At 37.8% G+C, this 60,948-nt stretch overlaps 3 protein-coding genes across 4 annotated transcripts; 2 read left to right on the plus strand and 1 right to left on the minus strand.

The window, feature by feature from the left end:
- Positions 1-12,985: 12,985 nt before the first annotated feature.
- On the minus strand, positions 12,986-21,961 carry LOC125241698. The gene is made up of 7 exons (XM_048150295.1): positions 21,752-21,961; positions 19,552-19,767; positions 18,838-18,963; positions 18,318-18,455; positions 15,373-15,493; positions 14,813-14,925; positions 12,986-14,519 (listed from the first exon to the last, which is right to left on the minus strand). The coding sequence occupies exons 1-7, from the start codon at positions 21,773-21,775 to the stop codon at positions 13,536-13,538; spliced, it is 1,722 nt and encodes a 573-aa protein (XP_048006252.1). The 5' UTR covers positions 21,776-21,961; the 3' UTR covers positions 12,986-13,535.
- A 3,315-nt stretch (positions 21,962-25,276) lies between these two features.
- On the plus strand, positions 25,277-41,607 carry LOC125241558 (nicastrin). 2 transcript variants are annotated; one of them, XM_048150096.1, is made up of 15 exons: positions 25,278-25,493; positions 25,592-25,693; positions 25,778-25,973; positions 26,070-26,267; positions 26,902-27,003; positions 28,013-28,103; positions 28,221-28,284; positions 35,534-35,638; positions 36,250-36,485; positions 36,727-36,988; positions 37,076-37,230; positions 38,130-38,369; positions 38,752-38,854; positions 40,367-40,598; positions 40,903-41,607. In XM_048150096.1, the coding sequence occupies exons 1-15, from the start codon at positions 25,445-25,447 to the stop codon at positions 40,925-40,927; spliced, it is 2,160 nt and encodes a 719-aa protein (XP_048006053.1). In that variant the 5' UTR covers positions 25,278-25,444; the 3' UTR covers positions 40,928-41,607. The 2 variants fall into 2 exon arrangements, with proteins under 2 accessions (XP_048006054.1, XP_048006053.1); XM_048150097.1 differs by lacking the exon at positions 26,070-26,267 and having other exon boundaries at positions 25,277-25,493.
- Positions 41,608-43,971: 2,364 nt separating this feature from the next.
- LOC125241021 (cytosolic non-specific dipeptidase) lies at positions 43,972-55,144 on the plus strand. Its single transcript, XM_048149289.1, has 9 exons — positions 43,972-44,370; positions 44,732-44,929; positions 45,584-45,845; positions 47,715-47,862; positions 48,893-48,993; positions 49,797-49,927; positions 50,539-50,661; positions 52,834-52,992; positions 54,849-55,144. The coding sequence occupies exons 1-9, from the start codon at positions 44,104-44,106 to the stop codon at positions 54,897-54,899; spliced, it is 1,440 nt and encodes a 479-aa protein (XP_048005246.1). The 5' UTR covers positions 43,972-44,103; the 3' UTR covers positions 54,900-55,144.
- The last annotated feature ends 5,804 nt before the right edge of the window (positions 55,145-60,948 follow it).

The following is a 60,948-nucleotide window of genomic DNA, read 5'->3' on the forward strand; positions in this document are numbered from 1 at the left end:
TAAAGCAGTTAATTTGACTTTATTCAAGGTCAAATTACTTTACCCACTAGTGGATAAAATGCGTTTTTACCCGCTGGTATTAAAGGACAAAACACGTGTTTCCGAGCTAGTGAGGGGAAAATTAAAACAAACAGTAAGTTAGGTGTTATTGTTTTCAAAAAGCAAAACTTAATTAAATTCTTGAACTCTAAAAAATCATTCTTATCGGTCTATTGGAAATCAAATTAGACAGCTTTGAAAATACAAATTTCGATTATAGGCTGACTACTGGTGCCTTAATGCCATTTTTTATATTTCAAATAGAGAATCGGGTGCATGCAGTGTGTAATTTTATGTTAGCTGCGCTACTGTTCCTACAAGATCAACAAATGTCAGATCTATGCCTTGCTTATATGCTCTCAGGCTTTGCTATTCTGTTAGTAGGTTTAAAGTATGACTGACATGAAGAAGGACTCGAATGGAAACCATCTTGGTCTGGTAGCCACGGTGTTTTCAGTCAAAAGAAATAGTAAATCCGATGTACTTAACATAAGTTTGCGGAAATGAACGATAGAGGGCGTGAAAAATACAAAATCATTTATTCAGCAAATAGACCACGGGGGCACTTTTACATGTCAACATTAAAAAGTATTCATTAAAATTAAACAAATTAAATTAATAGAAAAACAATTTAACGCAAACTGACGCGTATAAATACTTATACCGTAGTGCAAGTTGTCACTTGGCGTCCAAAAATGTATAAGTATTTTTTGATGTCCAAATTTTTTAATTACATGTAATTAAAATTGTAAATTGTATTATTGTTTTTGTAAATAGGCAAATACGTTCGTTATTTTTGCTCCGATTCAGAATGAAAACATCGAGATACCGCCATAAATATGTGGCGTTCCATGTCTAAAGGGTCCAAATATTTGATGTGCCATAAGGAACCTTTAGGCATGGAAAGTCACACGAAGAGTTGTCGTAACTTAATAACAGATGGCGCTGCATTCGAAAATCTTGACAACTATACCATACTATTCAATATAATCTATGTAAATGTGTAAGATGACTAACATGACGCGTAACAGTGATAGAGAATAAAATGTTATAGCGCCATCTAGAGTGGATACTAACGAATAGGGCATTTGTTAGTATACACTCAAAATTTAGCAGTCGAGCTTTAGGTCTTATCTGTGTCTGAAATAAAACAAATAAACTGATGCTGGGTTTTCGCGTCATCTAGTGGGAAATAGTTATTCAGTTACAAACATGTAGTTGTCTGCATAGGTAAAACGAAAGAACGGATAGTGGGTACAATAAAAGGTATTTAAAGTAATAAAAAATCTTTAATTCACTGCTATTAATTAAGCTATTTCATGAAAAAGATTATTCGCTAGGTTTTGAACAGAACATTCTAGAAGCTTGAGAGCCATCTAGCGGGGGATAGCACGGATTTTTTTAAGCTCTCATATCATCATATTTGAGGTGCCATCTAGTACATTTACACAAAACTACTTGATTCGACGAGCCTACTGGAAGCTATAGTATGATATGACCACTGTCAAGAGGGCGCTGTTATTCTGACGTATGCGGTGACAGTTCAGTATAGTAGTTCTAACAAGGACGTATGATACTATAGACTAGACAGCCAAATAATAATACCACTACCGAACGAGATGGTCACATACATATTATAATAAGAGTGACAAAGAGCAAAATGTTATTTTTTGTCTTTGTCATAGTTTCACTTTTCCGCCGTTGCCACAAACGAGTTTGTGGCAAACAATAAGGACGTGACTTGTCAAGCTTATTATCCGCCCAAATTACGTAGGTTGTGTATGGTAAACTGTCAGCCATTTTTAAAGTGATTCTTAAATTCGCTCCATTATTCTATATCTGTCCCTTACGGGTGTACCCTTGTGTTGTGTCAAGTCTATAGTATCCTTCGTCTGAGTATGATACAGACAGAGAGGGACAAAACCCATACAAAAAAGCGTACCCTTTTAGGCTTAAAACTAGATGGCGCTGTTTCGCAGCGTGGAAGAGGCCAAAATCATATTCTCCCCAAATATTTTTATGTGTTTTTATTTTTCATAAGAATAAATGACACGCTTCTTTATTTTAATATCATGATATCACGTCAATACATTTAAGAAATAATTGTAGGCATCATCAGTGTAGTTATGGTAGTATTAAATAGGTGGCGCTAAAAAATTGCGGTACGATTAAGTATTAGTAAGATTGTAAATCCTATAATTAATTAATTATGTTCTACTGATTTTCCGCAACATGGCGCGTACTTAGTCATATAAATATTTCTGGTAAGGCTTACCGGTGATCTCGGAAACAGGTCTATAACGATTTCGTTGAAACTTAGTCTTAGGTCCCGGAGAAAGCGAATTTTCAAGTTTTCATGCGTTTTTCGCGTTATTAGTAGGGTTTCTGATTTCTCGACCTATTTGAAGTCTCGAGTTTCGAGAAATCTCGAGCCCAAAATGTCGAGTCTTTTTTTATAAATGGTAAAATTTTGATAAAATAATAAACAACAATATGATTAGTAGTTTTTATTGCACCACACTATGATAAAAAATGCGTAACAGCAATAAAAATCTTCTTTGAAATAAACATAAATCAAATTTTAACAAGAAAACTACAATTATAGTCTTGAAAATAATACCTAAGTAATCCTTTAACTTCCCCGCCTGTGCACGGGTTAAGTAATTAAAATGTCATGTATTAAATCATAATGTCATTGAAATTAAACGTTTAAAATAACTTCTTCTTCTTCCTCGTTTCCTCATTGCTGAGGATCGCGACCACAAGTAGCGTGTCTCCATTGAACGCGGTCATAAGCCATGTGGACTGCACAGTATATGCTGCCACCACACGATTGCTTCACACAGTCAGTCAGTCAGGTGCTCTCATAACGTGTCCGAAAAATCTGAGGGTCGCTCTTGGCATATTTTGGAGAGCCATGTTGTGATATTCAGTTCTTGCAAAATAGAGATGTTAGTTCTTCTAATAGCTTTTCAAGTTATACTCGTAGCAGTCTTCGCCAGCAGGCCAGCACCACATCTCAAAAGCGTCAATCTTAGCCACGTCAAAGGTTTTCAGGGTCCAAGTTTCGGCACCATACATAATATCGAGATTATCGAGAAGACAAGAGATCGAACTAATCGCACTTTATTTTGACGTCGGATTCCTCTGTTCTTCCAAATCTTGTCGAAGTTAGCCATAGCACTCTTCGCAGGTTATCAATGACCCAAGATACATGAACGCGCTGACTTTTTCGTAATGACGAAGTGCTTTTAAATAACATGAGGCTGTCAAAACTGACCAAAGTCGCTGCCAGCTTACGTTGGAACGAGAGGTTAGATAGCTTTATCTCCTTATAATTTATGGCCGCCGTTCGACACCGTCCACAACGCCTCGCGATGAGACCGGTAAGAAGGTAAAAAGTTGCATTTCTCTTCAGTTCGTACTTTATATTCGGAACTCGATAGTCTCGAGTACCTGTCATTTTTGTCTCGTTTCGAATGAAGCCGAAATTCTCGAGTTGTCTCGAGTATCGAGACTATCAAGCAGAAACCCTAGTTATTAGACACAAAAAAATACGGGATATCATCTAAAAACACGATGTAATAAATAAAATGAACTTCAAGCGAAGCAAACATTAGTTCGTTCGTGCGCAGATGAAAACACTTCCATACATTACACCGCCTTTTTAACCCCCGACGCATAAAGCTAGGAACACACTACGCGGACGTCCGTCGTGAATCGACCGCGGACGAAATCTGGACAATGGAAATACATATAACCGTGCAAACTATCGGTCGACGGACGCGGACGTGGCCTTGAGCGCACGGACGTCCGATCGAAATCTGGCTCTCTGGATGTTTTGTTCCGTGCACACTGATAGGTCGCGGTCGCGGTCGTTTTACGACGGACGTCCGCGTAGTATGTTCCTATACTAGCTTAAACGACGGGGTGTTATAAAGCCCCCCATTCACGGTACGATATATCTGTACGATCCGTCGCAACAGATCAATCGAAACGACCGATCGACAGTGTATGCCAAAATAGTAAACGATTTACTTGATCGCATACGATATCGCACATCGCAACAAAATCCCGTTCGATCGTGAGTGTGTGGCCCCTTGCGACAACCGATTCTATTTTTTCAGTACCGATGGTGTTTTTTTTACGCACTAGTGCGAGAAGTGGTTCATTATATGTCAGGTCGAAACTTCGGAGGGCCATCTGTACTGAAAAACGTCGTATGATACCACAGACCAACCCCTATAGACATCCATTACAAGACGACTCGCGGTCGCCAGCCTTCCTAGTATTTGCACTGATATAAGCGCGGGCGCTTGCCGTGCCCGATCAGTATCGACCAAGTAACAGACCCGAAAGCAGCGCGTGTTTTTCGCACTAAAAAATTGGAAAAGGGTATTTTGATGCCTTAAAGATGTCCACCTGTAGTGTGAAATGGTGTAGAAAGGTAACAAGAAGCTCAAATTTTAAAAACAGACGGCATTACATTCCACAAATAAGTCATATTTATAATTTATTCAGAGCCGGCATAGGTCAACTTACATTGGCCACTTACGCGTCAGTAGAGGGACAGTCATACTTCTGTCCCTTTTCATCTGGCGCGACTGCCCGCCGTCCTTGAAACGGCCAAACACAGCGCGCTTAACACATTCCCCGCCCGCTCCTCGCACCCCAAACACTGGTGACTCGTATCGCGAACAAAATATACAAGATTGCCACTCTATAGGAGGTTCTCTGTAACTCGTGTCGATTTAAAACACTCCCTTCGGTCGTGTTTTAATTTATCGCCACTCGTTTCGAACTTCCTTTTTTACGCACTTGTATCGTAATGTACTATTTTCTACTCGTCGGCTTTAATCTGTCAATTAGGACACCACAGACTAAACTATAAGTGCTGTCTTTTCAGTGTTAGATAGTCTTTGACACTTAGTCAATTATAATATTTCATTACAGTTCACTTTTAGTTAACTGTAATAATTTTAAAAATAGAACTTCATACAAGTTCTTTACTAATTTGCGTCGCACCTGGCAAATTGTTCTGCATCTATATTATTATTTATATATTATTCCTCTTTATTCATTTTAATTCTTAGGCTAGGTTTTATAATATGATTATAAAAGTAAAATACAAAACCACATACAAAACAATACAAAATATATAAACACATTATAAAAAACCTAACCTAGGGTGCCGCCAGCAGCGGGGCAGGGCCCAAGCTGCCGGTGGTTAGGGCTGCAGAGAGAGGAACCGTCGGACTATCCGCGCTGTGTCCAAGATCACCGCCTTCTGCATCTGGCCCTTGATCCAGCCACCTAGCGAGAGTCTCTTAAGACGTTGGTCGAGACACTTCGCTATGAGACCGTTCGCTGAAACGACTATCGGAACAATGATCGTTGATTCAACATCCCACATGGCGGTTATCTCGTGAGCCAAGTCTAGGTACTTACTGGACTTGTCCTTCTCGGCTTTCACGAGATTCTCATCATGGGGGATGGTGATGTCAACGAGCACTGCCCGGCGTTGCAGTCGATCTATTATCACAATGTCAGGCTTATTGGCTACAATAGTCCTGTCAGTGATAATAGATCGATCCCAATATTCCCAATAGAGCGTGGCACGACCATTTTCGAGAACCGGCGCAGGTAAGTACTGTCAAAGTCGATTAGGCTAAGTTTGAACTGCGACCTCAACAAAAGTTGTCCAATGTTAATGTAGAAATTTGACTAAATTGTCATGTTTATAAGATAAATGAATACTAAATTGCTTGCTGCCTTCATATTCAGAAACACTATAACTGTCGTAAAACATATTTTATATTATGCTTTTCATCACACTCTCTCGAAAACGGTGTTATTACATACTGATACTTAATGAACTATTTTACCGCCCTTGGGGCGGTAAAGTGAATACCAGGGTGGGACCTTCCACGACCTGTCAAAAATTACAAGATAGCGGACGAATGTTCAAAATGTCAGCGTAGATATTTCAATACAATAGTTTAAAATTTGATTATTACTTCGCGATTGTGATGAAAAACGTTGTGTATATCACGGGCACATCCTGCGTATCTTTTAGCCTAACTGGATCACAAACGCCCACTTATGGAGAATAACTGGACAAGCACCCGTACAAGAAGAAATACAGACGCGGCATTGGATTGGACACATCCTCAGAAAACCTGATACCCACCTATCGAAAATGGCCCTCACCTGGAATGTACCCGGAAAGCGCAAACTATGCCGCCCTAAATCGACCTGGCGTCGTTCGGTTCAGCAGGAGCTCAGGGTGCTAGGCATGGGGTGGGAGGAGGTCACCCAAACTGCCCAAGACCGGAGTAAATGGAGAAATATGATTCGAGCCCTACACCCCAGCAGAGGGTAACAGGATGTGAAGAAGAGTGAAGAGATATCACGGGCGGCTGAAGGCTTCACTTTCCGCCTTCAATCTTAATACACAATGTACGATTATTCAATGCGTATTGTTAATTACGGCAATATAGATAGATTGTGCAAAAATGACGTCTCAATAGTAAAATAACGGCAAAATACGAGAAATTGTCACGTTGGAAACGACGGGCTAAATATACACGCCGTGTTAGTGTTACTCGATTAAGTCCTGATTTAGTTTAAAACTGAGTGAAAGTCGTAATTAAATTCCGGGCTCTAACCACTTAAATCAATATTTTCCTGGTTCTGTTGGAATGCTGTGTCTAAGAACGTAAAATTGACTCTACACTTGACGCGCTAATATTTTTATGATTTCGTTGTTTACTGGATGTATATAATCCTGAATGTAAAAAAACTTTACCTCGTTAAAATAATGATTAACTGCCCACGTGCGTAGCTTATAATCAGTAAAAAACCGGCCAAGAGCGTGTCGGGCCACGCTCAGTGTAGGGTTCCGTAGTTTTCCGTATTTTTCTCAAAAACTACTTAACCTATCAAGTTCAAAACAATTTTCCTAGAAAGTCTTTATAAAGTTCTACTTTTGTGATTTTTTTCATATTTTTTAAATATATGGTTCAAAAGTTAGAGGGGGGGGACGCACTTTTTTTCCTTTAGGAGCGATTATTTCCGAAAATATTAATATTATCAAAAAACGATCTTAGTAAACCCTTATTCATTTTTAAATACCTATCCAACAATATATCACACGTTGGGGTTGGAATGAAAAAAAAAATATCAGCCCCCACTTTACATGTAGGGGGGTACCCTAATAAAACATTTTTTTCCATTTTTTATTTTTGCACTTTGTTGGCATGATTGATATACATATTGGTACCAAATTTCAGCTTTCTAGTGCTAACGGTTACTGAGATTATCTGCGGACGGACGGACGGACGGACAGAGAGACATGGCGAAACTGTAAGGGTTCCTAGTTGACTACGGAACCCTAAAAAGAGGAACATGTTTTGTTTGATTGAAAATAATGAGAGTTTAATTCACGCTTAGTTTCATTAGACTTAAGTATTATACAAGGTGCTCGCGAGGAACCCGCATAACTTGAACCACGCGTTTCTGAGGCCAAAAGAAAGAAAAATTGTTATATGAATTTTAAAAAATTTCGCAAAAAAAAAAAAAATTTTTTTTTTTCAACTTTTTTGGACGTATTTTCACATAAAAAGCAATTTTTATGCATAAAGTTGGCAATTAAAATGAGTTCCTTAATAAATTTTTCTAAAAACCAAATTTTTTGGAAGTTTTTCTTGTCACATTTTGACATCTATCAATGACTACTGTGAGACTATGCTTCACAATTGCGCATCAGCGCCGTTAAGAAGACCTTTTCTACTGAGTAACAATACCGAAATGTTTTTTTTTAATTGGCAATAACTCTGAAACTAGACGAAATCTAGAAAAGTTTATATGACATTTTAGTCTTAAAATGTGACCAAGAATATGCCGTTAAAGTTATATGGGTTCCTCGCGAGCACCTTGTATATGGACCGAGGAACTGTTCAGAAGCTTCACAAAAAAATAGAAAGGTAACCACCTAACCACGTCACGGTTTATCTATACCCCAGTCAATATAAGTTTAATGAAATAATTCATTTTTTGTTTGAAATTAGCGTAGCAAAACACGCATATACGTACTGTTGTGTGTTTACTAACGTTTAAAAATACTGTTTACTTCTTAAACTCTTGAATTTTGCTGTATTTTTGGTGGTAACTAAAAAACCTTAAAAATCCGGATTTAATCCGAAAATCCGGATTTCCTAACATATAAGCGGATTTGCAATCCCTAAATTCGCACCCCACACCCAGTCTTGTATCGGCAAAATATAGTTTTGAGAATGGAGTCAGGTGCCACTGGGTCGTTGGTTGTCAGTGGCTTTAATATGCCATCGTCTCTTCTAGTTCATCCCCATTCAGTAGGTGGTAAATAAATTGTACGTTAAATACAAAATATTTGTACGCCTGCTTGAATATTGAATTATGCGTGCACGTGCTAAACTTATTTTAGGAAAATTTTACTTATTTAATCCTAAAAAAAAAGGCGTACAAATATTTTGTATTTAACGTACAATTTATTTACCACCTACTGAATGGGGATGAAGTCCCATCGAAGTAGAGACGGAAGATAGTTAGGAATTTTATTTATCCCATCAAAGCAATACCGGGCGGTCGCGATGTTTTGCTCGTCAAGTCAGCTACCTACAATAATGTGATCGGATCGCTGCGCAAGACAAACAAACTGAGCGAGCGCTGCTGTGATGTCGTTCAACACCCCTGCTGGGGTGTGAGAAGCCTCTTCCGCACTGGGCGCTGTGAGGACTGTGTCTGGTCGCGCCCCATCCTTGTGGGGCGGTCTTACGTCCACGTTTTGAGGGCGACTGGGATTAACGAGCGCCGGTCGCGCGGTGGCTTATAAAGGGCTGCGAACGCGCGGGGTAAGTGCGTTTTCATATTATCCGATCCGATATCGGAAGTAGGACCGATATCCCGTACATTTAAGGCGCCGTCTTGGATTTTTAACCGACTTCAAAAAAGGAGGAGGTTCTCAATTCGACTGAATGTTTTTTTTTTATTTTTTTTTTGTATGTATGTTACTCGATATCTCCGAGAATCGTAGACCGATTTTCAAAATTTTTTTTTTGATCGAACGGGTATAACCCCGAGATGGTCCCATTGGCACCAAGTCGTGGTCTGATGATGGGATCTTGGAGAAATCGAGGGAACTCTTCAAATGTTATAGGCACATGTAATGTTTTTTGTGTATTTTTCAAAGGTGCACCAGTATTTGCGCCTGATGGTAATAATTTTATGTGGCTGAGCTGATGATGGAAGGTCAACTCCTCAATGGTTAGGAGTTAAAGGACAATTCTTTCACTACTATACATATATTCGGACTGATACATATAATATCACTAGGAACCACTAAAAATCAACAAATAAATTAACTTTTTAACAAAAAATAAAACCGCCTTCAGTAAGCAAATAAACTCAAAAAAAGCGTGTTACAAAACACGGAGAAACTAAAAAGCCAAAAATTCAGATTTCTTATCGGATTGCAATAATCTAAACATCCAAATTATAAACAAATCAAATATTTTTGGAGTCGGGACCAGCCTGCGTATGGTTGGGTAGGGCAAACAGGAAATAGCAAGACGACGAACAGGTCTGGTACCGACTACAAAAATAATTGATTTGTTTATAATTTGGATGTTTAGATTATTGCAATCCGATAAGAAATCCGAATTCGAAGGTTTATTATTTTTGGCTTTTTAGTTTCTCCGTGTTTTGTAACACGCTTTTTTTTTGAAGGCGGTTTTATTTTTTGTTAAAAAGTTAATTTATTTCCTTTGAGATCCTTCCGACATCCGATATCGGATCGGATAGTGTGAAAACGCACTAAGGCGCCTGCTAGTACCGGGCTCATTGAGGAGCGCTTATAGCTCATATGTTTACTACGCGCGTTGGTTTCTTTTTACGTTGCATTATAGCACGTTTATGTGAAATAATTTTTGAGTTAGAAGGGGGTCAAATGTGGCTCCAAACGGTTCGTGTAATATTACACACAAACGTAGAGACGGCCAGGCTGGTATACTTTAGCTACTTCCACAGTGTTATGTCATATGGGATCCTGTTATGGGGAAAAGCTGCAGACATTCAGGCTATTTTTGTGCTGCAAAAACGAGCAGTCCGTTCAATCTACGGATTGGGCGGTCGAGCATCTTTAAGAGAAAAATTCAAAGAGGTGAACATTCTTACCGTTGCCTCTCAATACATATACGAAAATATTATGTATGTTCGGAAAAATATCCACGAATTCAAGCTTAACAGTGACATCCATAACTATAACACAAGGAACAAACATAAACTTGCTGTGACCGCCCACCGTCTCCGTAAGGTTGGTACGTCTTTCGTCGGGAACTGTACACGTTTTTATAACAAAGTACCAACCGATATAGTGGATTTGCCATTTGACAAATTTAAGGCACGCATTAAGCGTTTGTTGTTAGATATGTAAGGCGTACTACACTGTGAAGGATTTTATAGATGATAGGGATGCCTTTAAGGTGGTTGCTTGTCAATAGATGAATGAAGTCGTATATATTTTTTCATTTTCTCTGCATTGTGTAATTAAGCATACTAGTGTTCAATTGACGTATGAGAATATATTCTCGTCTGATTATATTGTTTTTATTTAAGTTTAGTTGTGGACACTTGGAGACCTTATACATCTCCAAGATTATGTGTTTAATGTTTATCTTACTTTAATTTTATTGTATAAATCTATATTTCCTTCCTTTGTAACATACGAGCACAGAATATAGTGTCTTACAGCTATGTTTTATTATTTGAATATTTAATTTAGCCTGGCAGCTTGAACATGTCATGCACACTTAAAAGTCTTTGCTGCGGTGGCGTCGTTGATCGGGTCGCCACCTTCCCGAATAAAGGTTGAGGGAGGCGATGGCTGAGATACGCGTCATACTCGTGAACGGGTGCCGTCTGTGAAGACCGGTCTGTTTAAGCTTACTGGGGCTGTTATAACTTAGTAACTTTAATTCTAATTTTTATTAAATTAGGACACTTTGTTCGGTTGTCGTTTGTTTCCTTTCTTTTAGTGAATATTTTAAATATATGATTTTGACTCATGGAGACCATATACATCTCTAAGGAGAATTAGATTAAGTAGATATACATTTTATTTTTAGTTGTGACATTTAGAGTCATTTGCACCTCTAAAGTAATTTTAGACTTTTTTTTTTTGTATTTGTACTTTTTATATTAAAATTTAGTGTAGTTCTTGGTTGTAATTCGACATTTAGAGACCTTCTACATCTCTAATTAATTGTATAGAGTTAACTTTAGTTAGAACTTAGAATTAGTATATAATAGTATCAATTGTAATTTCAACTCAATTTTAAATATTTTTTTAAATACCTATGTACATGTGACGTGTAAAAGTGCCCCTGTGGCCTATTTGCTGAATAAATTATTTTGATTTTGATTTTTGATTTTGATTTGATTTTGATGCAATATCAAAATGTCGGTTTTTTAACCTGTTTATGGTTAAGTGATAATCACTATTTTTATTGCAGAGATACGCGTCATACTCGTGAACGGATGCCGTCTGTGAAGACCGGTCTGTTTAAGCTTACTGGGGCTGTTATAACTTAGTAACTTTAATTCTAATTTTTATTAAATTAGGACACTTTGTTCGGTTGTCGTTTGTTTCCTTTCTTTTAGTGAATATTTTAAATGTATGATTTTGACTCATGGAGACCATATACATCTCTAAGGAGAATTAGATTAAGTAGATATACATTTTATCTTTAGTTGTGACATTTAGAGTCATTTGCACCTCCAAAGTAATTTTAGACTTTTTTTTGTATTTATACTTTTTATATTTAGTGTAGTTCTTGGTTGTAATTCGACATTTAGAGACCTTCTACATCTCTAATTAATTGTATAGAGTTAACTTTAGTTAGAACTTAGAATTAGTATATAATAGTATCAATTGTAAATATGTACATGTGACGTGTAAAAGTGCCCCTGTGGCCTATTTGCTGAATAAATTATTTTGATTTTTTTTTTTTTTTTTGGTGCTGCTTGCGACTTTTGTTACTTGAACCTGGCTTGACACGCTACCGCGTCTCTATAAGAATAAACGTATTGTTCATAAATGAGTTTATTCCTTTATTGTCCATCTTTTCCCTTCCATATCTCATGAACGACTGGTCCCAGATAAAAAGTGTATAAGACTTTTTTGTAGAGAATTTTATGAAGATTACTTGTGTTTCAGAACATTTTTTGCTATGTGCCACAATTTAAGAGTTATTCGCGAAAAACTAAAAAAAGGGACCTTTACACCCCCCTCCACCCGTTAGCTCCTCCCCTACCCATCAGTACTTTGAGTATGTGGATTAGAACACCATTCCCTACAACTGTGCAAAAATTCGCCTATACACGAATTCCGCCGACGGACAGTTAAAAGTCTTCGTTGAGCGTGCTACTATAGACATCCATTACAAGACTCGCGGTCACCAGCCTTTACTAGTATTTGCCATGATATAAGCGCGGGCGCTCGCCGTGCCCGATCAGTAACGACCAAGTAACCGACCCGAAAGCAGCTCGTGTTTTTCGCAATAAAAAAATTGAAAAAGGGTATTTTGATGCCTTAAAGATGTCCACCTGTAGTGTGAAATGGTGTGGAAAGGTAACAAGAAGATCAAATTTAAAAACAGACGGTATTACATTCCACAAATAAGTCATATTTATAATTTATTCAGAGCCGGCATAGCTCAACTTACACTGGCTATTTACGCGACTCCCTTTTCATCTGGCGCGACTGCCTGCCGTCTTTGAAACGACCAATCGAAGCGCGCTAAACACATTCCCCTCCCGCTCCTCGCGCCCCAAGCACTGGTGATTTGTAACGCGCACAAAATTTACAATATTGGCACTCTATAGGAGGTTCTCTGTGATAAAACACCAATACGATTTAATAATACATTATTATTACATCTCTATGTCGTGACAAGTATAATAGTTAAACATAGCAATAAATTGTCAATTTAATTCACATTAATAATTACAATTCTACAACAGATTATATTATTAATAAAAAACAAACATCATAATTGTATAACTAGTCAAATTCAATTACAGTTCAATGCACATTGTAACATAATTAAAAATGTACTGAAACAGTCGTTATCAATTATTATCACTCTGGGAGATGGCTCAAGTAACCTGAGGTTCTTCACAATACCTTGAGGGACCATCATTGTCAATTTACTAAAACCTATATTGATAATATTCATATTCATGGCAATAATCTGCCATTCGTATTTATCACAGCACTTGTAAAGTAGTGGTGTCAGTATATTTGAATATATTCGATATTACTTAAGTATTTCTTCCGCAATGGGTAATCCCAGAGATTAAACAGAGGTTCAATTAGCAGTCACCTTATTAATTAGTCAATCTTATCCTTTGAAATACTTAACACTAAATAAATGTAACATTCAACGGTAAATCAATATTTATCTACGATGACGGCGCTTCTTCTTGTTGCGGTTAGTATTTTGAGATTGTTGACCGTTGGACGGGCCGCTCGCGGGCGCGGCGGGTCCGGGCGCGGGCGCGGCGGGTCCGGGCGCGGGCGCGGCGGCCGGCGCGGGTGCCGGGTTAGCACGCGGCACGGAGTCGCCGCCCTGTAAATTACCCCCACGTCCAGCTTGATTTTGTACTATAGCCAAACCAGTTTGAATTTGCACAGAATTGGCAGCGACATTTCTCTGCGACTGCGCAGTTTGACGCGCGGCGGGAGCGGCTGACGGAGGCGACGGCTGTACAATTGCCAAGCCCGTTTGGATACGCATAGGATTGTTGGGTGCGCCGTTGTTACGAGCATTAGAATTAGTGCTAGACTGTGCGTTTGTGCGTTGCGCAGCAGGCGCCGGGACCACTTGTATATATCCGGTCGTCGCGTGTAAAACATTATTTGACACGTGTCCGTTTGTTCTCTGGGCGCCAGAATTATTTTGAGCAGGACCACGTTCATTTACGTCTTGAGCCTCGTTGAGTGTGGCTCGAAGTCTGTTTCGCATGCGCCTACGAGCGTTGCGAGAGAGGGTGGGCGGGGCCGCCACAAGGCCGAAGTCGCGGGGCTCGGGCGCGGGCACGGGCGGGGGCGCGACGGGCGGTACGGCCGGCGTGTGGTCGCGGATCTCGCGGTCGAGCGCGCGCGAGAGGCGGGCGACGTTGTTCTCCAGGTGCTGGATGAAGGGGTCGAGCAGCTGCGCGGCGTCGCGGGTGAGGTCGCGCGGCCCTCCGCGGCTGGCCACGCGCAGCACGGCGCGCGGGTGCTGCAGGTGCTGGTGCGCGTCGTCGGGCCGCACGCGAGTCACCGACAGCTTGCCGCTGATCGTCGCGGGCGCCACTAGTGCGCGGGCGTCTAACCCGGTTACCACCAGACAACGGCCTCGTTTTTTAAGGAATCCCTCGCATGATCGGACCGACCATACCTATGACAAAAGTGATACATATTTTTATACGAGCAAGAATTTAATATGTATGTACAAAAATGTATTTACAAGTTGACAATATACAAGAATGTTCATTTAAAAAACTGGGTTAGCATATTTCTAGTGTTAAAGTTATGTAGTAAGACAATATGTATATTATTACTGACTACTAAAATCAGAATAATTTTTATTTCCGTAATTACATAATTCTAAATGTCAAAATTATTTTATTCAGGATTAACAGTCGGGACATACGTATATGGTATCACATGTGACTAGAAACAAATACTTACACAATCCGAAAAAATAGCTTCCCGATCATTGCCAGAAATGGTAACAGTATAGCTAAATTCATTTGTAACCCATGGGGCGGCCGCCATCGACAGCCATGCGTGCACAGATTCATCTGAAAACGAACACTAGTCAATCATTTGAATTTAACATATCTAACCACTAATATCTGGCTAATTGGCTATGCAATCTCGAACTGATGAGCAAAGAAAAAGTCAAACAATGGTGAGTTTACAAAGGTTTTTATGGGAAATTACGAACCTAAAGGTTAATGCTTAACTTCTATCAAAATGAAGGTAAGTATGTCAACTTACCTTGATCTGACTACATACAACAATTTATGCCCTGTTAATTATTAATAGGGAATAATCATTATTAACATAAATTATTCATCTTGAAGAACATGTTTAGTATGGGATAAATAACGTCAGGGTAAATTGCCAGCAGCACAACTCTGTACAACGGTAATCTGAATTCAACTTGCAAAACGTGGCCAGTTACTGAGAGGTGGCCAGTTATTGGACACTGGCCAGTAACTAAATAAAAACAACGATATACTCACTGCTAATTTCAATAATTAAAAAGAAAATGCCCATATCGGACACTCGCACTGCTGTGACAATCCTACCAGGAACAGTAGAGAATTGCCATGCTTGTACATATTCACCATTTTCAGATTGGCCCTGCAAAGAACACATTTTTTAATGTACGCATTATTAATCGTATTTTTTTTTTAAACAAAAAGATGTTTTAATTTGTATTTACTATGAATAGACATAGCATAGTCAAGAAAATTCCATAACACCAACTTACTTTCTACAACACTCACAATATTTCTGTTGTAAGAAAAACAAACGATAATTTATCTGTATTTTGAAGTGACAAATAATAGTGTTAAACATTTTAATACTATTGCTGAAATACAATTTTCGACTTTAAAACAATGCGAATGTCAATATTTTAACTGAATGGGTAGAGAATTAAAATCCTTGACTGTATAGTCAAGCAATTGGAACCCTAGGCCACTCTACAACCATGTCAAAATGACAAGCAGTAAGAGATTTCTTACAATCTGATGTATTGTATAACATAGTTCTACAGTGGCCTAGGGTTCCAGGGTTGTATGTACATACTGTTATAACATAACAATTAGGTAGATAAATATATACAAAAAATCAATATGAAAATATACCTATAAACATTTAAGTGACCATTCGCGTTCTAGCGGCTAGTGCAGTAAGCATAGTTAACAATTAGAAAGAGTGTGTTGCATGTATCGTATTGGAAAATACAGTCACCATCAGATATATCTGAGCGGCCAGGGCTCTCAAAAATATCTGAACACGCCTCTACTCTCTCGAGGAGTTTGAGCACAGAATATACACGGGGAAATTTAATTGGTAAGCAGGAACCAGTTCTTTTATTCAGTAATCATTATATTTAATTATTTATGTATAATTAATACTTTTCAACTCCTGATTACCGATTAAATTTCACCGTGTATAATTGTACCAGTACAGCAGGGACACTGTTTTGATTTTCACAAAATGCCGCCTTTTTAAATGACTAAATAATTCTTATAAAGAAAGGAACCGTTGCACAAATACCTAACGAATTAATACTCTGATAAAACGTTATACTATTTGGCTACTTTCTGGGTATGTTTATATGGGTTTGTTTAAGTACCAACATCACAAGCCTGGTATTTATTTTATTCCTGATGTCTATTTAACTAACGGTCATTCTCAAGACGTAAGGGCGAATTTTAATTACCGCGACTCATTTGTTTTCACCATTCCAGCGCGGTTCAATATTGGCATGTGCGGTTAAACAACAACTTTGCCCCCTTGTAAACTTGCATCTTTTACGTCAAATTGCATCTTTCTAAAGCTAACAAACACAGATCAAACTGGACGGACGGACAGGGGACCCATTTCTCGAAGCTTGTAACTTGTATACAATTTACAAGTGGTAGTCAATGTCTAATATGACAAGTTGGAAAGAGACTTCCGCTTGTAACTTTCAGCAAAGTCCAGCAGATGTAAATTAAGATTAATTTATATACAGAGAGTTTATTCAATAGGTACTCTGCGAGATAAATATTTGGGTTAGGTATAGTATAGCGAAACTAACATTTAGGGTTTCCGTAAATTTCGGCCAATGTTAATTATAAAGTGTTGGGAAGTTTAACACAAACATTCGCATGCACGTTAAACCTCGATGGCGGCATGTTTGAATCAGGTACGTGTAAAATAAGCAAATTGTTAGTCAATCTTGCGAACAGGACCACATAACGTTTATAGATCGTGTCTTTGACTATGACGAACGCCATAATTAATTATAGGTTACTTAATTATAATTGACATATAAGTGCACCATAGTGAATGACATTAACTTTATATGTACACATATTAACTCTAGACGGTCAGGTCAACAAAATGGCACTAGTAAATAAAGCAGCAAATTAAAAAAAAACAATTAGGGCTCATCGGCTATTTGTCTTCATGAAACGCGTGCTTTCCTAACTTTGACGTTGGCGGAATTATCATAAAACATAAACATTTAAAAAATTATTGAAAATTGTAGGGGCGAAGGTTTAATTCCGATTGAAAATTTGAATTCAATGCCAAGATCCGTCGAAGAGCCAAGATCTGGTTGACCGTCTCTAAGAGATCTATAATAATTTAAATAAATTCTATCTGTAAGTCATAATCATAACTACAAAACGGATTTTGATAAGTTTAAATTACACCTAATTATGTTTTAATTACTGGAGGGTAACACTACGTTCGCTTTAAAGACGCAAAGAACATTACTAATCATTTGGAATGAGGGCTTTTTACTGTGACACAAATTCGCAATGCATCGTCAACAAGAACGTTTTCACATTGTCGCATGTCGTTTCGGACAGCGATTGTACAATTTTACATCAGTCAGAAATGTCAGAATGCGTGGGCGCCGGCTGTTGCGGCCACGCACGCACACAATTCAACAAACATCATGCATACACATACATACCATAACGACTTATCGGTTAGATGACCGACGGAGGGTTCCGACAGGGCTGAAATTATCGGAAGCGCCTTTACGACATCGGATGTCGAAGACATGGTGTCCCTTATTTATCCTTTTGTAGTAAAGTGATGGAATAAATAAATACGGAAAACAATTTCTTACATTTTACTTCCTTTACGCATCCAATATCGTGCAATGTAAAAACGCTCTTAATGTAGTAAAATCTCTACTGTAAATAAATGTGTACATGGGGCCCATTTCTCAAAACTGAAAGTTACAAACGGAAGTCTCTTTCCAAATTGTCATATTAGACATTGACCGCTTGTAAATTGTAACTTATAGCTTCGAGAAATGGGCCCCATGTCTGTCTTTTTACCTCTTCACGCTTAAATTGCTAACTAATTTAATTATATATTTGATATGGATATCTTCATTTGGACCTTCCTAGTTAGAGGGCATAAGACGATCGCGCTTTTGCTAGTAAAAACTTACCTCAATTAATTCAGGAGAATGGAAATAACGTAAATGGTTCAGCAAACGCGCAGCCGGCAACCGAATTGAGTTCCCATTCTTACAGCACAAGCAACGGAATAGCCCCTTGCAAGCTTGGGGTGCCCTGAGAGGTGGGAGCTGAAAACAATGTTTTTCTATAAAACTCCTGCTAACACAATCACCAAATATATAGTGTCATCACCAATAAATAACTATATAGTGTGTAAAATATCTTTAGGCCTGATCAATCCCTGTTCAGTGTTCATCCTGTAGATGATTTTTTTTTTTTTCGTTCTTTTTAAATTTGACTTAGCGGTTTGGCCGTTTTTACATTGATAAAAAAATTCGTTGCATAATGGTCAGTTATTTATTATTCAACTCTGGATATAACTGTGGTTTGACGAGAGGCTGGTAACCTGTCACTACAATATGACAATTTCGTTTTCTTTCAACCCTTTAATTGCCAAGAATGGCACTGAAACTTGAGTTTTATGTTCATGGAAATAGTTTTTTAACTTACATTCTGGTCAGAGGCATTATCCTCGTCTTCAGCGGGGTTATTATCTTGATCTCCAGAGGCTGCATCTTCTGCGGGCGTGTTACTGCCAGAGCCACTCGACCCTGTTGTTACTTTTCCGCCTAGTTTCTGTAAATAAAGATATTGTGTCTCAACCTCAAACAAGCTACCAAACATATTGTGTAGGCACTAGATTAATATTGTTCGGTTAACCCTACTGCCTAGAACACGTCTCATCTGATCAATAAAGATTTCAAAAGCAAGTGAGCAGGTTTCTATAATATGTTAGATGAAGTTGGGAGATTAGGTTTATGTAGTTATTTGTTAACATTCCGTTTAAGCTGTGACGGCGTATTCTGTTAACGTTGCCATGACCTGCGGACGGGAGAAGCCTATGTCTATAATGCCTGCATAAACTTGTGTCAATGTTAATATTTATAATGTAATTAATGTTGACGTGTAAAAGTGCCCTTGTGGCCTATTTGCTGAATAAATGATTTTGTATTTTTTTTGATATGTTATTTACTAATACTTGCAATTTTATATGTATAAGCACAAGCAAGATTAACCTTGAGTAAGCTTACAGTTATTTTATTAACAATTCTTACAAAAGGGTGTCACCAAGAGGGAGTTAGAAGAAAAAATGTTACCAATCCTATAGCAGTGTCAGGTAGCTCCCATCTTAACCAACAAAAAAAACATGTAATGGATACTTACAAAAGCTCTTAATTTTCTAACATTAGCAATGAGTTCTTCCATTGCATAATTCCTAGTTCCAAAGAATAGAGCCCTACAGACAGGGCACTGGCTGAGGCGCGCCTTGCAGCGCCCACACACGTGATGTCCCTCATTGCACTGGAATATCTGGCCTGAGGGGATTTCGTAGCACACTGGACACTGCAGCAGGTCATCAAGGTCGGGCAACGCCTCTGCCTGTAAGGTATACATTTGGTAATATCATGGAACTGTGATACTAGAAGATGCACATGAATTTTACACATAAATGATGCTTATAAAACTTAGAACATCAGAATCACATACAGTATAATATTTTATTGTTGTTTATTTAAAATATGTATGCATCAATATATCAAGTTATCAACACTGATAAAAATTCATGGTGTAACATGAAGACACCGAAAAATATTGACCACTCGTTTCTGATGCCAAAGGACGAAAAAAAAAGATTTTAAGCAAAGATATAATTTACAAAAAGTAGTTACAATGGCGGACTTAATGCTAGCAGGTTTTCTCTACCAGTCAACCGTGGGATAAACTGAGATATTATGTTGTTGCAGGGTCATAAAACAGTAAATAATGTATGTGACAGTGGCCACATTGCAGCCCCGCATGCACTAGGCCCAGGATAATAGTGTGGAGAGCACTGCATGCACTGGCAGAGTGTCCACACTCCACACTCATGACCACCCTAGCCATGAGATTACAACGATGAAGATGTTACTAAGTAAAGTTGGGTGCAAGTGTCCCAATAGTGTTTCATTAGGAGAAAGTGATGATGATCAAATGTACTTATTATACATATGTCCCCCCAGGGGGGGATCACGTGGTCTATTTGTATGGCCAACTTAGGCTCCAGGGGGGGGTCATGACCCCCAGGACCCCCCCTGGATCCGCGCATGGCACTCCTTGAAGTTTGCTTTACAAATGATCCTCACGAGTTCTGATGGAAGCAGTTGTTTTGTTTTTGAACTTTAAACCTGGCATTTATCATACGTTTGTGAAAGTTCAAATAAATTTTAATTTATTTCACAAGGTTCAGTTTTCCTTATGTCTACTGCAAATAAGAAACCATTCTCAAGTCTCAAATTCTAAATAAAATGAGTTAACTAAGTAAAACATACAAGAGTCTAAAACAGTGAATGACAACCAAATTTAATCAAAGTGAATTTGATATAAAAACTTTATTTTTGTTTCACCCATGTAACCAAAAATCCAAGATTTCTAAATTCAATATTTTCTAATAATATTATGGATTAGATCTGTGAGTAAATTGACCACATTTCAACATTTTACATATTCAAGGACACTATGTATACATGTATAGTATGTGTCCTTGAATCAGTTATAAGTGATATTTTTTTGGCCACTTTGGACCAAACCTACATAGATAGCTACTGATAATTATAGATAATTCATTGATTACTTGTCTTTATGGTGTAAAGTACTTCAAGCACTGAATACAATATTAAACAGGTAACTTGCCTCTAGTCACAATATATCCATTTAATTGGTGAACCAAATTTAGGTTAAAAGTGGTTGTATTACAATATTGTTGAGGGTAGATATGACTAACATAGGGCTGGGTAAAATATTACTAAAGTTACTGCAGTCACATATTCAGAACAAAGGAAACTATCATTGTATTTTGGACAATCTATTTCTATAGGTTGCATAAACAAACAAATAATATTTAAATTTAAAAACAATTAGCTGATACCTCAGGCAAGTTCATATAAGAAAATAAAGGTATTGTAAATAAATATACATGTATACATACTTGTTTAGTTGTGTTAAATTAAATGCCTATAGAAGACCACCTGATCTTAAAGTATAAAAAAACAATGTAATCACTAGGTTGGCGTTTTGCAGATATAAAATTCAAATATATTTGAAATAACAGCCGTTAATTATATATTTTAAACAAGGGGGTAGGTTTTTTCGTGGTGTCACACCTTGCTAAGTAGGTAATCGAAATGGTGGATAAGATTTCAGAATAGGTATTCTGTAACTTACTCTAAAACGCAAAATAAAACAACATCAACAAATTATACAAAACACATGTCGTACAGTGTGAATACTGCAAATTAATTTGACAATAACGTACCATATAATCGATCAACTGATGGAAGTTAAAGATAGGTATATTTTTTTGTTATAACGTATGCTATGCACAAACCTTGACGTCCGTTTTCTCAGCCATCGTGGAAGCCCTCTTCGGGTGCCAAAATCTTGAGAATATATATTTTGCGAATATTTACTAAATTAATTAGTGTAAAAATAAACCAGCTCGTACTGAACGTTAGCTTGTCGCAAACAATGTGGCCGATTGTGGCCTGTCGTTTGATTTCTACAATTGGGGAAAAAAATGGCTGCCTTTTCTCCTCCCTCCAGGATTTTTATGTTGCCACCGTTGTCAATGTCATGTAACCTCTGCCTGGTGTTGCTATAAATATTAGCTTAAAGCTTAGAACACACATAATGAAATATTAATGTAGAAAAAAAATGCGCCTCCTATTCAGCGAACACCGACTTCTCAGTAGAGAAGAGAGGGAAAGTTGCTTCGAATTTGTAAACTACGGAGTCACCTTAGCAAAAATAAAAAAAAATTGGTTGTCTGTAAAGTTGGTTTACGGACGGTAGTTTAACGTGATAACGTCAAACATTACTTAGATTATTAGAGCTTATAAACGTTGTTAGTCAATGTAGAGATAACAGGATTCCTGTATCTGCCATCTTTATGGATATGTCTAAAGCCTTCGACCGAGTATGTCATAAGAGGCTTCTAGACAAACTCTATGCTTATGGTATTCGGGGGAATTGTTACACATGGATAAAGTCATATCTCGAAAATAGACACCACTGTACTGAAATACAAGCTCATTGTGCAAAAAGTAACACTTTCAATAGCCACAAGTCAGAATATAAAAAAGTCATATACGGAGTCCCGCAAGGAAGCATACTTGGTTCATTGCTCTTTCTGATTTATATCAATGACTTACCTCTTATCACTAAACATAAAATATTGCTCTTTGCGGACGACTGCTCAATAATCGTTCGTAGTGACAAGACCGAAGATTACGTGGCTGAAATAAATAATGTGTTTCGTGACGTTAATATATGGATGGAAACCAACAATCTTCAAGTAAATTTACAAAAAACTAAGTTAATGGAATTCTATGCACCTCAGGGGAAAAAATCCAGCCAAAAATAAGTTACAAGGGCTGCGAGCTAGAAAACGTTAGTCATATAAAGTTTCTGGGCATATTTATTGATTCATATACCAACTGGCATCACCACACAGAACACATTTTGTCAAAATTAGCTAAATTCATATACCCTTTAAGAAGACTAAAAAATATATCATCAGACCAAACAGCCTTACTCGCATTCCATTCATATATTATGTCAAATCTGCGTTACGGACTAATAATGTGGGGAAACAGTAGCAACAGGGATAGAATATTCCGATTGCAAAAAAAGTGTCTGCGTTCCGTTTACGGTATCGGTCAACTAGAATCGTGTAGACCTTACTTCATACATAACAGAATACTTACTTTCCCATCACTTTATATATATGAAGTATGCATCTTTGTCAAAAATAATCCAGAAATGTTTCCTGTAAAAGAATCTACTACTCAAGTAATCCGGACAAAATACATGTACGACGTGATACGCCCTAACCCTAAATCAGCACTCCTTTCAAAAAGCGTTGTATGCATGAGTAGGAAGATATTTAATCATCTTCCCGTAGATATTAAAAAATTGTCTCCGGTGCCATTTAAAAAAAAACTATTTGATTGGCTGTCCAAACAGTGCTTCTATAGGATAAATGACTTTTTACCTACTTAAATTCATTTATTAATAAGTACAAACGTACAACTATGCTATGATTTAAATATAAGTTATGTTATAAGCTGTCATATGTATGTTGTCATAGTAGAGTGTTAATTAGTTTTGTAATATAAATAAATATTGTACGCCTTTGTAAGGCAAGATATGGCGAAACTAAACAACATTACCTAAGATCTTTATGTACCCATGTTTATACAATAAAATATTTTTGATTTGATTTGATTTGATTACAGTAGTATAGACAGGGGCGGTCAGAGTATAGCAAAAGGGGCCCGATTCTGGGACTTTTTTCACGTTTTTTTATTTATTTATTTATTTATTAAAAATACACAAAAGTTAACAGTATTTCACCAAAGCACTTATGTGGTAATATAATTATGTACATGTTAAATTGACATAAATAAAAGCAAACACACTTAAAAGTTAAACTATGGTTATTACATTAATCACCTAAGGAGTGTAGAGTCTATGAACCTTAAGAGTTTTCTGTAAAACACACCAACACTATCAGCAAATATGTCAATATCGTCTGTCTCCAACATGATGCGGTTAAGAGCAGCTCGGGCTCGAGCGGTGCGCCGGCCGCCGCGAACAGGCGCCGCCGCCGCCGCGCCGGCACCGCGCCCGGCATGCCAACCACCACATTCGCTCTTGGCACTTGCAGCCCTATTCTCTCAAGCACGGATGCGTCATCTACTCTATGGTGAAACAGTTGGCGGTAATGCATAATATGCAGCAGTTTCCGTCTGGTTTCTAGAGTTTGAAGACCAACCATTCCTGTTACGAATAGAGATGGATACATATATGGGTAATATCCGTACAGTCGTTTGTAAATGTGCCTACAGAACTTCCTCTGCACTCTTTCTAGCATAGTGTTTTGTTCTTATTAGAAAGAATGCATTAAAATAAGCATCTTTTATAAATTAAAGTTTTTTTTAAAACCTACTAATTTAGGAGTTAGAGTGGTGCAAAGTTGCAAAATTTTCCCGTAGCATTACTAAGGCGCCAGAGACAGAAAGCGATATCGACGGAGCACCGCTTACGCGGGGCTCCTATTCTGTGCAGTTTGGCCTTCGGCCGTTAGAAGATACCTAACGAACCTGTCATTTTGTATCCTAGACCGTTTGCGAGACACGCGTTAATTTTATTAAAGTGCTAGTGCCATTTACTAATCTTAGAACCCTAATATCTCAGTAAATATTAATGGAGAAGAAAAAGTTTATATAACAAAACATCCTTATTTAAACGCGTTCTATATGATTTATTAATATTAACATAGGTTATATTGGTAAAAAAAATCATCGTAAATTTATTAAGTCTCTGGCGCCTTAGTAAATATACTATGGGAACATTCGCAACTTCGTACTGCTCTAACTCCTAAATAAGTAGGTTTTTCAAACAACTTCATTCTATAAAAGATGCTTATTTTAATGCAATCTTTCATGTTTTTAAATTACAAACACTCAAAAATAATAAACACGGGCGCGCCATCTGTCGCAGCTGTGGTGCTTTACTCAGGCCACACGCTACACAACCATACCGAGCGCATCGATCAGCCGCTTAGTTCCAACGCGCGCCAATAGATGGCGCTTAAGCTATATTGGGAAACGGGACAATGACGTCATCTTTTTCGTGCATGCTGCCCGTAGTAACGAGTTATTAGACGTTATCACGTCAAAAATATTTTGGTCATCTCTCTCTTTTACTCTATATTTGACTTACTTAAAGTGAGAGAGATAGTTGTACGAATATTGATCAAGATTTGTCTATGACGCTTTTTCATTTCTTGAGGTGGATGTCTTGTTTGACACTGTCAGGCTGTCACTGTCATCTCTGTAAAAAAAGTATCATTCATGATTCAACTTGTGTGTCTTTTGTCGGCAATCGAAAATAGGGAAAGCTATAATATTATTAAATAGTATTATAAATATATATTTTATAGACTGGTGTGTTTCAATCACTGATGGATTTGACCAAATAATGTAATTTACGAACACTTAGCTCTCTTATTTATGCAATGGGGTTTAATTTTCTTTTCCTTTTCGTGTGCTGTGTTATAATAAAACGTAAGTAGATGTTTTCGGAGATATTGGCTTTTATACATGTACGAAGAAGATGGGAATGGGAAAATGGGTTGGTTAAAACTGTCAATACATTTTTGCAGCTATTTTGGCTGAAAGACTCCATGGGCAAATTTACTCATCTATAGAAGGTGGTGCAGCATGTTTCAGACGGCTAAACGGGACCCATCAAGCTGGGTGTTCATGTAAGTAGTTATATGATATCTTATGACCAACAGTCTCATCACTGTATACAAGTGTTTTATCTATCAATGTAAATATAATTGCAGCATCCAACAAAGGAGCTATTGGGGTTGTGCATATGGTTAAAGATGTGACTGATGCTCAGTGGCTGGTGTTCAATGGCAGTGCAGGCCCTTACATGGCTGTGGTCAGCACAGCCACTTTCCAGAATGTTGTTGATTTACTCATGGATAATCCACATAATGTCGCTGGAATACTTCTCTATGAAAATGCTACTGAGAGGTAAGTAGGTTACAAGTACAAGTATTCTGAAATTAATTGTTTGCCTGCTGTATAGAAAATTTACAGTCATTGCCTACTTACATTCTGAACTTTCAGGACCAATTCCTTTAGCCAGGAATCTGCATGTCCAAATGAATACTATTCAGCACAGGGAAGCCAATGCTCTGCCAAAGATAAGTCTGCCTGGAACCCTATTGGCACGGGCCTTATCCGAAAGGACATTCCCTTCCCAATATTTTACTTGCCAGCTGCGCGGTTAGAGGAGATTGTTAAAATTCGTCAATGTTATGAAAGGTATGTGTTGTATTCGTCAATGTATTCAAATGTTTTTCAGACAAAACATAGGGGTTCAAGTATTGAACTACTACTTATTGTTCTATTTCATATCAATAATTTTATTGTTTTTGTAAAGGTTATTTACATTGTTATTTTATTTTTATGTAATTATGTATGTCAGGTACTTCTTACCTTTATAAACTGAACCATTACAAACTGAGCAGTATAAATAGAAATAATCATTCACTTTCTAGCAAAGAGGATCGAATATTATAGAGAGTTACTGTCAAAGTAAAATGTGTAATCAACTAATCACAGTGCACATACATCTCTCAATACAAGCTTAAAACTTTAGAACCTCAGTTTTGACAATTTGGCCCATATTGTTAGCTTGATATTATTTCTTAAAATGACAAATTTTAATATTAGCACCATCTAGCTGAGCGTTCCCGAAAGGTGTAACGCCATCTACGTTACCATACCTTTTTCTCTAGGGCTTTGAGGTACGTTTTTTTCTTAGACTTTATCCGTCTATATGGAGTTATATATGTCTTTGCTTTCTAGTAATTTCTACTCCTCTTTATCATTATGTGTACAGAATTTGTTCAATTTATTTTTGGCACTGGTCCTATTACAATACTTTTGTTTTTAGGTACAACCTTGACCTGGAGTCACAAGTAGGGAAACCATTATGCTCCATACAGTTGAATTCATTCATGTGGGCTGCTGTAAACAGCATTGTTTGTAGAAGGAGGTGAGTTATAATTTTAGGCAAATTACTATGCTATTATTGTTTAACAAGGTTAGTGGCCCATATTGGATTATAAACCTTGTAAGGCTTAATAAGACATGCCATGTATTTGTAATCATTACTATAATGAGAATAAACATCATGGCCGTTTATCTTTCATTTAAATGTATGGAATCATAATTATTTTGTCTAATCTGATTTGTACTTAATCATATAAATATTTATATTTACTTAGATAGAATATCCATACTAATATTATAAATGGGAAAGTGTGTGTGTCTGTTTGTTTGTCCGTCTTTTACGGCAAAACGGAGCGATGAATTGTAGTGATTTTTTTAAGTGGAGATATTCATATATTCATATTCATTTATTAATAATATCATTCATATTACATGTCATTCATTATTCAGTAGTATTATAATTTATAATTATTATTATGCTTATAGTTATCACATATTTAGTATACTATGTATAGGTAGTATACTACAATATCTGTACATTTAAAAATTCATTAAAACTATAAAATGTGTGCTCAAGAAGCCATGTTTTTAGTCTAGTCTTAAAGCATTTCAGGGATGTAGCTGAGGTGATTTCTTTAGGTAACCTATTATAGACGGTCGGGCCCGCCACGTGCGTGACGTTCTCGGATTTCGCCAGTCGTCGCTTCACCGGGAGAAGCCTATCTGGGTGTCGTAAGGAGCGCGCCGAGTCTGCGCGTTTTTTATACTCGCCCAACTTGGTGTAGGTATAAATCGCTATCTGGTAGATTACTACCGACGGCAGAGTTAATATTCCTAGCTCTTTAAAATAGGGTCTTACGGAGAGATAGTTGAAGGGATGGAAAGTGACATAGGGCTACTTATTGTCTCTTTATGACCTCCCGCTTCCCTAAAATGGGGGGGGAAGTTCGTATGGAGCATTCCGCAATTTTCGAATTTAACGCGAGCGAAGCCAGTGGCAAAAGCTAGTGTACATATATTTTTAATTTGTTTAATTTTTACCTGTTTTGCAGATCTGCAGCAAGTGCACTTTTAACTGCAACTAAAGTATGCGACCCATTAGGAGACAATAATGTGTACTATTCATTGTTTCCTCGAGATAAGGTTAGTAGTAGTTAATAACTGCCGAGTTTTGCAGGCAGTATTTCTTCATTGGTAGACATGGGAAAAAGTTTATTTGTCGAAAAGTATTTTAATAAATAATAGATTTATTATTTACAGGGTCAAAAGAAAAAAGACGTTATACTAGTAACGGCCAGAATAGACACAGCATCACTTTTCGATGGTGAGTTTTAGTCGGCAGCTAGCTAATTTATCTATTTCGTTCTTTCTTCATTTTATAATTTTATTATTATTATTTTAAGCTTTATTCTTACATATAAAACCTTTTTGTTACATTATATTTATAATTGCTGTTTTTTACATTGTGTTCTTTAAATATGTTCTATTTGTGCTTCTTCCTTGGTGTCATTTTATATGGATCACTGTATGGGTAAAAGCCTCCTCTAACATATGCCATTTGTCTCGATTGATGGCCAGCTTCATCCAGCTTGGCCCTGCAACCTTAAGAGGGGGTAGAGCAGGGAGAATTTTCAGAATCTGTCAAATTACCCCATTACACACACAAACACCCTTCACTCACACTACCTACATTTACTGTAAAAGGTCAGTGACCCTTAATTTTTTTCAAGAGTGTTATTTTGAGTTTGTAGTCAACTACTTACCTCCTTTGAGAAATTAAACTGTAAAAAAGGTAGCATACAAGAAGACAGAGAAAAAATTCGCATCATCTAGCTTTCCTTCTCTGTTCATGTCTCATGTGACTTAAATTTACCTAAATATGTAGATAACGTTCCTTACTCAGTTGATTGTTTATCTAGGTGTATTTCAAATTACTTTGCACTTCATTTTGCGTTACTTTTCTATACTTACTTAGATTAAAAATCGTCAGCCTGCCTATCCCCGCAAACATTATTCAAAGTCGTATGTGAAGGCCGATACCTCCAGGCAGACAATTATGGTCGCGTGATAAATGATAAAACATTCAGCCCTATCGCACTATTTGTAAGTGCAATAGGGACGGTCCGATGTTTTATCATTTATCGTGCGACTATGATTGCCCTGCAGGTCTTCAGAGGCCTGTGCTGTTCATTACGTATATGCGGGTTGTATTAAAGACTATCAGATATTTTCTTTATTCTTTTTGGTCGTTAGGTTTTTTTATCATTTAGTTTGATACAAAATAAAGTATGTGTATAAAATAAAAACCTAATGAATAGAGTACAGCTAGCAGCAGTCAAGTCAGAGACACAAAGAAAGACAGGGAATATCGACGCATATCTTATCTTATCCCAATACCGCCATCGCCATCTGCATCAGACTCTTTATCTTACCCAATTTCCGAGTCTCTTCTCTAAATTTCAGTTTCTTGAGTTGAAAATGTTGAAACTCATACTTAGTAATAAATAAAACACAAAAAAACATATAAAAATCACAATATAATTTTAAATTATAGCTTAGACCCTGTACCAGTTGCAGTCGCCACGTCTGTAAAGTCCCTTGTAGTTTCTTTTAAATGGCTAAATACCTAGATGTTATGTCATAAACATCTGTGACGTGACTGAAAATTAAAATTACATTGCTCAGAGATAAGGTTCAAATTAGCATGGCAAAAAATACAACAGTGCAGTCAAAATACGAAAAAGCAAATGTCAATGTCAATATCACTGCCGTATTTCAGGCAATAAGGGCTGTTTTCTCAAATATGAAAAAATCTCAAAAGCAGGACTTTATACAGACTTTCTAGGAAAATTATTTTTAACTTGATAGGTAGACCAATTTATAAAAGTTGTACGAAAAAAAATTCTGAACTAAGTTTGTAACTATATATGAAAAGCATTTTTATCTTAGATTGCATATTTTAGTATCGTAACGATTTTTCTTTCAAATAAAAAAAGAATTATTAGAATAGATTCACGGTGTCTACCGTAAACTGGGGTTACATTGACCAATTTGGGAATTTAAACTTCTCTAGCTTCTACATGTAATGGGTAGCTATAGCTAGCTTCTACATTTAATGGGTATTTTTATCCATTAAATGTAAAGAAAGAAAAAAAATGGGGCCATCAACTTTTTTAGTCTTTTCCTGCTAAAAATCTAGAAAAGTAACAAAAAATTGTACGCAGAAAAAAAACTATGAGATCAAACTTAAACTGACATTGGGGTTACTTTGATACCCTATGTTTTTTTTAAATGGTAATCGAATGTAACCCCTTGCAAAAGTATTTTATCTCAAGAAAAGATAAAAAAACGGTTCGCACAGTCAAATATTAGAACTCTTTAACGCTATTTTGGGGTTACTTTGATCAAAAATAAAAATTACCTACCATCTTCGAAAAACCAACTTTATTTGTAATTGTTTCAATATTTATCACACGAAGAGATCAAATTATCTGCCTCAACTCAACAAGTACCGTGACATAATCAGACAATAATCAACTATGTGTCATTATGGTCAATGTTACCCCATGCAAGTGATCAAAGGCACCCCACAGAGTAAATCATTAGTAATAAATGCCTAGTTTGACTTTATGATACAAAACTCAATACTTACAATGGTAGGTATAGCTAAGCAGAAACACGTTTCTGGCAAGCTACTTAATATTCACTGTGAACCTTTTACTTGAATACCACTACGTTAGTTTAGAAGTTATTTAAACATGAAAAATAGCAACAAACTATGCTTATATTTTAACACGTTATCCGCACTGCCCACAACCATACTTACTTGTTCACTGCGTCAGAGCACCATTTATAAAGGTTGGTTTAAGGTTATCATATGTGTAGATTTCGATAAATTTATTTTATTAATACATAACCGACTACGCATAACATATTAGTTAGTCAGGTTTTGTTCGTAGTCCAAAAGGGTCAACCCTAGCACTTTTCCCTATTCACCCCAACGTTAGGGTGAGCGAAAATTACTAAATAAAACGACATATTTTCAAAGACAAACCGAAGTTCACACCGCTGGAAGATTTTTTGTGTAAAAAATTAGCATGGAACATATAAAAAAAGTGCTATCGACGTTCAAAAGTCGGTTTTGGTCTTATTCAGCACAAATTACGGTAGTTCATACCCGTTCCGACCCCATGTACCCAAAATCTTTAGAAAACGATGTACTAAGTAGCCCAAATTGCAGCGCCGTCTCTAGATGAATTGGGTTACTAATTTATGCAAACTACTTAAGTCGCAATAGATGTCATTTCATTTAGTATTTTAGAGGTAACTAGTAAAGATAATTTAGTTTTACAATTGTGCGAAAAAGATTCTAATTTGGCCAGATTTTTTAACCGACTTCCAAAATTTAAAAGGTTATAAATGTATAGTTTTTTTTTAATATCACTTCTGGTCCAATTTCAAACCCCACAAATATTAACGGCAAACTGATAATGACATTAAGTTTTTTTGAAATAAATTTGTGACATATGTGGGTAGTTTAGTAATTATAGGCACCGACTGATTGTGGATAGGTTTATATTTTCGCTCTCTGCTAATAAACCTTGTATGGAACGGACGTGTTTTCTTTGGTGCCTCTTCATCAGTGCTGATCTTCGGCTGGGAGCATACCTTACAAAATTAAATGCCAAAAAAAAGTTTATCAGTAAAAATTACTTATTTGAAAATATTTCAATAGTTTTCATGCTTATACATTGAAATAGATATCACGCACGAAAGTAAGAACGACAAGGCCCCCTGGTGGCTGAGCCGGGAATCGAACCCGCCATGTCTCTCGCTATACCGTAATCCTCTAAGTGCTACTTGCACCAACGAAGATGGAGGATTAACCTGAGGGTTAACCCACTATTTTACATGGAATTTGACAGTTGACAGCCCACTAACCCTGAGTTAAGTGGTTGGTGCAAATGGACCTTATAAGATTCATATACGAGGTGGTCAAAATGTGCCTATCAGAGATAATATACACTAGAGAAATTTCGTTGGGTACCACACGGCGGGCGGGTGGCCTAGTGGTAATGACGTTAGCTGCGTAAGCTGAAGACCCGGGTTCGATTCCCGGCTCGGCCATCAGTAGGCCTTGTCGTTTTTTCTTTCGTGTATGATATCTATTTCAATTTATGTATGTATGTATGTGAACACTTTATTGTACATAAGACAAGTTAGGACATATAAATACAGTATAGTTATGGTGTACAAAGGCGAACTTATCCCTATAAGGTGTCTCTTTCAACCTTTGAGCGAATTTAGAATTTATTATTTATATAAACTTGAAAAAGAACAAATCAAAAATTATTCAATAAAATAATTTTATTTCTTCCATGGTTGTATAGTTTCATACTTATGATTTTTATTTTAAAGTAATCCATTTATATTATAGCAATCATGGCTGAAACGTGGAGGTTGACAGAAATGTAATTAACATTTCTAAATGTTGATTTCTTGTATCTAGTCTAACTACGAAGCAATACATTGACTTATAAATTGCATCCATATACAGAGAGTTCATTCATAAAAACATCACTTTAGGTAAGTTATATATCTTTTATACAATTTGACAACCATTGACCACACATCCCAATTCACCCCTCTTCCGACCCTAATCACCCCCTTCGTACACCTATTCACCCCCTTTGCGACCCGATTCCCCCCATTCCTGATCCTATTCACCCCTCAGGCCGCGGATATTTATCCATCAAATTGAAATTGAAATTGAAATCGTCTGTCAATGAAAAGAAAATTGTAGTAAGTATGTATGGAACATAAACTTTAGAAGTGTAGGTATACACCATACCACCATAACTATACTCGCCTTCTTCGCGTTCTTATTCTTCGCCTTTGTACACCATAACTATACTGTATTTCTATGTCCTAACTTGTCTTATGTACAATAAAGTGTTTACATACATACATATACACTACATTCAATGCTCTACAAAGGTATACACAATTCTGAGCAAAATTTTACACAAAAATAAAGTTAAAATGAGTAAATAATACAATAAATTTAAATGCCAACTTTGACAGACATTTTCATGCCCCTAACTAAATATATTATTTTCCCTGGAACTACGGAACCCTACACTGACCGTGACCCGACGCGCTCTTGGCCGGTTTTTCTTCTCAATGAAATGCAGAGATAATAAAAAATTACACCTCCCAATTTATTATATTTTTTTTTTTGCAAAAAATTCATTTTTTGCACAAGCTTTACCTTAGCCGACTGTACCTTTCTTTCAACAATCATCTTTTGCTCTCCGAGATGTTTCTAAAAACCCCTTACTCAATGGGGATACGACGTTTCATAACAGAGTTCCTCTGACCACCTTTCTGCTCCATCATCAGATCACCTCCATGATACCATAATATTGCATTGTCACGTGATTTACATATGTGTGCAAAATTTCAGCTCAATCAATTTCAGCGGAAACCGGAAAGTGGGTCAAATTTAGCTTCTACGTTTTGACCCAAACTAACAAGGCAAGTTGAATAAAAGCTTGTAAAAAAGGCTTCTGATATCAGATTTGTAATAAGTTTAGTTATCATAGTTTAAGAACAGATGAGACAGACATATGCAATGATAATATAATACTGCACGTGTTTCGTGAGATGTCAAATCACCTCATACAATTTACCGCTCTAAGGCAACTAAGGTAGGGTTTGTTATTGCACTTTAATTACATATTAATGATTTCTAGCCCGTAAGATATATATTTGCTTTAACAATGGATAGATAATAATGCGAGTGAGAGTGTAATTTAGATTTTTATAAGGAAACAAATATTTTTAAGCGACCCGATCAGATATTTATACGAATAAGGACCCTCCCACATCTACCGTCTCGCGATCGTAGCGTCGGGCCAACTGTATGGCTAAGCCGCGCCGACGCGACGCGGCGTCTTTTTCCATACAGTTGGCCCGACGCTACGCTCGCGAGACGCTAGAAAGAGAGACTATGTTTTTGCCGGTCACGAAGCATCACAATTTTTTGCCGGGAATATGTCGTCATATACTTATGGCCTCTATAGAGAATCGGATATATTGTCACGGCCGTTCATAGTCATATACGTATGCTGGTGACTGTTCCATGAACATCTGGACTAGTTGAATGGAGAAGTGCCATTCAAGACGTGCGTTACGACGCGAGCGTTACTTTCTAAACAACGATGAACTTACGGTTACTTACGTGTTCGTGGTATGCACAGGGTAATCTCTAATGAAATTATAACTTTTTTATATAAAAATTTGAACCAGAAGCACACCATACGGAATATTGTATTTAATAAATAGGTACTTATATACCCGCCCGCATTTCCCTTTCTTCTATTCTAAGTAAGAATCGATTAATAAGTATCTAAATATGTAAAAATAAATTAAATTATAATTGTTTACATACAACCTGGTTGACAGAATTTGACGTAGGTGCTGTCATATATATTTTTAAAATGACGTACTGTTAATACCAGCGTAATGAAAATGTATTCCAATGAGTAAAAGAAAACATGAAACTCTTTTCAATTTAACCGAACTAGAATGAAATCATTTATACTCATTCGGTTGTGTTCGTTATTTTCTTTAATAATGTGATATATTTTTATTTATTTTTGATGCACAAGCCATGCACCTTTACACTTTAAATGAGATTGGATCTCCACCTGACATTATCGACTTACCCTATTTATTTTGAGCACAGTTTTACACTGGTATGGTTTTTCGTGTACGTACACGATTTTCTGTCAAAATATTTGTCAAATTTAATTGTCAACGCGGAGCGACCGGCGACACGTCTGCCTCCGATGAGCCGCTCACGGCATCTAATCGAAAGGAGAATTCTGACAGCAATGGCGAATGTATGGAAATTTTACGATAGTTTAAATTTAAGGTAAAATTTCTTTGTTGCCTTTGAGAGGAAAAATATAAAAAACCTCAAAACTTGTAGTCCATTTATCTGGCTTTCAGAATCACATAATGTTATAACTAGAGTATTGAATTTTTTTAACAAAGTTTACTAAACGGCGACATACGTTTTTCTCATTTTAGGTCAACTTTGTGTGGGTTTAGTTATTACACCGTTAATAATTGGAGATTATGAATAGTCAAAAGTTGTAGACACACTCTTTAAGATAATAACTACATTTATTTTATTTCATTTAATTTAGAAATGTGAGCAGCATTTGTTAAACGCCGAATGCACTTTTCGAGGATTTCGTACGACCCCCTCTTAATAATATCTTCTGCTCAGCGCTGTTTTGGTTTTCCTCTTTTTCTTTTGCCTTGCATGTTTGGCCCTGTCCATGTAGTAGCTTTAAGGGTCCATCTTTTGTCTGTAAATCTTGCAATGTTTATAATTACTTGTATATAATTACTGTATTTGGCAAAACATAACATAGAAATGGCAATTTCAGGAAAGGAAATGAAAGTGGATACCTTGTATGAAGAAACTAAAGCAGTTAGTATTTAGGCATGCCGACGTTTTGGCTTTATATTTGTGCTAATGTATTTTTTATTGCATTCAGGCATAGCACCCGGAGCAGCCAGCTCAGTCGTCGGGATGGTGGCACTTATGTCGGCCGCCGCGACTCTCAGCAAGATCGTACCTGCAGCCGACGCCTCCAAATATGGTATTGCTTCTTACTCTAGTAGTTATCTGTCCTACTTAGATACTTTTACATTTATACCAGAAATGTTTACATATAATAAAATAAAATTACTGCAGTTTTATTCGGCAATATGTTGGTTTTGATAAATAACGGCATTAGTCCTCTTATTTACTGTTTTTCTTATGTTAGGTACTAACCTAATTAAACTCCATTGACATTTTTTGAGAATCCCAGTCATACAACTAGGGAACAAATCAAATTATTTTTTATTGAATATTTTTGATTTGTTCTTTTTTTTTCAAGTAGTCACACTACTATATAAATTATAAATTGAAAATAGATATCATACACGAAAGAAAAAATCCCGGCTCGGCCACCAGTGGGCCTCGTCGTTTTTTCTTTCGTGTATGATATCTATTTTCAATTTATAATCCCAGTCATCTTAACATTATACCCGCTTTTTGGAGCAGTGTGGCTATTTATTGATCGATTCGATTGATTTTGTTGCACGAACGTGGTCGGATATAAATCGTATTCTATTTGTTGCAAGAATTGTAGACATTAATAAACCTCCTATATGCTCCTTAGACATCCTCATAACATAAGAGACTAAAAAGCAGCCCATCTTTCAGGCAAAAATGTCCTCTGGACTCTGTTGAACGGGGAATCGTTCGACTACATCGGTTCGCAGCGCGTCGCGTTCGACCTGGCGCGCGGCGCCTGGCCGCCCGACGCGCCGCTTGCGCCCTCCGACATCGCCCTGCACCTCGAGATCGGCCAGATCGGAGGCTCGCTGCCTAGCCTCAAGGATAACGAAGATTGGCCGCTCTACGCATATGCTCCTGAAGACCCTGGCACTTTATTTAATGTGAGTAGTAACATGATATTAACGCTAGTGCCGCTTTTGACTACGTGTGGTTCATGGTCGCCCAACGAGCCGCTCGCGTAATTTTTACGCAATAAGCTCTATTTTTAAGCCGCTGTACTGTAAGCACAGACCCAAGCCTAAAAGAAAACTATTTAGACCTCATGGACATGAACTAGTAAAATAATTTATGATCTCCATTACTAGTAACTTATTCTACCTACTCTTGCATTTATTATTTCAGATAACAAACTTCCTGAAGGACCTGAAGGAATACCTGAGCAAGAACAACGTTACAGTGACGGAAGCATTCTCGAACAATCTACCGCCTTCCTCACTGCATTCGTTCCGTCGGCTACTGCGCAACGCGACCAGCGCGCTGCCCGAGTTACTGCTCGCCGACCATAACGGACCATTCACTAACATGTTCTATAATTCGGCCTTGGATGACTATGAGAAGATTAACTACAAATATCACAATATTACTATTGGAACGGATGGGACTTGTAAGTACATTTTGTTTTCTTGCAGTGATGGTGAAGTTATGTATACAATTTGAGCAATAATATATATATATATTTGCATCCATCCAGTCGTACCGACGGAAACGTTAGTGAGCACAGGCAACATGACGAGCAGGGACCTCCAAGTGAAGATCGCCCACGTGGCCACGGCGCTCGCGCACACGCTGCACCAGCAGGTCACAGGGCTGCCCTACTCCGGTGACGTCACCGCTTCTGCTCACTTGGTAAACTCCCCATATCATGATCTTCCACAATTGGGTAAGGCAAAAACAACAAAATTTATTTTTTTATACCGTTCTCAATGCTTCTAGTAGGTTTATCTAAAAACATGCTCTTAGTTAGTCAATTCCTAGCTTGCAGAATTGTGTTCTTAAGTAGTTTGATTCATAATTCAAAAGCTAGCAAAAGATTTGTACTGAGCGTGAGCGGTTTTTTTTTTTTTTTAATACTACGTCGGTGGCAAACAAGTATACGGTCCGCCTGATGTAAAGCGGTCACCGTAACCTATGGACGCCTGCAACTCAAACAGTGTCACATGCGCGTTGCCACCCCATTAGAAACTTGTACACTCCCTTTTGCTGTGTTTAAGTACACAGCAAAAAGGAAAGTTCCAAGAGGGTTCGGGTTGCCGACGACTCAAAGGACAATAGACGGAACAAGTTAGTTCCGTAAGTCCTCCCGTCATCAGCACACCGCACCCTCGTTGAGCTCTGGCAGCCTTACTCACCGGCAGGAACACAACACTATGAGTAGGGTCTAGTGCTATTTGGCTGCGGTCTTCTGTAAGGCGGAGGTACTTCCCCAGTTGGGCTCTGCTCTAGATTCGAGCGAGACGATATCCGCTGTGCTGTGCCCTACCACACAAAGCGGAATATCATTCGCTATGCCCTACCTCCTACTACGGTATACATTCTTTACCAAAATATGTCAATCTTTATTGAACCTATGTGCGTTCATATGATAAGATATAGCTTAAATTCTGGAGTGTAACACTGCTATGTGATGCATTGCAGTACTCGTAATTTTAGGGTCAATTTTCAAGTTATGCTTATGTTGTAAACTGTACACATCTATAAATAACTGATCGTTACAAACTCCAGCTCATGATGTTCAATTGAAACAGGTGGACGAGCTCTTGTACTGTTTCCTCGAAGACAAGCTGTGCAAGCTTCTCTCCGCCGCCGACTTCGGCGGGCAGACGCCGCCGGCGCCGGGCGAGGAGCCGCCGCGCCCCGCTCCGCTGTACGTGGGGGTCGCCACGTACTTGTCGAGTGCAACCGCCTTCGCGGGACACCTGATGGCGCTACTTGCGGGGCAGCACCTCACGCTAAACAAAACCGAGTGCGATGCCGCCGCTAGTCCGGTGAGTACCCTTTAAAAACACAGACTATCTCTAGGAGCGGCTGTAAGTAAGAAGCTGCGTACCTATCGAGCGCTACTGCCTTTGTGGGACACCTGATGGCAAAAAGACCGAGTGCGATGCCGCCGCTAGCCCGGTCAGTATCCTCACTAATGTACCCGTACATACTAAAAACACGGGGCGGGGCTACTACTGGTTAATAAGACAGTGAGACACCGGGAGTTCGCTCTCTCTTTAGCCTATCCTAACTTGTAATGGTTCACTAAAGGCAATCCCAACTACCAAGCCAGACCAGACGGAATAGTCAAGATGTATTCACTTGTTTTTGATTTTGATCAATTTATAAGGACTTGAACGAACTTTTTTCATGTGATTTTTTTTTCAGGATTTCTCATACTATTGGCTTCGCGGCTGGAATCACAGTGGAGTTTGCATAGAAACGAATATGAATTTCAGCGAAGCTATTAGTCCTGCCTTCATAGTTCCAGGTAACTAGAAAATAATTCATTGTTAATCAAATTGTTTATTGGAGTTGAGGCTCGTCCGTGTATTATTGTCCATGTAGTGACGGGTAAAGAATTTTACCTTCCCCTTTCTTCCCGTGGGTGCCGTGAGATAGAAGTCGACTTTGGTATGTGGGTTCCATTGTGATGTGGGATGTGGGCAATGGGCCAGGCAACCTTTCAATGTAATACTAAGATTTTTTTTATTAAATCCCTTGATTGGTAAGAATGTTTTGAAAGTATATTCAACTGTTGAAGATATTCAAGGTTGTATTAAATTGCAAAACGATATAGATGTTATTCATGAGTGGTGTCTTGAAAACCGAATGTCCCTTAATTTTGCTAAATGTTTTGTGATATCGTTTACTCGTAAATGTAACCCTTTAAAATATTCTTATAAATTATCGTCCCATGTGTTGGAAAGGAAGTCTGTAGCTAAAGATTTGGGCATTCTTTTTGATAATAAGCTATCCTTTTATGAGCATTATGAGTACATACTTAATTAATAAAAGCAACCGTCTTCTGGGATTTATTATACGTATCACTAAAAACTTTAGAAACCCTCAAAGTATGCTGCTGTTGTATAACCGTTTGGTACGCAGTGTTTTAGAATATGGGGTCTGTTGTATGGTCACCTTTCTATGCTGTACACTCTAATAAAATCGAGGGTGTACAAAGGAAGTTTCTTAGAACTTTGTGTTTTCGATGCCATTATGGGATATAATCAACGAATGGCAAAGTTTAATGTCTCATCACTTCAAGTAAGACGTAAGCAATCTGACCTTCTACATTTATACAAAATTGTCCATTCTCATATTGATTCTCCATATCTATTGTCGCTGTCGCTGCTGAATATCAACACAGCTTACAGATTTCGATCTCCGAATACGTTTGCTCTGGCTGTATATAACAATAATACCTCATATTATAATCCAATAGTTCGCATGTGTCGGGAGTTTAACGATATGGTTCGAGTCTGTAAGGATTTTGATATTTATGTTTCCAAGATATCTGAATTTAAAAAGTCTGTTTATTTGGTCACAAAAAAAATTTCATTAAAATTTGTATAGTTAAGCACGTTGGTAATTACCTTCTGTCTTCTTTTAGTATAAATTAATTTCAAAATTTTGTTATTTCGTTCTTCTTTAAATTTCTTTATTATTCTCATATAAAAATTGTATTAACATGCTATAAATTATATTAAGTATAACTCATAGTCATGTTGTGTACATATAGTTTTAGACTGTAATCTAGTTCTTAAGCTTTTCTAACCTGTATCTCTTTTGTTATTTCGATTATTGTCTGTTTTATGTACCTTATGAAATAAAATAAAAAATAAATAAAAAAAATCCGATGACACTTGAGCAGTTTCACGTGACAAAAATTGACCAGTGGAAAAAAAATCAAGGTCAACTTTTTTCCCACGGGAGGACGCAGGGTTCGGTCAAGCCTTATTCAGTTTATTTATATACACATTTATCAATTTGCATTTATCAGAGTACGACTTCACATCCGGCGAGTATTCGACATGGACGGAGTCGGTATGGCAGGCGATGTGGGCGCGCGTGTTCGTGTCGTCCGGCGGCGGCGGCGCGTCGGCCGCTCTCGCCGCCGGCGCCGTGCTCACCGTGTTCACGGCCTTGCTCACCTACTGGCTGCAGCGGAACGTGCACCACGTGTTTGTGAACGCGCCCCATCCTTCTATACACAGCAGCGAGGCGGTGCCTGGGTATGTCTTCTATCTAGTATTCATAATCAGAGAATAATTCAAATATTCAGGGGGACTGAACGTGTGTACCACGTGTTTGTGAACGACCCCCACCCTTCCTTTCATAAGCCGATAGTCCACTATCATATGTTTATCATAGAAATATGATCATAGGTCTGTATGCCTCGCTTTTTCTCCAACGTGAAAAAAAAGGATGGCATGTTGCATATGATCATATTTCTATGATAAACATATGATGGTCGACTATCGGCCGTAGCAACGATACATACCTGGTTAGTTTTTCATTCTAATTGTTAATTTCCAGAATACTTCGCACTGTGAACTGTTAATCTACGTCGGACTGCATACTGCAGCGACGCAGCAGTTCGGAAGGCGCAATTGGCGGACGTGTACTCTACAAGCATTCCATGCGAAATTAGTATTATAGTCTCTCTTCAAGTTCTTTTTAGTAAAATTTGCCTTTTAAATAACCAATATTTATTAATTAATTAATTAAGAATAATTTTTTGTAATTGCTTTGCTATTTTATCAATTGATAATTTAATTTATTTAATTAGGCAATTAGATCAATCGAGTACTGACATAATTACCCTAGATTATGTTACTACCTGGCGTAGTAGACTTACCTACATCCAAGTTTCCACATTAAATAAATTATTTTTTTACATTGCGGTTTTTTATTATTCTACGCCACATATTTATAACCTAATCGCGTCATAAAGAAAGTAACTTTCTTCGGGCGTTCATTTCTTTGACATACCCTCCAAATTTTTTTATTACTTCTCGATTACCGCCGTTACTAATCTTTGAACTATTATAGTAAACCCATGGTTTTCCCATGGTTTAACCCACGTCACCATTGTGGTCGAATGGCCCGGGCAATCGGGCATCTATTTGCCGCGATAGCCGAGGACGCTGGTTGTGTTGTCCTTGGGCACACTAACACCTTAGTAATTTAACAAATGTACTTAATTAGTATCATAGTTTTCTGTTCTCCATGTATTAAAGTGGATGGTGATAAGCAATAATGTGTCAACCCACAAAAACTAAAAAAATGAGATTTTAATGCCATGTTATAGCTGGATTTTTAAACTTCTATTTGCAAAAATGACCTTTTCATTTTGAAAATTTTTACTATCCCAAAAGTAAAAAAATAGGTTAACACAAATCCTATATCGTGTGTTGCCTGTTTTGCATTAATGTGTCAAGAACCTTAACTTATTATAGTAATTGGCAGAAGACATATTTAAATTACAATAATGTGTTATGAGGGTTGACTCAACGATTTTTTTACACTTGACTCATTCTTGCAAAACGCAAAAAATGACATAGTTACCCACTATGAGACTTGAATGATTATTGCAAAATGATATTTTATTCGTTGTTTTATGCTACGACCCGTGTTATAAAACATAAGTCATTATTGTTAAATTATATTCGGGTCATAAATTGTTCGTTTTTGGTGTAAGTACCATGACACTATATTGTAAAATATAACTGTTCATATTAATTTATGTTTAAATAAGTTATGACTTAGTCCATTAGTATATTTTTGCACATGAATGGTAAATTCAGTACGAAATTGAACGTTTTAAGTCATGAATATACATATTCGTTATTATAATTTGCAAACATTTTTTACAAGTACGTGTTTATATAAAAATCTAATATAAGCTACTATTTTTTTATAATTACTAATTACATTAAGACGTGTTAATGTATGCATAAAAATATTGTTTGATTTTTGAATACTTACTGAATGGTAGTTTATTATTTTGTTAAAGATATTTTATGTTTTGTTCTTGTACAAGTCATGAGTTATTCATAATTTAAATGACTTAGTCTATTTCTTAGCGTAAAAAAATATTTTGTTGTATATTTTAGATAAGTAGTTTGTTTTTTTTAAAGATGATTATTTGGTTTTTGTAACGATTTTTTGTTGAAAAAGCACAGATAATTTAAATATGTGTCTAGAAATGATCATTACTCTAATAGTTAATTTATAGTATTTTATTCAACAGGCGTTTAAAGGAGGTCAAGAAATATGAGTGGCGTACTTTCCACGAGTATTTTGGAGTCAGTTAAACACCATTGCATACAATACTTTTACAACGACCATGCACTTAGTTTTTAATAGTTTTTTTAAATAATTCTCGCGAAATTCACACTGTTTCCTGTATTGCAAAGGTTTGCACTGTCAGCTCAGCTGCCCAAAGCCTTCCCGCGCACGCACGCAGTATCGTTAATGCAATGCGTTGCCATGATTACAGAACCAAACAATGCGTTTTCAGTTTTTTCGATACGCACAATCCTGTAAATGACGAATAACAGTTCGGGAGTAGAAAAATCATTAAAAGGTTTGATTAATAAATAATGTATTGATTCCTACATGACGACCGGTCTGGCGCAGTCGGTAGTGACCCTGCCTGCTACGCCGCGGTCCCGGGTTCGAATCCCGGTAAGGGCATTTATTTGTGTGATGAGCACAGATAATTGTTCCTGAGTCATGGATGTTTTCTATGTATATAAGTATTTATATATTATATATATCGTTGCCTAAGTACCCACAACACAAGCCTTCTTGAGCTTACCGTGGGTCTCAGTCAATCTGTGTAAGAATGTCCTATAATATTTATTATTATTTTATTATTTATACCTAATAACATAAGTGACCATGACTGATATGTTACTTAACACTTATAAAGTTAAAAATATGCATAGGTAGAGTATTTTACAATAACAATTTATGTGCTTTAACATGTTTATTTAAGACTCATAGATATTTTTAAACAATTAGCAAAAGTGGGTTAAGTATCATAACACAGTCTTGAAAAAGTTTGACGTCGTCGAACAATTCGCAATAAAAGAAAAGGGCATTATTTCGTCAAATTGAAGTTTGTTTTGAAATTAAGCTACAATAATCACTACTACTGAACGTATTATAGCTGAAAAACACAACAATCTATATAAAAAACAATTTTTTTTAAGAGAAACACAAAAAAATGAGAAAAAATCTTTAGACGCCATTTTCTCAAAATGGTTGGCGTGTGGGTTGACACATTATTGCTTATCACCATCCAAGTAATAAATAAAAATAACCGTTCACGCTGAATTGATTTTAATTTTTCGCCTACATTTTATAAATTTTCCAGTGATTACTTGTCAGAAATGGCTCGACAGACTATATTTATTTTATTTTTTAATATAAGAATGACTGAAATATCTTAAAAATATTTAAAAAGTTTATAAACAAATTAACCTCTTGAGGATAAATATGTGGCTACCACAGTAGTGCACTATGAGTGAACCAGAACGTAAACGTCAACGTCACCTCGAAATGTTCTAATAATCATGTCAAATCATGTTTCCCTCTCTCTTTATTTCAAAAGCCGTACGTGTTTGCATTGATAATAAATTGCCGACAATTGCTGTTGCGAGATTTAATCAGTGCCAGTTGGGCTGTCGAAGGAAAAAGAGTTCTGTATCTCTTACGTCTCCCTTAAACATGGCATCAGAAAAGACTCTGCCAGCAATATTTAAGCATGTGGATGCTAATGTAACTACTTATAAGAATCTTTTGAAAGAGGCGGTTGCGATTCCTTCTGTATCGTGTGATATAAAATACCGGGATGACTGCGTACGTATGGTACATTGGATGCAGGACAAGCTGAAAGAGGTGGGCGCTAGCACGGAGCTCAGAGATGTCGGCTTCCAAACTATTGACCAAAAGGAAGTGAAGCTGCCCCCTGTACTAGTTGGGGTGTTGGGAAACGTAAGTCACTTTTCATTAAGTATTAGAGAATATCTTACTAACAGACAGAAACCTAGCTCAAAACAAAGCAAAACTTGTCCTGTGCTAAGCGATGGATGTATACATATATGTATACTTAAACACAGAAAACACTCATGTCTCAGGAACCAATATCTGGGTTCATCACACAAACAAATGTCCATACTGGGATTCAAATCCAGATCCATCAGCTTCACAACTAGGAACATACCACACTATCGCTAGGCCAGACCGGTTGCCCATCTCAAAAGCTAAGAGACTGTTTTTAGGAACCTTAATATTGTATAAATAATGTATATTTTATAAATTTTATTTCATAAAACCTGTGTTTCACCTTGTCTAGGATCCTAAGAAGAACACAATATGCATTTACGGGCATTTAGATGTGCAGCCTGCTTTGAAGTCAGATGGGTGGGACACAGAGCCATTTGAGCTAGTGGAACGCAATAACAAGCTGTACGGCCGTGGCTCAACTGATGATAAAGGTCCCGTGCTTGGTTGGCTACATGCCATCAATGCATTTAAAGCTGTTGGTGAAGAGGTAAGATAACATCTATCTTCTATGTCTACATATTACAACTGAAGCTGCATGTAGCATAAACAGGAATAAATGTGTGCTAATCAAAGTATGTTCAGTTTAGCTTTTGGAGCTTTATAGTTGTTAGTTAGTTTTTCACTCTTGATGGGCCATTTTTTTCCAAGTTTTTTTGGATTTGGAAATTGTTATGTAGTTTCCACACAAAATCGCGAGCTCTTTCAATCCTAATAGGAGAAAAAAGTGTCCCAAGGCTTTTTCCCATTCTGTTACTCGGTAATGGAATGGAAGGTTTTGTAAATGTATGGAAATCTTCTGACATTTTTTTTCTCCTATCAGGATCGAAAGACCTCATGATTCTGAGTATGAATCGCGTAAACAATACCTATGTTACAAAAAAAGTGGAATAGACAACTTTGAAATATAAATGGCCCTATTAGTATGGGTAGAAAAAGTGATTGATATAATACTTTTATATTATATAGGTTCATAGCGATCTTACTAGTAAACTTGGACCAAGTTGTACAACAAGAAAAGGTACCTTATGGCTATAGTCACTTAAATATTAGTGTACTTACTTTAGAAGTACCTTTATTGGTAGATAGTGTGTATAACAAAGTGTTGGCTAATTTTAACACTGCTTCCGTTTCTCCTTTATAGCTACCAGTGAACTTGAAATTTGTATTTGAATGCATGGAAGAGTCTGGCTCTGAGGGTCTTGATGCACTCTTAATCGAGCAACTAAAACCAGAAGGTTTCTTTGACACTGTGGACTATGTGTGCATATCTGACAACTACTGGTTGGGGACAACCAAGCCGTGTATCACATATGGACTCCGTGGAATAAGTTACTATTTCTTAGAGGTTGAATGTGCCAAAATGGATCTTCACAGTGGTGTTTACGGTGGAACTGTACATGAAGGTATGTAAAATTACATCACACAACAATTGCACACTAAACTGTAAGCATCAACTGAATACTGCGATTTTTCATACAAATTCAGAGGTATTCAATTTATATGTAGGTATATCTCTGGTAATGTATTACGTTGCACAAAATAATAGATTATTGTGAATGAGTAATGACTCAATTGTAGGTATTCTGGCTCATAAGCAAGTATGGGCATGGGTATTGTGTGTCATAAAATTCCACATAAGTATTGCTAATTGTTGTCAACCTTGATGGGAGACTTTGGCCTCATGGAACTTATTAATAAATGTAATTGCAGAATCACACAAGTTTAGGCAAACAAAGTGCCAAAAATATGTACACACCTTAATGTACAGACAATAAAGTTCTGTATACATATTCTTGGCACTTTGCCTGTATTCGTAGCTTTGTAGCTGACTGTACTTTAAAACATTATATTATTCTTTCGTTATCTGGGTTCAAATCTGTTTAGTTATTTTTACGTGACACACGTTACATACAAATATAACTTCAACATCGTTATGGAATAGTTACAATGGAGTTTACCGCTAGGTAAATAGGTTCATTCTAGTCTTCATCCACACGAGAATAGAGCAAATTTAGTATGTTTATAATACGAGGTGTAACAAAAATGTAAGGGATCCGTTTAAGGGCATATTTGGTATCGTATTCAGATTAGGAAAACTAGAAGTTGCTGCGATCTATAATTTCCGAGATATAAACGAAAATGGTGCCTTTGAAACGCCTTCCTCCCAGGCTCAAGGTTGGCCGGGGAGTTCCGGAATTTTGATGACTTAATTTTATAACTGACCTAAGAAACAATGACCCAAAAAAATTTTATTACTTAAGTAAAAATAAAGCGTTCGAAGCATTTCCCTCTATACCTCCGTAATGCTGGACCTATATATATATATATATATATAGTCCTCCACATCGATTTCGATGACGGCGACCTCAGCAGTCAAGATTTTTCCCTCTTGTGAGCTCTTATGTGGCTAGCCAGGCCAAACTTGCTCTTAAAAATTCGATCATAATGCTGGACCTAATATTGTTAGGAAGTAAGGGCAGTAAAAAGTGTAAGGTAAAATATGTTTTTTTTTAGTTTGCCAGATTAAATTACTTGGAACAGTCCGTCAGTTCTCGGAGTACTGAATTACTGTAGGATCTAATGCCAGACCAAATATAGCTATCTATTTAATTACTTGCCTAAGTTGTTTATCGAACTCGACAAACATTCCATCAGCGGCATATCGCAATCGTCGCCTCGTGTGCCTATCGCTTGATGCTAATCCGATAAAATATCACGATGTTGCATTCATTGTTGCTAGGTACATAGCTGCCTTCATTGAATTATGTGTATTCCATTTTATTACCTTATTTATTGTCACGAAAAGAATAAAGCTGACATGATTTATACAATGTGCAATAACGTTATCTCTAATGGAATGAAATTAACTCTTCACAACAATTCATGTACATTAAAGATAAGAAAAAAAACTAAATAAGGTACAGCGGGGCAAATCTCGACTGGGGGCCAAATGTAACTGGTCCATTTTTTCCATGTTTTACAATGTTTGCATTATTAAATAGAGTGTCCACCGGTTATTTATGGTAGGCGTGTTCAGTGGATACATGTAGAACTCAACATCATAGTGTAACCCCCAGTCGAGATTTGCCCCACTGTACCTTAAGTATTTAACGAATATTTTCATCCCACATCAAAACAGTTCTTACTCTTCACTCTATTAATCTAATTTGAGCTTCAACTCACGACTCTATTTTTAAACACATAAGGTCAAAAAGTGGTAAACCACTTTTTTGGCTGACTGTACTTTTTTAGTAATCAAATGTGTATTTCAGCCATGTCCGATCTCATCTACCTCATGGACCAGTTAGTGGACAAGGACGGCAAGATCCTAGTCACGGATATTTACAAATCCGTCGCTCCTTTGACAGAAGCCGAAAAGAAATTATATACTTCCATTGATTTTGATCCTGAGGCATACAGGTAATTTACAGTGAATTTGCTGGCCCTAGTGATTTGTATGTAAAATCGCTAAAAGTATTAAGTAGCTTGTATTTTATAACGCAATATATGCGTTTGGCGTCATCCATATATTACGTCACAGTGTAAGGGGGGGGGAGGGGTCATACTAAATGTGACAATCCCTGTTAAAGGGATACAAAAAAACGTGACATAGGGGGGGGGGGGGGAGGGGTCCAAAAACCTGAAATTTAGTGTGACGTAATATGTGGATGATCCCTTTTTAATTTAGAATTGAATTAGTTACTCTTATCTGACTCGTCTGCAGATAAAGTTCTGCCAAACCTCGTCAATGTACCATCGACAACACTGTTAGCTGTACATTTGTAAACCTTATTACAAGGGCGTGAAGTCTACCGATGGTTAGCTAAGAGTGTTGCTGTTAGTACAAACAATATTTTATAGATATAATTGTTTACTAAATTACGTTTTGTGTGTGTTTTCCTGTTGCGACGCAGATTTCAATGCCTTGGTTAAGGCACTTCTGTCCATCAAATGTTGACAAACATTTAAGTAAGGCTAGAGTCATCATAGATAGAAATAACTACCGGCGTAGCTTTATTTGACGTTCATATGCGCATTTTAATATGCCTACTTGAAAACGAAATATTTCATTTTAATTTTTTTCTCAAACATGCAATGAAATAATCTTTACGTTCCTTAATGGGCTGGGAAGTATCGCTTTTTGGGCGCAACAACTCGAGAGGACTGTAAAGGGATTTCATATTATTTTTTAGGCCTAGGCCTGCAAGTCCTTTAGAGCATTTTTTTTTAATTTCATTGCATGTTTGAGAAAAGCACTATACATGCCTCGGCGTGAAAACGGATTCCCGGCCTCGTATCCCCACTTGGCCGGAAATCCTCATTTTCCCGGCCTCTGATGTAATGTACTATTACTATACACGCTTCGTAGCGTGATCGATTTGCAACTTGTCTAAACACCCAGTAAATGTATAATGTTCGATTTTTTAAATGAAAAAGTTTAATTGTTCAGGAGTACGATCGGAGCCCCACAGTTGGCACACAACGGTGTCAAGGAACAGCTGCTGATGCACCGGTGGAGATACCCCACCTTGTCTCTGCACGGAATCGAAGGTACTTGCACAATAATACTTTTGATTTACCATTTGTGAACTTTACATTTTTGCACTAAGATTTAAAAATTGTCACATAATCCTTTGTGTTTAAAACAGTCCACCGTATAATTTCATGGCTTACGTGTTTTCTTTTTGGTGGACACATTTTGGATTATGCGATTTTATATCCCTACCACAGATGTCATATATACCATAGATCAAGCAAACGTATCTACTTAGCGTGTCAAATGAACTCAGTGAAATCCACTGAGTTGTCCGTCTTTACTCGCACCTTGCAGCTTTCGGGCGTCAATTTTTGTAAGTTGAAGTCGACCAAAACATAAAAAATGCCTCGTTACGTGATATTCAATTGCAACAACACAAAAATTATGAACAATCAAGAGCCTGAGACATATTTAAAATTACAGGCAAGAATCAACTTCAGTACAAAATTTGACACGCTCGGCCCCTATACAAATATATGAATTTGTTTCTTCTATCTAAATTAAGTTCTGTGATACCTACATTGCTTGGTTCGCTTCACCACACCTCAGACACTGGCGATCAAATATATGAAAGAGGCGCGTTCCTAGCACACAGTCTAAAGCTCGTGTAGGTGAACGCGTACTATGCTTGTATAAGTGAAATATGACAGGTCGACTAATCGCGTTTTTGACTGGCGGTAACTGTGAGGTAACCGAGAGGGGGTGGGCGGCAATTTCAGCGGGGAGCGGGAGTGACCATACTGTACGATAGTATTATTATACTGTGGCTTCACTATGGGAGTGAACAAATGAAAATTTGGAAGGTTTATTTTTGCAGGAGCTGCATTCCAGCCAGGCGCTAAGACCGTGATCCCGGGGAAGGTGATCGGCAAGTTCTCGCTGCGGATAGTGCCCAACCAGGAGCCCGAGGAAGTGGAGAAGCTCGTGTTCGATTACGTTCACAAAAAGGTTTGTGCCATGCTTGTGTTACCGCATAGCATAAGGCCGTTGGCATTTGCAAGGCTCAGAAAATGCCTGTTATTTAGAAATCATACACTTTGTGGACTAAATAAATTATTTTTATTCTTATTATCCTCCTTGCGTTATCTCGGCATTTGCCACGGCTCATGGGAAACTGGGGCCCGCTCTGACAACTAATCCCAAGATTTGGCGTAGGCATTAGTTTTTTATTCTATAAATTATTCTTATTCTTAACACAGCAAAATGGAGTGTACAGGTTTCTAATGGGTCGGCAACGCGCACGTGACGCTCCTTGAGTTGTAGGCGTCCATAGGTGACAGTGACCGCTTTCCATCAGACGGACCGTATGCTTGTCAACGACGTAGTATAAATAAAATCATAACCATCGTTTAGGACACCTAAATTGTTCGTACACAAAAAAGCCATTATAGAGCATATTTAAAGTATGATAGAGGTAAATAAGAGTTAATGTTATTTGTTTAAGTTGGTAGTTACATTAAAGAATTAACCATACTGGATCAAATGTGATAATAGCAATAAATCGACTATGATACTATGATTTCCAGGATGGAACTTAAAGTTTTTGTGAATATTTTCAGTGGGCCGAGCGCGGGTCGCCGAACAAGATGAAGATATCCGCGCAGAGCGGGCGCGCGTGGACCGAGGACCCGCACCACCCGCACTACCAGGCCGCCGCGCGCGCCACCCGCCTCATCTACCAGGTACTACACACATACAGCGTCACACACAATACACTACGCAGTCAGTATACAGTATACACGTTACACTACCAGGCCCCGTAGCCCGAATGGCACAAACGCTCACGAAACGCTCACGACACGAGACGCTAGTAGATATCTGTCTATTGCTCTTGCGTATTGGCGCGACAGAGCCAGGCCAACTTTCGCGGCGTTTCGTTTTCGTTTCGCGTCGGAGAAATGCCATTCGGCTACGCGGCTAGACCCCTTAGCCGAATGGCATTTCTGCGACGCGAAACGAAAACGAAACGCCGCGAAAGATAGTTTCCCTCTGTCGCGCCAATACGCAATAACGATAGATATAGGTAGCTACGAAAGAGATATTATCGTGAGCGTTTGTGCATTCGGCTACGCACACAGGTACATTACTTCTATTAGACAGCTACCTAATTACTTTCCAGGTTTCACCATACGATTTTAAATTGGCCCTTAAAATTATAGCGCCAGACCACTTGGCGGACATTGATCGATCAATGACAACAGCTCAACGAGGGTGCGGTGTGCTGATGACGGGAGGACTTACGGAACTAACTTGTTCCGTCTATTGTCCTTTGAGTCGTCGGCAACCCGAACCCTCCTTAGAACTTGTACATTCCTTTTTGCTGTGTACTTAACACAGCAAAAGGGAGTGTACAAGTTTCTAATAGGGTGGCAACGCGCTTGTGACACTGTTTGAGTTGCAGGCGTCCATAAGTTACGGTGACCGCTTTACATCAGGCGGGCCGTATGCTTGTTTGCCACCGACGTAGTATAAAAACAGGCCGTGAAGTGTGAAATATTCCCATAAAGTATTCAGTAAACGTTATAACTGCGACAGAAAGTTAGGTGTCATTTGGACGTAATTACGCAATAACGTACCAATCCATCTGAAATTGTCATTGAAATGAGAGACACAAGGTCTAAAATTATGACAATTTCATGTGGTGTTACAAATCAATTTTATTTTTTCGCGGATAACCCTTGGTGCGGCGCCTCATTTTAAACCTTGAGGGATGCAGAAAGGTATCGCTCATAAACGTGACGCTTAACTTCAAACTCAGGAAAATCCATTCTGCTTTAAGGGTGATTATGTATAAAAAAAATATATATATAATTTGGACTGAGCTGGAACATAGCCAAGGCTCAAGATAGAAAGACGTGGAAGGAACTTGTGAAGGCCCTATGGATCCCTTTTTTTTTAGTTTTTGACTGAGTGGGAATGCTGTTGCGCACGCTGTGTGGGACTCGCCGTTGCTTTCCCTTCTCCTGGCGAGAAGGGGAGAAACGGCTCTAACCACTAAACCCACTCCGGCGTTTCACCCTCTTTTCCGTTGTGAGAGCGCACTGGGTTCGGAACGTTTCACTTCACCACTGCGCTCTCCGGTAGCCCTGACCAGGGCACCCGCATCTTAAAGGAGGATCAGAAACGCTTAATCCCCCTTCCCGGCATCACATATGGGGCATGGCCCATCTAGGGCTCGAGGCGAGCGTACGCTCTCCGCCTTCGACCCTGCCGCTTTCGTCGTAGCGGAGGAGCGTCAACAGCTGCCTCTCGCTCTCTCTCTGCTTCCTCCTTCCGCGACATGACTGCTTCGCAGAAGGAGGCCACCGCTTTCCATTTTCTCTCGCTACCCAGCATAGTCTCCACTACGCCGCGTAGCGAGAGGTCCGCCGCTCCCGGCTCTGCCCTGAGGGTAGCTCTTTCCACGGCCCAACGAGTGCACTCTTCCAGAGTGTGTTGGGCCGTGTCGTCCGCCACACCGCACTCGTGGCACTGAGGCCGCGGTTCTCTCTGTATTTTATGCAGATAGTGTCCGAAACACCCGTGTCCGGACACTATCTGCGTGACCCGATAAGTCAGGGCGCCCTTCCTCCGATCAACCCACCTGTCCATTACTGGGAGAATAGCTTCTATAGTTCGGGTTCCATAGTGGCTATCCTACAAGGTAACCCTCCACCTCTGACGCAGGCGCTCCGCGGCTGCTCTCAACGTTCTTTCGGCCTCCTCCGCGTCCAGGAGCTCGTCACGCCCTCTGGCTTCTGCCCTCAGTCGGTATCTCTCCGCTAGTACCTCTGCCTTCAACTCCCAGGGTGGAGTGCCGGCGACCTATGGATGCCCTGAGACAACAACATATTAAAATGAGACTTTATCCACAGACCGAGCCAGACATGTCTCGCGAGGGCGGCTCCATCCCCGTGACCATCACGCTGCAGGAAGCGAGTGGGCGCAACGTGCTGCTGCTGCCAATGGGCGCCGGCGACGACATGGCGCACTCGCAGAACGAGAAGATCAACTGCAGGAACTACATCGAGGGCGTGAGTACCTACACCGCAGTTTAATAAAGAGTACTATCGTACAGTATGGTACACTCCCGCTCCCCGCTGAAAGTGCCGCCCACCCCCTCTCGGTTACCTTACAGTTACCGCTTGTCAAAAACGCGAACAATCGACCTGTCATATTTCACTCATACAAGCATAGTACGGTCACGGACTTTAATTGTTGATCCTCTTCTAGCTCATTTTATACTGGACATCCCATAGTTAAGCAGTTAAGCTATGACGTTCCGTTATAAAATGAGCTAGAAGTGGATCAACGATTAAAGTCCGTGACTGTACGCGTTCACCTACATGAGCTTAGACTGTGTGCTAGAAACGCGTCACGTGTCCGAAGTGTGCCTACACACCACATGTACTAGACTTATATTCACCGAGTAGGCCGTGATTACCTTTTTAGGGTTCCGTACCAAAAAGGTACAAAATGAACCCTTATGGTCCCGCTCTGGCCGTCTGTCTGTCTGTGTGTCACATTACTAAATATCTCGAGAACTACTTATGCTATCGCTTTGAAATTTGGAATATTTATAATCATCGTGAACCTCTACAAATTGAAAGTATTTTTGTTTTATTTATAAATAATATTAATTATAGAAAATGGCCAAAATGAAAGGGGCCCAAACTGTAAATCTCAAGTTGCTAGGTCAAGTGGGGTATCGTTAAAAAGAGCTCAAACTGTACATATCAAAACTATTTTTTATAATTTTTTTGTTGTGGGAAAAAATCGTTTTTTGAAAGAAAAAAAAATAACCCCCCCCCCTTATCTCCAAAGTTTACTAGCGAAAATTTATGAAATTTTTACCAAATATGGCTATAGGCTACTAGCCTCCTAGTCAAATCAGCTTCTTTTTAAGAACTGTCAAAACGAATTTGAACAACTTGCTAATATGGAATTTATATGAAATCGAATTGAGTGACATCACGCGGTCAACTCAATTACTATATATTTCTACCTGACATTAAATAGAAATTGGATTAAAAAATAACTTCTGTCCATGTTTTTCTTATAATTATCTGATGCTTTGTTTCGTGCATGGTATAAAATATTTTATTTTAACTACAGTCAAGTTCCCTATTATAATATATATTACAGGAAAAATAAAATCGTACACGTATCTTGAAAACTTTTTTTTTAATTTATAAAAAACCGTTCAGATTTACATTTTCAATTTCACCACCCTTGTACTTTATTGTACCTGTAATTTTTCCATAATAACAATAAAAGTACCTGCTTTCAAATAGAGGAACAATTATTAAAATCGGTTCATGCAACAAATAATTATCCCATAAAAATCATCTTCCATACTTTAAGCTCGCGCACATTAGTTTACTTAATTTCCGATAGATGTCGCAGTACGTTGAGCGCTCATTTCCTACATCGCGTTTTCCCTGATATATTATAATGGGGTCGGGTCAGGATCAGGAGCGTCCTGACGACAATGTTGTAACACTTGTAACGTAATCTATTGAAGTCGAATTATCTTTATTTTCTTTGGACGTTGTTTAGTAATAAAATTGTATATTAAATATTACTCGTTATGTGGGAAATTGAGTCTTGACGGATTTAGTTAAGTCTGTAGAGTTATATCAATAACATTTGATGATTCAACTATTGAAAGTTTGTACGGAACCCTCGGTGGGCGAGTCCGACTCGCACTTGGCCGGTTTTTTATATTATTTGCCTTTTCTATTGACATCCCCTAGAAATAATTTTTATTACCTACAATATGTGGTGTTTGCGTTGCATAAAACTAAACCAATTAAGTTTTTATCGATTAGGCATGGATTATCTTATTGACTAGAGAAATATTGATAATTGTATATCTTCTCGGTTTCAGATCAAATTGTTTGCCGCCTACCTGCACGAGGTCGGTAAACTCCCTAAGTAACGACGCGACGGGTATCGACCAGCAAGTACCAAAAATGCATAATTTCGCATAATAAAAGTTGATAAAAGTACATAATATTCGTACACATAGCATAATAAAATTTTAATATTCAAATGGTGCCTTAGCATAATAAATAATCGCTTTTACTGTATTATTTACCTAGAGTATATTATGTATTTTGATTTTGAACGTGTTTACGGCTCATACAATTAAGGTAAGTTTTTAATACATTTATTTGGAACTATTAAGAGTTTTTTTTATCCTATGTCAATATGTAAACATATTATGTAGGTATCGTAATGTATTTCATATATCTAAATAAGATAGGTAATTCTTCATATTATAGATTTTTTTTGTGGTTATTTATTACTTGAACATTATAGACATAATAGTACCTAATACATTATAATCCATACTATCCATACTAATATTATAAATGGGAAAGTGTGTGTGTCTGTTTGTTTGTCCGTCTTTCACGGCAAAACGGAGCGACGAATTGTCGTGATTTTTTAAGTGGAGATAGTTGAAGGAATGGAGAGTGACATAGGCTACTTTTTGACTCTTTCTAACGCGAGCGAAGCCGCGGGCATAAGCTAGTATATTATATATGAACATTATAATAACATTAATCTAAGTCAGATAAAGTGGTCTACCAAGATTTTTTTCCCCTCACTAGCTCGGAAACACGTTTTGGCCTTTAACACCAGCGGGTAAAAACGCATTTTATCCACTAGTGGGTAAAGTAATTTGACCTTGAATAAAGTCAAATTAACTGCTTTAAAATTGATAAAAGTAGGTGAATCTAGTAATAAAGATGATTTACCACCTGTGGAACTACTGGAAGCAGCGATAAACGCATTTTTTGCGTTGTAGTTTCCTCGCTATAGTTAGGGGAAAAGTTTTGTGTTACACTCGGGTGCAAATGTATTTTACTTCTCGTGTGTTAAAAAACTCGCAAGTTCAGGATTCTATTCTCGAAGTGGTTCAACTATAGAATGCTTTCACATGCTCGTTTTTCAATTCCACACTCTGCGTTAAAATACAACTTTGCCCCCTTGTATAACAAATAACTATTACATCTGTCGCCAATCTTCAAAAGTTTTAAATCGAGGTAAGGTGTTCTATGACCAATTTATCGTAGCAGCATTGTATCTGGTAGCTGCCCTCGTCCAATAATAAATTCACCCTGTGTATTATTAAGCTAGAATAATGAAGGCATACCTACTAATTGCATCATTTGCTTCCTGGTTCAACTTAATTCATGTTCCAAATAATATCTGTAAGTTGTTTGCAAACTGTTTAGAGGTAGACTTAGCACAAGGTGCACTCGTACCTCGCCTAGAGGTAAAATAAGAAAAGTTTGTACTAAGTTTGTCACTTTGTCGGTTACCACAAGGATGATATTGCTTGTACCTTTTTACGAGTAACCGGCCCAAACGTCTTCGGCAAGCGAAAAAGTGGGACGTTTTGCTGGAAAATGACACATATAAGTGAAAATATTGGTTATCCATGCAAATACTATTTACTCAATCGGTCAGAGGTCAGTGTAAATTTACCCCGGAGAAAATAAAACGGACCCAATTCGTCGCGCAACTTGAATATGCAAGTAGGTAATCTTAAAACAAAGCGACAGACCGCCATATCTAAATTATTTTGGCATGCCCCTCGTATTGTCTTTGCAGCCTGAAGTTTGAGAGGTAGAGTGCTTTTTAGGGTTCCACCAAATTGTAGAAATATAATCGCTCCGATGAAAACAAAAATATGCAATATGCATCCCTCTCCCTGATTTTTGTACCTTGCTTGCGACCGTAAAATATGCAAAAAAAAACTTATTCGGTGTTACAAGCTTTGAAGCACTATTCCGAAAGACGATTTTTGGTTGTTTCACCGAATTAGGCGTGTCACCGAATGAGGCGAGTTTACCCTATGTACCAGATATTTTAGTGAACAAGGCTTCTACGGAACCATAATAGCGTTTTCCGGTTCTTGGTATTTTTTTTATATTTACCTATACTTTGTTCTATTGGGAAGTAAAAAAAAGCAGTTAACTATTGTATTTAAATATGTATGTACAGCCTGGCAAAAGAGAGTTGAAATAAAAAAGTGGTAACATTGCAGTGTCGTTCCGTTTTTTTTACACAGATATCAGGCCGGCAACAGACAGTCTTAAATTTCATAATCTTAAAAAATCATAATCTTATGAAATCAGATCGAGTGCACGGATTCCCATACAATTTCGCAACTGTCCACACACAGTCTTATTTTTTAAGATTATGATTTTTTTCATATTGATCTGACAGATTGCGAATAATTTGAATTTTAAGAATGTGTGTGGCAAGGCAGTCAATCTTATTTTATAAGATTATGATTTTTAACCCTTTAATGCATATTGTTGCCATTTGGCTACAATGCATATATTTTTAAATAAACTAGCCAAAATATAAGCTGGACGTTTTTATATATTTTTCCTAGATCCTGCATCTAAATAACTAAATAAAAACATTATTTCCAACCAAAAAAAAATGGCGGAAAAGTGTGAAAAAACTGGATGATGGCGATTTTTAGTAAATGATTTGGGCAGATTTTTTCAGAGTTAGTAATTATTTTATGTTTAATTATTTTATCATAGGGGTTCCACAAATAGCGTACCTTTTTAATAGTAGTCATTTCTTTTAAATAAAACTTATCAATTACGATATATTTATATAAATAATATTTGGCCTATTTAACTTCTAACACTGATTTAGTATAAAAATCGATCTTAAATATTTTTTTTATTATTTTTCCCAGAGTCAGAAAACCATTGTCTATCACATATATTAATATCTCGTTAAAAGAATAATTCATGCATTTAAGGGTTAAAGATTATGAAAATTAAGACTGTCTGTTGCCGGCCTCGATCTTGAAATGGAACGACACTACGATGTGTGTTTTAGTGACAAATTCCCGTATGCGAAATTAAAAAATCGCCCTTCTGCATTTATTGGGTTGGCACAAAAGTAATGAGACACTTGGTTTACGTTTTATATTTTTTATTCTCAGTATTTATTTTCTCTCTTAGGCTAGGCTGTTTATAATATGAATATAAAAGTAAAATACAAAAACACATACAAAACAATATAAAACACATATAAACACATTATAAAAAACCTAACCTAGGGTGCCGCCAGCAGCGGGGCAGGGCCCAAGCTGCCGGCGGTTAGGGCTGCAGAGAGAGGAACCGTCGAACTATCCGTGCTGTGTCCAAGATCACCGCCTTCTGCATCTAGCCCTTGATCCAGCCACCTAGCGAGAGTCTCTTAAGATGTTGGTCGAGACTCTTCGCTATGAGACCGTTCGCTGAAACGACTATCGGAACAATGATCGTTGATTCAACATCCCACATGGCGGTTATCTCGTGAGCCAAGTCTAGGTACTTACTGGACTTGTCCTTCTCGGCTTTCACGAGATTCTCATCATGGGGGATGGTGATGTCAACGAGCACTGTCCGGCGTTGCAGTCGAATATAATAATAATATAATATTTTTTATTATTATTACAATACTGAAGCAAATGTGACGTGTTTCTTTTATGAATTGCGCAATCCTAATGAATAACTTATGTTTGTTTTACAAGAGGGCAAAGCTGTTGTTTAACTGTTCGTGCAGCAATAATGTAAATAATAATGCCGGGCAAGCGAAACATTCCTATATTCACCACGAACCACGAACCACGAGTCACGAGCGTAGCGAGTTGTTCAAGAAGTGGAATCTTGAGCGTTGCGAGGGTTTCAAGGCGCAAAGATAAAAATACATAATTTTTCACCACACCGAACAAGTATACATAATAATTACCATCCTCCCGGTCTGAAAAAAAACTACAGTCTAGGGTCTGACTGAAATAAAATTCAAGATACGCTATTTTTATTACAAGCTTTTATTTTACTTTCACGTGTAGGTAATATTGCGTTGCACACACATGTAAATCACGTGACAATGCAATATTATGGTATGTAATGGAGCTGATCTGATGATGGAGCAAAAAGGTGGCCATGGGAAGTCTGTAATGTCGGAAAAATGTCGTAACTCCATCGAGTGAGCGGCTTTTAGAAACGTCTCGGAGAGAGAAAAAAAAACTTATGACAGCTGTAATTTATCAATTAATTGGTATAAATAATCTGTTTGCAAAAACAATCTCTTGTTGCTAATATGTTTAGTGAATTTTTGGCCCACCAGTTAGGAGTCAGGAGAGCCAGAGAATTGTAGGTTGCCATCGTGTTACAGATCGACTTCACTCCTAGGCGCATTTTCTATGGCATGTTCACGGGGGGTGTTCCAAATCAGAAGGATTGTTCGGACTTTGGACTAATCCCTGCCGCTTCTTTCCGACGTTTCCATCGTCACCGCTTAGATCCTTAGATGGTTGGCCGTCCTCAACTGTACGTTTCTTCAGAAAGTTGCCCCGCATTGCTAAACTGTGAAATTAACTGTTCTAGATTTCCGAACCGACACGACTTTCAAACCTTTAAGAAAAAAGCGAACTGCCTCGTTGAATTCCAGCAACCCATCTAACAATCCCTCTAGTGTTGCAGGTGGTGTGGTAATTTAGATATGCAATTGTTTATGGGCGACGGTAATCGCTTACTATTCGTCAGCACGTATGCCTCCTGTAACAATTTTTTAATTTTTTTTTTGTTTTAAGTGTAATGAAAACTACGTGGCACTAAACTTCATAGTTTATGGTTTATTGTAAATGCTCCATATGCTCTGAACAAGATAACACATCCTAAGCAAAGCAATTAAACAGTTACATAATAATTAATCGGCCCAACCGATCTTTATCAGCCACGACTTGAAGGCATCTACAGTGTAGAAGATGTAGGGTAATGAATGGGGCCTGTAATGTAAGTAACTGTTGTTTATCAACGATATCGTCCGCTTGTAGTGTCCGGCGAATGAGAGCGCGGCATAATCCGCAGCATCCTTTGTAATAACACATTATCAATCCATCCGTCCGATGACCTCAGGTGAAATTTGTATTCAATTTCAATCGATCTGACTACCTTTCAAAAGCGACCCAGTTTTATGCTTTTATTCGCACCATGAAGCTTATTTGTGTCATTGTGTCTCCACAAAATGAATAAAGGAACCCACAATTGAGTTTTTTGCCGCGACGAAAGTTTTGACATTTTACTAAATATGGCTACTGTTTGGTACCTAAAGGACGTTCTATTATTATTCACACTTGTACGGGTCGGGTCAATGTTGGACTCATTGCAATTTCTTTGGACTTAAGAGTGGATAAGAAATATAAATAAATACCTACTTATTAAGTTATTACTTATTAGAAAAAAAATGTCTAGTGATGGAAAGTATAGGTTATTATCCTCCCGTTAGCAATTACAGGGGTAAATCCTCGGACTAGATGCCTAAGCCCGGTTACCCATACAAACTTCGCTTCCTTCTCATTTTAAAAGAAATCTGTTGATATTTATCGCGCACCGAGGGTTTCCTACAAAAGTAACTTCTTTTGCTATTTATTTTAGATTTTATAATAGTGCGACTAGTGCGAGCGTGCCAAAATTACGAGTCGGAATAAACGCCTCGGACCCTACCTGCTGGCCTAATGCTGTGATAGTTGCGATATGCAGCCGCGAGCCGTCCACTGAAGTTTTGCGCCAGGACGGCTGGGGACAGTGGGGACTGGATGTGTGCTAACGCTACTGACGTATTCAATCAGACGACGAGCCCTGCAAGCTGTATGGCTATTTGACGTTAGTCCGTAACGTAATATAAGCGTCACGGGAAATGTATGAAAGTTTTGGTATTACCAAGTAACCGTTTTTGGGGGTTCTCTTTCCACACGAAAACGTCAGAATTTCATGGTGGAGGCTCTATTCAGTAGTTATGTGAGACTTGAGGTATATTTAAATTTTAGGTGTACTCAATCAAAATTTTAGATCCATACCTAGCATATTTTTGACAGAATCATTAACATCAAGTCTAAATTCTCGACTGGTTCTCGTAATATTGTGTGATGGGATTCTAATACTATACGGGGTGTCCCATAC

Source organism: Leguminivora glycinivorella, chromosome Z, assembly GCF_023078275.1.
Source record: "Leguminivora glycinivorella isolate SPB_JAAS2020 chromosome Z, LegGlyc_1.1, whole genome shotgun sequence".
Taxonomy (NCBI): domain Eukaryota; kingdom Metazoa; phylum Arthropoda; class Insecta; order Lepidoptera; family Tortricidae; genus Leguminivora; species Leguminivora glycinivorella.

What these genes read in the sequence shown, in the direction of transcription:
- LOC125241558 (XM_048150096.1), top strand. Translation starts at nt 25,445, where the DNA reads ATGGGGTTTAATTTTCTTTTCCTTTTCGTGTGCTGTGTTATAATAAAA. An exon ending in ATTCGTCAATGTTATGAAAG is followed by an intron (nt 26,268 to 26,901) that starts GTATGTGTTGTA and finishes TTTTGTTTTTAG; the next exon opens with GTACAACCTTGACCTGGAGT. An exon ending in CACAGCATCACTTTTCGATG is followed by an intron (nt 28,285 to 35,533) that starts GTGAGTTTTAGT and finishes TATTGCATTCAG; the next exon opens with GCATAGCACCCGGAGCAGCC.
- LOC125241698 (XM_048150295.1), bottom strand. Translation starts at nt 21,775, where the DNA reads ATGGCTGAGAAAACGGACGTCAAG. An exon ending in ATTCTCCTGAATTAATTGAG is followed by an intron (nt 15,494 to 18,317) that starts GTAAGTTTTTAC and finishes TGTTCTTTGCAG; the next exon opens with GGCCAATCTGAAAATGGTGA. An exon ending in AAGCTATTTTTTCGGATTGT is followed by an intron (nt 14,520 to 14,812) that starts GTAAGTATTTGT and finishes CTTTTGTCATAG; the next exon opens with GTATGGTCGGTCCGATCATG.
- LOC125241021 (XM_048149289.1), top strand. Translation starts at nt 44,104, where the DNA reads ATGGCATCAGAAAAGACTCTGCCAGCAATATTTAAGCATGTGGATGCT. An exon ending in TAGTTGGGGTGTTGGGAAAC is followed by an intron (nt 44,371 to 44,731) that starts GTAAGTCACTTT and finishes CACCTTGTCTAG; the next exon opens with GATCCTAAGAAGAACACAAT. An exon ending in GCAGGAACTACATCGAGGGC is followed by an intron (nt 52,993 to 54,848) that starts GTGAGTACCTAC and finishes TCTCGGTTTCAG; the next exon opens with ATCAAATTGTTTGCCGCCTA.